Source organism: Abramis brama (genome assembly GCF_963993115.1).
Source record: "Abramis brama genome assembly, chromosome: 18".
Lineage (NCBI taxonomy): Eukaryota > Metazoa > Chordata > Actinopteri > Cypriniformes > Leuciscidae > Abramis > Abramis brama.
Window position 1 is genome coordinate 19,674,388 of NC_139980.1, and position 72,089 is coordinate 19,746,476.

Genomic DNA, 72,089 nt, shown 5'->3' on the forward strand with positions numbered 1-72,089 from the left:
GTTTACACATTGTCATCTATTGCAAGGCACTCCAAACCATGTTACAAATTTACTATAACAGTATTGAAATAGCGCTTTGAGGTTAGTAACAAACAACTATTTACAAGACTGTCACTATTTATGATTGATAGACGGGGTTCAGGCATTTTTTAAGCGTATTTGCGAAAGAGGGAATTTTTGCGCGTTCGTCCCAGGCATCTCACAATAACTGATAACATACGTTGTCTAATTTTATACGCATACGAGCTTTCTGAACACGCTTTAGTATCAGTGCTCGTCTATTTTGTTTTGTTAATTACCTCGTTAGTAAACCAATACATAACTGCAGCACAGTTTGAATCTCCTCCATACTGGCGCAATGTGGCGCTCAAAACTGATTACTGTCCGTCGCAGACTGGGAGGAGCAGTTGCGCGCAGTTTACCTTCCCAGTACTTTAGACCGCGGTGTAAACGCAGAAAGCAACCGGTCTGGGGCAAAACAAGTTCCTGGGAAAAAAGTTCCTGGGACAAATTGTTCCAGGTAATTTAGGTGGAAACGCGGCTTAATAGTGTTCCTCTCCCAGAGGCAAAAACGGTAACCAAAACATCATGTTTTATTGATGAATCAGACTTTGCTCTGGGCTCTGTACATTGTATGAGTTATTTCTTCAGTGTGAAGCGATATGCCATTTATCATTGTTCATCTGCTTTAAGTGATGGGAAGAAGACTTCAAGATGCCTGTTAATTGTGCTTCACATGTATTTTTAAGATAGTTTTAAGGTTTTAAGTTTAGGCACATACCTAAAATTGTTGTTATAAATCACAATGTCTTAAGCCTAAGATTCCCTACATTTTTGAGACTAACACACCTTTATGTGATTGGACTTTTAATTCAAAAACGTATAGTAAATGAGACAAACTAATATAGCCCATGTGACAACTAGCCACTGTATTGTTTTTAGGCGTATTTTCCCCCGTATATGTGCAGATCTGGAGCAGGTGTCGTGAAACCTGTCCTAACCCCGGTCTCTTGTACATTCTTCAGGTCCACTGTAGACCATTAGGTGGCGCTATTGGCTTAACTGAAACAGGACAAACACGTGCTGGTGGCCTATAGCACTCCAGATTATCTACCATAAATCTGAGCAAATGGGATCTGCAATGTATAGGCTACAGATAGGTGTATACATTGTTATTTTGTAAATTAATAAATGCAAAAGACAGCAAAGGATATTATGGTAGAAAAAAAACAACTTTTGTTTTATTATAGTTTTGTAGTCAAATACAGTACCAGTTTCTATTGTTTCACCACATTGCTTTTATTTCAGTAAAGTTGCAATTATAAATACAGGATCTCCCCACAACATTGTAAAAAGCTTTCAAACTTTTGTTAATTTGTTTTTACACTAACAGTGATGGCTAATACCAAGTTACAGAAATGTAAAAATATTATTCACTGTAAAAATAAGTCATGACAACATATGTTTTTACATTACATTAACTCATCAAAACAAGTTAAGCAATTTTCAACTTTTTTAAGTTATACAAGATTCAACTATTTTTTAAGTCAGTTTAATGTAATTTAAGTTTAAATGTCTTATACAGTCAAGTTGATTGTTATCAAAAAAATGTATGCAGCTATTTGGTTTTACAGTGTTATAACGGGGGAAAATAGGAAACGCTACAGTAAAATTGGTATGTTACCCTATACATATAAAACGTTTTAGCTATCATAGCTATAGCTATATTTCATAAATATTTACAGCAAAAATCTTTTTTTTTAGATGACGAAACAATGCATGTTCTAAAATTAAAACGTTACATTTATTTCACCTCATAATTTGCAGTGTAAATCTGTAAAAATGACATGCAGGAGTCTCTGCGTGATGCATCACTTTTATGCTATTATATTCATCATCAGTTATATAAGCTACATTGGAGAGTTTTATGTAGTACACTGGTGTTTATTGCATTATTTTACTGTAAAAAAAATCATGATCAAAAAGTTATGACAAATATTTTTACATTGCTTTAACTCATCAAAATAAGTAAAGCAATTTTCAAGTTACTCAGTTTTACAAGATTCAACTCATTTTTAAGTCAGTTTGATGTAATTTAAGTTGAAATGACCTAAACACCCAAGGTGATTGTACTTAAAAAAAATTAAGGCAGCAACTTCTTTTTTTTTTCTTTTTCTTTTTTTTTACAGTGTGTGTTACCCTGGTGTTTAGTGTTTGTAGCTCTTTGAACCTTTAATTCAGCATGTGCTCTTCTTTAAATATTGGTTACATCAGTAAACTATATTTTATGGTACAAATCAGATTTTAGTTGTTTAAGCAGGCTATGCCGGAATATTATTTTAGGTTACACTTTATTTTAAGGTGTCGTTGTTACAGTGTAATTATATATTTAAGTACTGAGTAATATTAAGCAACTATGCACTTACTATAGGGTTAGGGTAGGATAAGGATTTGGTTTAGGGTTACAGTAGTTGCATGTAATTATGCATGTTATTACTGTGGTAAGTACATGTAACATATGTAACAAGGACACTTTAAAATAAAGTGTTAACTTATTTTATTTAATGAAACATTGGCATATACGGTTTTGAATTGAAACAAACGAGCACCAACATGTCATCCCATAGTGTCTAAAACGTTGTCATCGTAATGTCGGTTAATTTCTAGCAGCCAAAGTTGCCGTTTTTCCTGTAAGTTTTGTAGTTTTCGTTACTGGTGGGCATGAAGACCCCTCTGTACCCAGACTGCCGCCACTAGTCGCCCCCAGCGCCACGCGTCACATCACGCCCGTACTTGAACTTGAATCCCATTCCATTCTTCAGAGGCAACCCCTGCCACACACGCACACGCACACACACACGCGGGCGCTGGGTCCTCCCTGAGACGTGATTGCTCGGGTCCTGATTGATCTGGAGAGGAGGTGTTGTCTTCAGAGGTTGAGCCATTCTGCGCTCTGATGCCAAAGCGCACATGGAGGACTGTGCCAAAGACTGCGCTCACCTGGCGAACCCGCCGTCCACGGATCTTGGATTTCCATTATAACCGGACAACAACTGTTTTACGAGCATTTGCATTTAAAGACTCGGAATCGATGTCGTCAGAGGTTGTCGTCGGAGTGATTTCCTCACATCGCTGTCTCAGGTTAAGTGGCACTTAGTTACCGCTTCACAACAGCCGAGACCAATTTATTCTGTTCTGAGAGGACAAGTGTTCGTTTGAGCCGTTGATAACGACCCGCGAACGCAGTGGGAACAATACCTGGACAGTGGAGGAAAGTTTGGAGAGCTTCGGGAGCATTAGTCCGAGTGTCCGTGAGATGCTGCTGTGAATGCGGGGCGATGTCCCGACGGAAGCAAGGAAACCCACAGCATCTGTCCCTCACACAGAGGGAGAACCGACCGAGTGAGTTGCCTACACACACTGTCACACACACTGTCTCCTAGATACTTCATCAAAACTTTCTTTCTTTCTTTCTTTCTTTCTTTCTTTCTTTCTTTCTTTCTTTCTTTCTTTCTTTCTTTCTTTCTTTCTTTCGCAAGCGCAGAAGGTGTAGGCTATCTAACAAAAACAACAATCATTATCTGTTAGTCAGACTGATATCTGTAAGTAAACGCGATTAGCTTTATTTAATGTAGCACTGCTAGTGTTACACGTTTATGATTATCAGCACATAAACCATATATAAGTACTATTTATTTTATTTTTTTGTAAATGTAATGTAAATGTAATTATGTGCACTATACTATTATTTCGTTTTTATTTATCGATAATCTATAACAGTTTGGGGCCTGTTAGTTTTTATTGTTTATGTCAGTCAGTCACTATGATGATACTATGGATGATTCACATTTACTGTGAATAAATGATTTGAAAAATTTCCAAGTGCTAAATATAATTCATAGCTTACAGTCACCCAAAATACTGAGAGACCCCCACGCTCATCTGCTCTGTCCCACCTCAGCACACACACACACACACACACACACACACACACACACACACACACACACACACACACACACACACACACACACACATCGCTTGTCAAGTTTATTTTTATGTTGTTTATTTAAAAGGCCAAATCTTTGCTAAATAGCCTGCCGTTCATTTACATCTAAAAACAAAGTGCTTATACGTTTATAATTTGTTGTGTATTTTTATTATAATCTCTGTTTTACAATATCAGGGATCAGATGCATGGATGTTGATCATTCATCGTTCATCCTTAATTTAGCCTTTTATCTAAGATGCTTTAAGCACTATTTCTTGTAAAACTTTATGTAAAAGCGTCAAGTGCTCTAAACCCTTATTTAAGTTTTCTTTTGCTCAGTTTTTTTTTATTCACCTAAAAGCTTTTTTATTTTGCACAATAAAAAAGAAACATAAATTAGCTGAAGTGTAAACTATTCAGAATTACACAATGCAACCTAATCTGTCTACTTTATAAAAGCTTAGTGATATAATCTTCACAAAATGTTCATAAGCGTTTCCAACACTGATTGTAGCCACAAACAATAAAAGACCAGGAAGGTTTTTTTTTCCCCCATTAATAATACTTTGCATATCATTGATATGAATTATCCCGTACTCCAGTAACACATTTTATTGACTGACCTCAAGATGCATTTAACAAAATAATTCATATTAAAAATTATTATGTATTTATCTAACTTGACATTTTTATGATCAGTGCTTTTTGCCTTGTTATTTATTTAGTCATTTCTGGTTTCACTGAGAATGTGTGTACAATGCGAAGGCGTGCCTTCCTGAAAATATCTGATTCAGTCGTGAGTAGATGGTCTTTACACGTCAAATTTGACACTGTTTATGATGTTGGCGTTTTCAGAAAAAGTGAAGACAGGAGATGAGAAAAATGTGTAAAAGGAGTGGGTGGGCTTATAGAGAGCCGGTGGCCTTTAAATTCAAAACCACTGCTAGTCAGCCAGTTCATTTCACCTGATGCGGTTTATTTAGCAGATAGTTAAATAAACTATCCCCCCCCCCCCCCATAGTTATTGTTTCTGGTTTCTTTCCAGTTTTATTGATTAACAACAAACATGAAAACGTCGTGTACATAGTGCTTACTAACCTGTCCAGTGTATGTTTCAGTGTGCAAATGTGTTGAGCAGAATAATTATACTGTGTCTCAAATACAAACATAATTAGTCTGGCAGTAGTGTGTGTCGCTTGGCAAATGCACAGTTTACATGTGCGCTCTATACACTCCATCGCATGTGTACAGAGCGTAAACCGACACTTTTTTAAAGTGGACTCGGCTCAGGTTTGCACGCCACCCTCCACCCCAGCCTTCACGGGGCAAGATCCTCGCGCTCTTTCAGGGGTGTCGGTCCGCAGGGGAAAACCCAAAAGTGCCCTCATTTGGCTATGTCAATGCTCTTGGCACAAAAACATGTCGTTTAGCTGGAGGTTGCACAATAGAGAGCGGCAGGACCTATAGATCACACTCAAGGAAACAGGAATATCCACATACTTCCCGTCTTGAAATAAACGCGGGGTGCACTCTCCACCCGCAGGTGTGCGCATTAGAAAAAGACGTCTCGAGCCGCGACCTAAAATGGCAGGGCTCTCGTAGATGCAAAATACGGGCTCTTGAGGAAGTCTTCGAGACGAAAGCGCTCGTATTTAGATTTCCGCAACGGCAGCCTCAGTTGAAACTCATTAGTTTTTCTTCATAAGAAGCATGTGAATTATGTGAACATGTATGATTCATTACATCTCTGCTTTTTTTTTTTTTTTTTGGTGGGTCGGTTGTGGGTGGGGGCCGTCCATTAGGGCCCTCACTGGCTTTTAAGATGCTAAAACGACTCTTGCTTTGAATGTTCACATGACGTTTTCCGTGATCTTTTAGTGGCCGCTGGTCACCGTGAACCACTGGACCTCTGTGCCTTTGATTTCTGAGAGTGGAAAGGGTCACATCAGCCTTTTACAGCTGGCTGACTTTTTTTTAGGAGTGATTTTATAGCACTCTCCAGCCTCTTTGTGTGTGTCAGCACAGCCTTGGAGAGAACTTCTTTCACAGACCGTGTGAGCCGAGAGCTGTTTGATGGACGTGCGGTTACCCGCTGATCGGACTCGTCTGACCTGACTTGGCAAATATTATAGGCGAGTCTCTGTTCGGTTTATTTCACGAGTGTCGTGTTTGCTGTTTTGCACAGCTTCAGTGGAGTGTAAGTGTGCACGGTTGAAGCTGATAGGGGGTGCTGTAAGTCCTTACGAGAGGGAAAGTGATCGTGTGTGTGTGTGTGTGTGTGTGTGTTTTCCTTGAGAATCTGATTACTGCCTTCAGGAACCATGATAACTGTATTTATAATGGTTAATACCCTAAATTGCTATCTCTTCTCCCAAGTGTATCATTCCCACAACAGGCTCAGTATAAATCTCTTATCTTACGCTAAAGGTAATTAATTCAGTTTATTGCTGTATAGACTTCACCCTGGGGAGCAGTAATATAGACGCTGTGCTCCTAAACATTTCACGTCCTCTCCTACACTAACTTTTTAAAACAATGTTTGTGGTTCTGCTTTCAAATATAGAGCTTTATGGGAGACTTCAGTCACTAGCGCACACGTGCATTTCAGAATTGTGCGCATTTGTTTGGCACACGTCCAGAAGCAGTTGAGAGTGTATAGGCCTTAAATGAAGATAAGCACGTCTGCATATGGAATTTTTTTCATTTTTTTTACTTGCACCTGTGAGCTCAGAAATCACAATTAGGCAAAGTCTTTTCACACATGCTGAAGACGTTAACAGATCCTCAAATATATAGCACTCACAATCTGTGAATTGTGCTGAATGCGCTCTGTGATGTTTGTCGTCCGCTACATGTGTTTATTTTTAATTATTATTACTTTAATCCAGGGCCATAACCATCATCATAGATTTGACCTCAAATTATTCATTATATAGAATTATTCATAATTAGGCAAATTGTTGATGAGTATGGATTTTTTTTAATGAGTAGTTCATAAACGTTTATCTTTGCTTCCAACACAAATTACTCTAATTACTACAGTGTTATTAAAATGCTTTTTAATAGGATAACTAGACTTTTTTTTTTCTTCCTGAGGGTCATTCACTTTTTTTTTTATAGATTGTTTCATTACACACTTTGTATTCTTAGTGTTATGTATACGTATGTACTGGTTTCCTCTTTGTGTACATATTTTAAGTGGGGTTCAAAAGTCTGAGACCACTGCATTTTTTTATTATTATTTTTATATTATCGTATCAGTGAAATGTTGATTAAAACAATAGATGCATTTCTGAAAATCTATTTTGTATGCCCCACCGCACTTTAGCTGCAGAAGCTGCTCCATTTGTGCAAAACCTGATTTTTTTCCAGTATTATTCGAGAATGTTTCAATGATTGTCTGACACTTCAGTGCAAATCAAATCTGACTATTTGTTCAAAAGAGTTTGCATGGTCAGTGTCACAAATGAGCTTTTTTGATCATTGCCTTAGTGAAGAATCTTAAATCAATCTCAATCATTATATATCATGGTTCTTTGTTTTAAAATGGACTGTTTATTTCCTAATTTTCCTAAGTTGGATTAGATTGCATATCTATGGACCTTTTTATTCCCCTGAATAGTGAGCAAATATCTGTAAATTTACAGTATTATTATTATTAATAGAAACCCTAAGCTGATGATGTATGTAATTGATAATACCAGCCTTTAAAGGTGTGTGTTTCGGCGTCTGATTGAAATATCACACCACACACATCATCTGCTGTACACCTGTGGCTCCCACAACCCCCTTCTCCTGTCGAGTCCGCTGCTTTCGTCTGGCCTGTTCGGGACGGCTCCCTCCCAGCGCTCAGTTCTGTGGCATTGGACTCATTCCAAGTCCACGATGTTTGTGTTCTCCTCCTTGGCGTTACTCCACTGCTCCGCTCTCGAGAGCCGAGTGTGTGGCAGCGGCCCGGTGTGTGTGATGTCGGTTTATATCTGTTTAGATATCACATGCTGCCGAAACTGACTTCAGTCAGGGGTTCCTAAAGCTTCCTCTCAGCTGAACCCCTTAGATGTAAAATATTTACTTAAGGTAATAATAACTTAATAATTTAACGACACAATCATATGTTCACGGTCCTCTGATGTTGATTTTCATGATTTGTTATCACAACTTTTTATCTTTTGTCAAATGAACTTAGATAATTAATGTGGTTCAGATAACATAATATTTTTAGTTTGTTTTCATTAAACCAATCTCCTTCATTGTATTAACTCAAAAAAATTAATTTCAGTGAACTCAAAACTTTAAGGCAACTTAGTTTTTTAAGTTAAACCAACAATATGTTTTTTAACAACGTGCAAATAAACAGATCAAATATTTTTATTTGTGTTTTCATTTTTAAATTCTTTATATAAATTCTTTGGCTGCACGGCAAAAATCACAGTGCAGTTATTTTGTCGTGAGTTTGAAAGTGTTATGACATTTCATCTTGTATGTAAACTATAACTAAAAGTATATTTCAAGTCAAATCAAGTCTCCTTTATTTATATAGCGCTTTATACATTGATTGTTTTTAAGCAAGGTAACACTTTATTTTAGTGTCATTGTTACATGTGGTTACTAATAATAACTATAAATTATGCATAATTACACGCAACTAAACTAAACCAATCCAAACCCTAACCATATAGTAAGTACATGTAGTTCATTAATATTACTCTGTACTTAAATGGATAATTACAGTGTAACAAGGACAGCTTAAAATAAAATGTAACCCTATAATGTTAGGAATAGGTTTAGTTTAGGGTTAGTTGCATGTAGTTCTGCATAATTTATAGTTGTAATGTGTAACAAACAAGGACACTTTAAAATAAAGTGTTACTGTTTTATTTCAATTAATTGTTTAGCTTTTCATCAACTCACAAACCCCATGGGAAACCCTGAAATGTATGAAGTCAGATGTTCTAAATTTAATACAGATCAAGATATACTGTTTTAAAAGAACTCCAAATATCAATTTGTCACTAAATGCCCCAAGGGATTGTGGGTCACTGTGCTGAGTCAAAAAAAATGTTACAGGAGTCAAGTTACTGTCGCTCTTCCCAGGACTCTGTTGAAGATTGTGTTTGTCTCTCAGGCAGAGACTGAAGTTGATTTGCTATCGGATCTCATACTGCTGCTGTTTTTTCTCTCTCTCTGTGAATCTGTTTTGTATCTCTTTGTGGTTTTGTGTGTTGAGTCAGATCCATTTCGCAGCAAATAGTTGACTGTTTCGTCATCGATAATAATTTGGGCGTCGAGATGCCAAACAGGGAATTTCGAGAGGGTGCGAAATGACAAAGATGAGGCTGGTTTTCACACACGAAAACGGCTGTTTGTGAGGCTCCTTAACCACTGTTCCCAAGGTGCACCTGCGATGTGAGGCGACCCATGCCTGAGAGCGTATTTTGAGGCTGTTTTGCGGCTTTTGCGAGCACTAGTTTGTCTGCTGCGATATACCTGTATGGTGCATGTGCACCTCTCCAACATCCGTCCAGCGTGCAGAAAAGTAGACCGGAAACACAGATACCACTGCAAGACTGCGACTGTACTACTTGCCACACACACACACACACACACACACACCCTCCACTCATCTTACTGTGCAACTCACAGGTGTTCGTCTATGCTGTGTGAGCTATGAATTTCCCTTTTTTGCGGACAGTATTAGACACAGAGGACCATATCGACATATCAGTTCCACAAAGAAATGCTTGAGACAGTTTTGAGATTGTAAATATTGACTTTGTAAATATTTGAGAGTCCGTTTTCCTTGATACTAGTGCTACTGTAAAAAAAGGTTGCTGCCTGTCAACTTGGATGTTTAAGTTGTGTCAACTTAAATTACATTAAACTAACTTAAAAATTATTTGAATCTTGTATAATGTTGAAAATCGGTTAACTTATTTTGATGAGTTAAAGCAATGTAAAGAAAAAAACATGTCATTACTTATTGATCATGTGATTTTTTACAGTAGCTTGAGATTATTTTTTTATTAACAGATTCTGTCCGTTGCTCTTTTTAGACACTCGCAGTGATTTGTGAGGATAGTTTGCAAATGTGTGTGGAACATTTTGGTCCATGAAGTCGTTTTAAAGAACTAATTTGTCGTCTACTGAGTCTACAGTACATGCAATTCCACAACAGGCAAGTTAATCATGTCTGGACCAGTTTGATAGCCAGACAAAAAAAAAACCAACAAATTTGCAAATCACAATAACTGAAGAGCAAAAATCACAGACACACCAATAGCAATTTGTCATTTAGAAACCTGACAGGTCCTTTAATTAGTTAAACCTACTATTTTAAAGTCAGCCTTGTGAAGGCAAGGCAATTATTTATAATATTCCACATTTTATATAGAACACAATGTTAATTCAAAATGCTTTACACCGTCGTAATAAAGAAAAAAGAGCTATAAAGAGAGATATAAAAGACATATAAAAGTTAAAGCAAAAAAAAAAAAATTGTCATTACTTTTTCACTCTCATGTCATTGCAAATGGATGCGTTTTTTTCTCTCCATAGAAATCAAAAGGAGTATTTTTGAAGAATCTTCAAGGAGCTCTTTTCCATAAAATGACAATTCACTGTCAAGCCTCATAAATGACGAAAAAAGTGGCATAAAAGTAGTCAATTCGGTCTTCTGAATTCATATGATAGCTTTTTGTGACAAACAAGACAGCAATTTAAGTTGCAATTCACTGAAAGTCTTTTCTTCTATCAAATATGGTTTACATTACAGCTGAAGTAGAGAACATGAATTTCAGTGAACATCCTAAATAACTGTTATAAGTTCCCCACAAAAGCTATGAAATGATTTCTGAAGACCTGCAATATAGTGCTTGATATGTATGACTGATGTATGATTTTTGTAGCTTTTTTTGGCCTTTTTTGGAGCTTGACAGCCAAAATAACTGTTTGAAGATTCAACTCAGGATCAGTAAAAATTTCAGCACAGTGGTTAATTTGAGAATGCAAACAGATGTTTTCAGTCCGGACTTGAATGTGGTTACCGTTGGGGAACTTCTGACATCTTTTGGAAATCAAATAATCTTCACCTGCACTTGCCAAACATGGAATGTTGTTCACACTGCTGTAGTTAGTCACACTTGTCGCTAGCAGCAAATCTTGCAAATCACAAATGACAGCCGTCTTTGGTGAATCGCCATTATGTATATATATATATAAATAAGTGGATCAAAAAAGTTAATCAACGGGTATTGTTCAAAATTCATGGATAACTTTGATGAAAGGTTTTGATCCACTTCAAATGTTGACTATATATATATATATATACACACACACAAATATATAGCTTCAGTGGTGCATTTTGTGACGTTGATAGTTACAGAAACAGCTTTGATGATTTCCTTTATTTATAATTTGGTATTGACTTAAGGTTGAAACTTAATTTAAATCCTATAAGGTTCAGATGACCAAAACATTAACTTAGACCCTTATGGATTTTATCAATGATAAATTAAATGGATTGGAAAATATATAAAAAAAGAGAATATTCAAATTGATTCAAACAGGCAGAAACACATTGAAAGACTTTTATATCTACAGTTACAGTATTTGCAACTACCAGATTGATCTGTTACATCTCAAAATTGATTATTACAGGCCAGTCATTATTATTATGCACTGTGCACTGATTGATATTTCCCCCACTGTGTTTCACGCCTCAGCTGGGCCAGATCATGACGCAGGGGTGGACCAGTGCCCATCGGACGGCTCTGTGGGTGGAGCCGGAGAGAGTGACCTGCTGACCTGCGGTCAATGTCAAACCAACTTCCCCCTGGGAGATATTCTAGTGTTTATCGAGCACAAGAGGAGACTGTGTCCCGGACCCAGCGTCTGTTTCGACAAACCGACCGACAATGGCGGCTCCCCGTCCCCCAGACCCCCGCGGGTGGAAGTGTGCCGGAGGTCTGGGCCCGTGGAGGTTGGGATCCAGGTCACGCCAGCAGAGGAGGAGGAGGTGAAACGACTGACGCCTGCCAGAGGAATCTGCCCCAAGCAGGAGGGCGTCCCAACAGGTAGGTGTTTTAACACTGAGAGCTGGAGGAGGGGAAGGTTTAATAGTCTGAAGCTTGGCAGGAGAGAGAAGTCTGTGAACTTACAAACACACAAAGACTCTTAGTTATATTCTTGAAATGGGTAACACTTTTAAAGAACCAACAAAAAAGTATTTTCTGGTCAAGAACCTGTTAAGGGTTCTTCCGATTTTACAGTACATAGTAACTAAAAACGTATTTTTGATACACTTTAAAAAGTGGTAACCTGCCATTGTTAAGGTAAAGAGCTATTTCTACCTGACCGTACCCTTAAATTTAGTTTATTTGGTGTAACCTAATATATTTAGATTAATTCAGTCATGTTAAAAAACATTTTTTATTTGAATACAATCAATTAATTTAGATTATTTAGGTTACCATTCTTTTAACATTTAACAGACAATTAAACTTTTATTAGATGGTTACTACATTACTATACAGTATCAATATTAAAACCCATTCGATTCTAATTAGAACCTCACTTATTTGACATATTTTATAATAAATATTATATTTGGAATATTTTACACCAAATGACTCATCATGTCATTTCAACCCTGTACTATTTTCTTTCCTCCGTGAAACACAGAGATGGCTGAGCTTTGAACAATGACACTAGTGTCAGATGATGTTGATGGGTTAAAGGTGCCATTCTTAAATTGAAAACAACCAATCATACAAATGATCTCATTTGAGATTTGTGAGCTCTGGAAGAGAATAAGATTTTTCGGTCAATAACAAAATAATACATTTTTATCTGTTCTTCACACAAAGCTATTGTATGACTTAAATCACCATGAAATCAAATTTGACGATTCTTGTTTTGTAGAGAATATTGCAATATTTATTATAAAATGATTTATCCGCGCACATCATTATTTTGATTTGATTCACATGCCCTCGTAATCTTTAAGCAAAGTAACTTCCTCTTCCTCTTGCAACGACTTCTCTTCTCTGATGATGCGTTTACTGGCGCGAGGGCGGGGCAACCTGTCACTCACATGAGATCCACCAATAGCAAACCACAAATCAATTCCCCATGGACAAAATCAAGTCTCGCCCCACATTTTTTCTTGTTTGAGAAGCCTATTACTTCATAATAGGATAGAAAAGAGGATATCACAACTTCTGTCTTGCTGTCTTTACGAAATAGTTCCATAAGAGTACTTTTATGCTGCTTTTTAGACCTTTTTGGAGCTTCACAAGTATAAATCACCATCCATTTTGGTTTTATGAAAAAGAGTAGCTCAGATATTCAGCCTTGCATTCCCTTTTGGAATAATAATAATTATAACATTGGGACATGTTTTTAAAATGGTACTGGGATGAAATGAGGGTGAGTAAATGATGACAAAATTTTATTTTTGGGGGTGACTTTATTTAAGTAGTTTTAAATGCTTAAGCGGTCCACGCACTATCCATGTGATGTCATTGCACTGTCCACATCATTGTAAAAAGTGATCAGGTGACTTAACTTAAAAAAATTGAGGAAACCCATTGCCTTATAATTATTAAGTAAATAAACGTCATGCTTAATTGAAAAAATTAAGTTATGTGAACTTGACAATTCCACATTACTTAATTTTTTCGATTAAGCATGAAGTTTATTTACTTAATAATTTTAAGGCAACGGGTTTACAAACAAATTTTAAGTAAGTGAACTGAACACTTTTTGCAGTGGGGTCCGCGGACTTCCTCGCACATTCTTTTTCGTGACACGCGTATGGTGCGCGTACAACAGCGCATACTCACGGTGAATGTTGAGACAGAAGAGTCCGCTAGTTGGCGATACGCACAGTTCTGATGTACTGTTCAGTAGTCGAAGAAGAGTTCGTAAAAAGCAGTATACCCTTCTCCATCGTTTTTGTTTTGGCTCTTGTTCTATAACTGCACAATGGCAGGTACACAACTATTCTTCTTCTTCTATCCGTCCGAGCGAATGACACCTTGTAAATGACACCTTGCAAGTATACCTTGAAAACTGTGCGCGAGACGGAGTGGACGCGGAAAATGAAGAATACCCGGGCCTTTACTTCTGCTTATTACAAAACAAACACACAAAGATATATATGAACACACACATACTGTTCACCGGTTCTGACTGGATCGCTTCTCTCAAAAGGTCCTTTTCTTTTGACTCGGGCCTTCAAGAGGGATTAACACCCCTTGCATGATTTTATTAGAGCAAGACGCAGCATCTCTGTCTGTCTGTCTCTCTCTCTCTCTCTCTCTCTCTCTCTCTCTCTCTCTCTCTCTCTCTCTTTCTCTCATCTTTAAGTGAAACATAACAGCCCTGAGTGCGCCAGCAGCTGAAACCAATTCTCTAAGAGGAACAAACTCCAGAAATCCTCACCCGACGTGTTTGGGGGAAATATCATCGTATTAAGGAAAAGAAAAAAAAAAGGCTAAGAAAGCCCATTAAAATTCAAGTGCTAAGAGACATAGTGTGGGGATTAATGAAGAAGATTCCTTATTCCGAGGGTTAAAGACTCAGTTTAGCGTGCGGGGCCTGGAGGGGCCACATGTTATCTTCCACCACAGTGCCGCCCACCCTCCTCTCAGCACACACAGCCTGGACAAGGAAATGCTTCACTTGCTAGTCAGAATATATGACAAATAGAGACAAAGTCAGCAGGACCCAGACTTCAGCCTCGTCAAGAGTTTTTTTTTTTTTTAAGTTATTAGTTTTCTGTATTTGTTTGAATGTGCCTTTTTAAAGCACAGAGTTATTTTTTTATTTATTTTTTTATATTATCTGAACTTTTTACTGAACAACTTCAGCTTTAGTTTTGCTTCGTTGACAGAAGTCGTCAAGGTTATCCACAGAAATGCAGGGCAGGAAGGTGCTTAGGGCTTGATTTTAATATTGCCAGAGCATGAAAGCTTAGCTCAACACCTTAGATTGCCACTTAACTGTCTTAAAGTTTCAGCCAAATTAGATTATATTTAATGGGGCTAATTAAATACAATATGGAGCTATGGTCGCCTAGAGGCAAAATCCATTCATGCTGTGGGCCAAAACGCCAAGTGTTAACCCCTTCTCTTCTCATCTCATCTGGAGATGTTATGATGAATGCTGAAAATGGCAGTTCAGTTCAAAAGTGATTTAAGATAAGTATGTTTGTTAAGATTTGTTAAAGGAATAGTTGAAATAAAAAGTAAAACATTTAGAAATCTTCCACTCCACTGCAGCTCTCAAATCTATAGTTTACGTTACGGGTATAAATCTGATTCCAGAGTAAAAACAAACATACATTCTCTGTCTATTTTTTATTTATTTTTTGTATCAATAATGAGTTTTAATTGTGCATTTTTTATTAAATAAATAATTAAATAAAATCACTTAATTATATGTACCTTTTTAAAATAATCCAAATTAATAATATATTAAAACAATTGTTTGTTAAGAATGATTAGCTAAATACAGCTTCAAGAGAACCGTGATGCATCAGAGAATCTATTTTTTTTCTCCCACCCCTAATTTTCATGCATTCATATACAGTATTGTGCATTGAGACGTCACACCAGATTTGACATCAATGACACTGTGCAACTGATTGCGGAAGTTTGAATATATGCATATTCATATGAGATTTGAGAAAAGTAAACTTCAATTTCTATCTGTTCTTCACACAAAACTATTGAATGGCTTTAGAAGACTTAAATATACAGTGCTTGACATTTTTGGAGCTGAACAACCCCAATTCACTTTCATTATATGGAAAAGAGCAGCATGAACATTCTGCTAAACATCTCTTTTTGTGTTCTATGGAAGAAAAACAATGGAGCAAAGTACCAAAAATAGCAAAAGCTTAAACAACCATTATTTATTTATTAATTTTTTACCATTTTTAAATGGCATTACTTTATATATAGTCATATATAGATATATTTCTCTCTGTTCCTCTAATGTAGAGAATTCAAGTGTTTAAACTAGCTATTTTTTCATGCTAGGTTTATTTTATGCTAGATAATAGTTTATTTAAAGCATCTGTTAGTACTCAGAAAAAAAAAGATATGGGATTTATACATCAATTTCTATCCTATTCATGAGAAGTGCCCTTTACCTGCTGTTTTTGATAGGATTCCGCCGTCAAGTGTGTACCATCATCATTCATGCTATTTTCAAATCTTTTCCCTCATATCTGAAACTGCCCTTAGTTTCTAATCAATCTCTGAACTATCTAGCTAATCATACTCCACGAACGCTGGAGAAAGTGTATACCGCATCGTGCGCTTGTCCTTTCCACCGCTCCTCTAATCACCTAGCATGCGCTCATTTAAATATTAGAGTAGGCTTTAATCATGGAAAGTAATCAGTGTCATGAATATTCATACCGTGCCGGTCTAACAGTCTCATTGTCTCACTCCTGTGCCAAATCGTGTCTTCCTGCCTCTCAGCTGTCTGCTCTGATGGCCCCAGTCTGGTATCAATGGAAAGAAGTTTAAAATAAATACACTATTCATACATGATCCTAAGAGAACCGTGTGTGTGTGTGTGAGTGAGTGTGTGTGTTGTGAGAGAGTTTCAAAAGATGAGGAGACTGATCCCTGTTCCAAGTGATGAATATTTGCACAGCGGCTCAAGAAGACGCCATTTGCATAATGACTTTGTAGTTTTGCATTAATTAAATTTGCATATGAAACTGCGTTAATTACCTCTGATCATCTGTTTTCAACGTTGCAGCATTTGATGTCCAGCCTTCGGGGTTGTGATTAGGGGTTACAGTGGCTGTTTCAGACTGTGTGTGCGTGCGTGTGTGTGTGTGTGTGTGTGTGTCAGGGACTGAAGCAAAGAAAGTGAATTTGATGAGTCAGTTTCACAGTCCTTTTCCCTCTTTTTTAGGTCCAAACTCTTGCTAATTTTCTGGCATGGGAAAACAGTACTTCTGAATTCTGTAGTTAAAAGAAAAGACATGTTTTTGAAGTTCAGAGCAATTTTTTAAATGCACAGTGTCTTCAGCAAGCTCAAGGATCAGCTTTTGAATTTCCATGAAGGTGCTGTTTCAAGTACTCTTATACAGGCATTTTTAAAAGTAAAAATCATCAAGAGGTTTTTGTTTCTGTACATCTTTTTGCAAAATTTACCACAGATCCAGCAGTTCAGACAGAGACAATGTTGTCTGACACCATGAAGGAAGTTGAGCTTATCCTTGACCATAAGACCTCAACATAAATCTCCAAAACTGTTTCAATATTCACATTTTTGGTTCTCAAATGGTTTTGTCTCTGGACCCATATTATACATTGGATACAATTGTTTAATAGACTTAATTCTGTTAAACTTAAAATAAAATGTGTCCTTATTACAGTGTAATTGTGCATTTATTAAGTAATGAGATATATCAATTAACTACATGTACTTACTATAGGGTTAGGTTTGGTTTGGTTTAGGGTTAGTTGCATGTAATTATGCATAATTTGTAGTTATTACTATAGTAACTACATGTAACATGTACCAATCACACTGTAAAATAAAGTGGTACCAAAAATGGACAATTTTATAAATGCACAAGCAACCATAGAACAGTGATTTACAGTCTTTATAGTTTTGGTGTTTGTTTTATGAATGTAAATTGAATTTTGATAGTTCCATGCTCTTGGCAGCCAATAATTCACTGCTAAAAACACATTGTGGTCACACAAACCATATTTATTTTATCCTCTTTATCCTCTTTTATGTATTTTAATGTCGCCTGGGTCATATTTTCTTTTGCTGTGCATAGTTTTGTTCATGGCTTTCAGGGATAAGAGCATGTCACACAACCTGCCCTCATTTTTTCACCCTTTTTAAAACCATTTTTTATTGACTATCCATTTATAAGTAATTGCATTTTATTATTTGCATTTAGCATTGCTTTTCTTCTGCTGTCTGCAATCTTATCCAAACAGATCTGCGACCCATTTTTGTGTCGCCACATACCAGTTGAGAACGCTGTTATAGATTAAGATCAGTTCATTTTTAGTTCAGCAAATTCAACAGCAATACATTCTCAACTCAAATTCAAACTAAAACCAGTACATCTTGATTTTTTTTACAGACAATATGAACTAATTTAAAATACAGATTATGTAATTTCACTGACAAATAGAGGCAAAACATACCATTGTATAACCATCATTTTTTGGACATACCATGGTGCTATTTGTAAAAACAAGGCACTTACAGTATGGTATGTCATATTCCACCACAGTACTTATTGTAAGGGTTGACTTAAAATTGAAATAAAAAAAAAAACATATTGAAATGTACAATTCCCCAAGTTTTTATAAAGGAAGGAGGATAAAGATGAATGGTTTGAAGTATGTTTTTAAAAAAATAAAAAAAAAGAGAAATTTTCCCCTCTCCAATTGGTCAATAAACAGATAGCCCCGCCCAGTATTCATAATTTCCAGGGAATCAACCTCACTGTGAAAAAAAATGTATACTTCTCCAACTCAAAATTTTGTAGTGACTGGTCACATCTAAATTTTTTCATTGCCCTAATTAAATTTCTGTGAATGGAATTTTATCAATTGTGGCAACAGTCTGTTAACATTGGCTCAATCAGAAATAATATGTTGAGCCATTGAAAAAATCTAGTTTACCAAACCTAATCTAGTGTTGTTGGTCCAATTTTTTTCTCACTTTGCCAAAAGAAAAAAAAATGTATGAAAAACATAAATACATTAAGCAAAATACAGAACCCAAGACAACAAGGTTTACATTTTATCACATCACTTTATTAACAAATCAATTCCAACACAGGATATTTGGTGAAAATATCTTATTAATATCGTAAAAACACTGAATACATTTAAGGAGTCTTCTGCATAACAGGATGTGTTGATGTGGCGAAGAGAACTTTTAAAAGTGGCACTGCATAGGTTAAAAATCTGCAAATAAATATAAAAACTAACATTAATGACAAAGTTCCCCTCCACCACATCTGGCAAGTGACAGAACAGAAGTTATTGAATGATATAATGAGGATGAGACTTGTGTCAGTCGATGTAGATTTTGCTTTATCGTTTATTTCATGGTATGTAAATATCCAGCTTTTCAGTTACTGATACAAGCAATAAAAATAAAATGAATGGATGAATAAGAAAATCATGAGCTTGACGTGTTTGTTTTTAAAAGGCAATAAGCCAATCTAATGCAAATTACATCTCAGAAGTTGATCAGACCGTATTTTAGACATGATATAGATATGATATGAGGAAAGAAAAGAAAAAAGAAAACTATTGGCTACCATCAGATAATTATGTGGTAACAAGGCAAACACGATCATGAAACCAATGAATGCATGAATCCTTAATAATTTTAAGTGAAGACCTTAAGCTATGATTAGTACAATGCATCTTGTTGCATGGCGATCATTATTTGGAAGTAATTTATTGAGCCAATATGTAAGTGTCAGTTTGCACAATTTTTCGAAATATATTTTTTTTTTACAGTGCTATAAATGTCCTATTTACTATGTCAAGGTACAATAAAGTATTTAATCATCAAAACAATTAAACACTTCATCACAAGTCATCAAATCTCAAATCTGGTCTCAGATCTCTCTATTGTGTTTGATGGACAGTACCAATTTCAGTCTCTCTGACCAGCAAAATGCAAAGCCATGATGCCTGGCACTTAACAAAAACCATACCCATGATCCCTTGCAACACCCATGCTATGCTATGCTATGCCAGCATTTCTGTTGCAGGGTGCCTGTGGTTAGAGCCTCTGGGATTTCAGGCCTGCTTATATTTTGGGATCCGTCCAAATGAGACCACCCCTTCGCAGTCTGACTGGTGCTGTCTGCCGGCAGGGGTCAACCTGGTCCATGTTGGACGCATTATAGAGCAGGACAGCGCTGCATGTGCGCTCCACGCTGAGCCCTGGAAAGAGTTAAAGTCTCCCACATGAAGGCATCAAACGCTCCACATACCACTTTATTGTAGTCATATGGCAGCAGATTTGATATTTTTCCTTCCACAGCAGGGAATAAAACTCGCCACTAATTTGGACTGTGAGCGTCGCCACTAAATTTCAACATGTGCCGATGGTGTTGACCAGATGTGTAACGCTTTTTCCCCCCTCTTCCTCTCTGTCTCACTATCGCTCTTTCGTCAAATTATCCATGATTGGATTCAAGTGAAATATTTAAGAAGAAATTGCAAGGATGGTGAGATGACATGACAGTGGTTCATAAATGTTGGATGTAATTTGCACTGCTACCAATGGAACACTGCAGCTCTATTTCAAAACCTACACTTATAAGCTGGTTTGCTAGTCTTTGCTGGTTTAAAGGATTAGTTCACTTCAGAATGAAAATGTCCTGATAATTTACTCACCCCCACGTCATCCAATATGTTCATGTTTTTCTTTCTTCAGTTGAAAGGAAATTAAGGTTTTTGAGGAAAACATTCTAGGATTTTTCTCCATATAGTGGACTTCACTGGGAATCAACGGGTTGAAGGTCCAAAATTACAGTTTCAGTGCAGCTTCAAATGACTCTACACGATCCCAGCCGAGGAATAAGGGTCTTATCTAGAGAAACTGTCGGTCATTTTATTAAAAAATTAAACATTTACATACTTTTCAACCACAAATGCTCGTCTTGCACGTCCACGACTTCACGCATTAATGCGTGAAGTCGTGGACGTGCAGAATGAGCATTTGTGGTTAAAAAGTATATGAATGTTTATTTTTTTAGAAAATTACAGATGGTTTGGCTAGATAAGACCCTTATTCCTCGGCTGGGATCGTGTAGAGCCGTTGAAGCTGCATTGTAATTTGGACCTTCAACCCGTTCATAACCATTGAAGTCCACTATATGGAGAAAAATCCTGGAATGTTTTCCTCAAAAGTGAGTAAATTATCAGGACATTTTTATTCTGAAGTGAACTAATCCTTTAAGCTGCTCTCTAGGGTGGCATGATATATTGTAATTAAATCAATATTGTGATATGATTTATGGTTAGAGACTGGTAACCCGAAGGTTGCGGGTTCGATTCTCAAAACCAGCAGGTGCCCTTGAACGAGGCACCGAACCTCCAATCGTTCCCTGGGCGCCGCAGCAAAATGGCTGCTCACTACTCCTAATGTGTGTGCACTAACTTGGATGGGTTAAATGCAGAGAACAAATTCTGAGTATGGGTTACCATTCTTGGCCTTCACATGTCACTTTCACTTTCACTTTTTCACTTTACATGCGTGCAGCTCATGATACAGTGTTTCTGCATCTCGGTTTACAGTAAATGAACCACGAGACGCTGAAATAACATATAATGAGCTGAATGTGTGTATATGAACACAGTGAAACCCAGCTTCACTTCACTCTGAAACCCACAGAGCTTATCATAGGCAAAACAATAAAAGCACGATGGTTGAATATTTGAAATTTAAGAAATTAATTGTTGTACTGTAATTTTATAGTTCAGTTTCATTTGGAATAATATAGTTGTAATTTTAGAATTATATGTTTTAAATGCTGATTTTTTTAACATTAATTTTCACTACATTATTTACACTACATATATATTGTTTAAAGTCCCCCTGTGGTTAAAATCAAGCTTTTAATGTTGTTTATATGTCTATGTGGTGTTTTTAATATGCTTTAAGACAAACCATGTGTAAATTCATAAGTCAACACCATTGCTGAGTATTTTATCTTTAAAACTACAGTGAACCAAAGACAGTCTCAAAAACGCAGTTTGAAGCTGGTGTGAGTGAGTGGAGGCGTGGCTAGTTTGCATATTCATAGAACCGCATATACTAAATCAAGCAAGGGTGTAGAGTTACATGCAAGCAATTTTCAGGCATGGATGTCATTTTGGTTTTAAGGGATAAAATGATTGACTACAGGGGGACTTTAATTTTATATTCACAATAAAATAATTATAATTATTAAAATAAATGTATTTATTGTAAAATAAATAATATTATTTTATAGTCATACTGAGTGGATCAAAACAGCGGGAATGTGACCTATATATATATATTTTTTCATTCTGTTCACATTATGGTAATATGTTTTCAATATTGTGCAGCTTTTATTGATCTCTCAGCCTGTCATTATCTGGTCTTCCAGTCTGAACAGCTAGTAAGTCCCCAAAACCCCTCTAAAACCAGACTCATCTTAGGCTGGTCTAAACTGTTACTGTCACATCTATTCAAGTAAAACAGACAAGTCTTAATGCATTTTATTTATCTTTCCCTTTTATTCACTTGACATTAGGATGTCTCTATACCAGTAAGACATTACAATAGTCTTGGCACTGCAGGGTGAGAAAGCGTTTGCGTGGAGAGTTATTTGCCAAAGACTGACTACAGTGTCACAGTCAGGCAGCCAAGCCACACACACACGCTGCTGCCCAGAGGAGAAGACTCTTCTGGCGGACTCTCTCAAACCTGCAACATGTGCAATCTATCTACTTTAATGTCCTCTTCCACGTGGCACAGTTTATTGACAACAAACATTTTACGTGTTTAGTTTAGAAAATCTCAGAGTCTGTGAACATTTGAAAGGATGTTAATAAAAACAGTGTCATTATCAAGACGAGATCTTGTTGACTGCACTGAATTAAAATGCATTAAACAGCAGTTTTTTACCATTGCTGTGGTTTAGTTTCAGAGTTTGGTGGCAAATTTCTGTCATTGTGTGTGGAGTCCTGCTGGGTGGCACCGTAAAAGTAGGGCTTTTAAAGGAGATTTTACTTTTTTCTCAGTCCGTCTGTATTTTCACAGTAAATTAATGCCGGTTCTACAATAATGTGGGAATTCCCTGGGAATGAGCAATGTTGTTTGTTTGCACATACTGTTTTTTCAGCATACTCCACCCATAAATGAAAATTCTCTGATCATTTACTCACCCTCATGCCATCCCAGATTACTTTCTTACTTCAGATGATTTTTAGAAAAATAATCCATGTGAGTCCGTTTAATGCAAGTGTTCGCGACCTTCAAAGTTGACGCTTCAAAAACCACACAAAGCAAACATTACGGTAATCCACACAACCCCAGTTGATGAATAAATGTCTTCTCAAGTGAAACGATAGGTGTGTGTGAGAACAAAACTTATATTTTAAAGGGTTACACTTTATTCCAATGGTCCACTTTAGACATTCTACTGACTTTAAGTAACTTTGCAACTACATGTCAATTTATTATACAAACCCGAACCCTAATGTCTAACCATAACAGTCTACAACAGTCTAACAATACTCTAATGAGTTATTTGACATGTAGTTGCAAAGTTACTTATAGCAGAGTGTCTAAAGTGAACCATCGAAATAAAGTGTAACCTTTTAAATTTATATTCCAGACAACTGTCATATGTACGTTTGTTTGATGTAAACGTCAGGACGTTGTGAAACAATTTTCAGTAGAAATATGGAAGGCGCTATTACGCAACTTCCAAAAGAGTACTGAATCTCCTAATAAAAAATAAAAAAAAGCAGAAACAAGCGATAAAAGCATTGCTTATGAACTTTGTAATCTTTAAAGAAGAAAAAAAACTTGCTTTTCTCAGCTTTTTGTTTAAAATGTTGCTTTTTATTCAACTTTTCCACATTGGTGTTGATAAAAAAAAAAGAATGCGTAAAGCAGAGGCTCTGTTCTTTATTTTGATATATGGCATGTTCAGATATTCATACAACCAAATATTCTGGGGGCCATGACATTTTTGTGAAAATGATCAAAAATGCTGGCGAAGGCTGGAAACTGCTGAAAAATGCTGGCGAAATATTAGTATTTTTCTTACACACATCTCTCTTTTCACGTTGATTTATCAACTGTGGTTGTGTGGATTTCCGTCGTGTTCCCTTTGCGTGGTTTTGAAGCATCACAGAGAGGGAATTTTGTTTTTTAATCTCAATTTGTGTTCATCTGAAGAAAAAAAGTCTCATTCTGGGATGGCATGAGGGTGAGTAAATGAAGAGAGTTTTTTTTTTTTTTTTTCTGGGTGGACTATCCCTTGCATACATTAAAGGAATAATTCAAATCAAGACTACTGCATTCTGGCATACTTTACTGGGAATATAGTTGAATGTCTTTAGTATGAGATCACAGCAAGTTTTTTTTTTTCATTAGCTGTCATTTTGGTCTGTTCCCATCTCAGAAATCAGCACAAAGTACTTGAACGAGAGTCTGCTCCAAAATAAGGGGAAGGGGCTGCTCTGTCATGTTGAGATGTAGTGGTTGATGACATTACAGTCCGAGATTTTGTAGGATGAGAGCCGCCATGATAATTCAGCTTTAAACCCTCCCTGGCATCCCACTGAATGAATAAACCCTGGATCTTATCAGTTTTTATTCATGCCAGTAAGGCTTGTTCTTGCATGTAGTGTGCGGCAGATGTGGCCCTCCCGGTATGTTTGCTGAAGGCATTGGCTAGATGAAAGACTGTTCTTAACCATAAGCTATGCGGGGAGCTGTGCCAAAAAGCTGAAAACGCATCATTGTGAAAACAGCCCTGGGAGAAGCTGATCTCCCCCAGCAGAGGATGAAGAAGGCTGAGGGCAAGATGACACACCACGGAGAAATCGGCACTCTCTCTTTTAACTTTTGTTCTCGTGAATATGACTGGCATGAAGCGGTTAACCGTCGATGTTGTCAATCAGATTATAACTGTAGATACAAAACTTCTCTTCGAAATTTGCATATTTCTAAAAGCAGTACATGGATGGAAAGTGTATGTAGTAAGATCAATTGTACAGGTTAATTTAGGTCTCACAATATTCATAATGCACAGTAGGAAAGATGTAAAAGAACAAAGGTCTACTGTCTGACTAAAAAAAAATGTCATAAGTAATAGAGGAGGGACTTCTGGGATGCTGGTTAGTCCTAGAAAAAAGCTCAGAGAGTTATAACAATGGATTTTAATATTGAGTTGGGTATTAGGCACGTTTGTGTGTGTGGTCTGAAACAGAGTTGGATAAACATGCGGTAATAAGTATAAATAACAATTATAATGCGCTTTATGGACATTTGCCTTGAGATAAACAGTATCAGTATTTTATTTTCAACATGAGAACTTACATTATTATAATGTATTTTAGTGTATATGCATGTTAAATGCAAAAAAAAAGAAAAGTTATGTTTAACATTATATTTAAAAACATAGGCTACAGCATACTCCATTCTGAACATATAGTGCAAATCTAAACTTAGGCAGATAAAAGAGTCCACAATAAATAGGCAATATAAACAACATCTAATATTGATAGATTTATTTGTGTGTGTGTGTGTGTGTGTGTGTGTGTGGTCTGAAAAAAAAAGTGTATAAAAGTGGTATTTAAGTATAAATAACAATTATAATGCACATAACATTTGTAGTGAGGTAAATAGAAAGTATTTCATTTTCAAAGTAAAACTTAGAACTCGTGTATACATTACATGTTATAAATGTATTTACATGTTAAATGCAAAAAAGAAGGGTCACACTTTACTTTAGGGTCCAATTCTCACTATTAACTAACTATTAACTACGACTTTTGCCTCAATAAACTCCTAATTATTACTTATTAATAGTTGTTAAGTTTATGTGTTGGGTTGGATTAAGGAATGTAGAATATGGTCATGCAGAATAAGACATTAATATGTGCTTTATAAGTGCTAATAAACAGACAATATCCTAGACATTTGCAGTGAGTAGACACCGTTCTAACAGAAAACTCTTAATGCGCTCCGACCCGCTCATTCGCACAATTTTCATGCATGCTAACTAGCTAGTTGATAGTGAGATTTAGACCCTAAACTAAAGTGTTACCAAAAAATGTATAATAAAAATTAGATAAAGACAAAACGGCACGACATCTTTAAAAGCAATTATGCTTTTCAAGAAATAGTGCTTCTAAATGGGTTAATATTGGGATAATCTGGTGCTGCTGTCCCTTAAAATGATTATTGTATGCTTAATGATTATTATACTGGTATTAATGCATGGTTATGTGAAGTAGTATTCTTAAAATAGTGTAAATCTTATTCTGAAACATCATCGAGGCACAATTTTTTTGATGATTTGAGACTTATTTGAATATTGCACACAATTTAGCATGTATATTATGCAGCCAAAGCTTTAGTCTTGAACTACATGCTTTTGATTTGGCATCTGAGTTTGTGGTCACCTGTATCTGTGCAAGGGATTCTGGGTACTCACTGATTCTTGCACCAGTCGTAGCGCTGCTGCGTTGGTCCTGCTGAGCGCAACAGAAGTGGAATCCATTCACATGACTGGCATGTGTCGCAGATCCCGGCACATGAGGTATCGAAGGAGCTGTTTTACAGGGCCCTGATTGTTTGGGAAGGCGCGCTGAGGGCCTGGGGACTTTTTACAGTGAGCTTTAAATGGGTATAGAAGCCTGGGCCCAGCTGGGGACCATTATAGTATACGTAATCCAAAAAAATACCAGGGCAATTATTTCACATACGGGATAGCTCTCCGCTCTTTTCTGCTTCCCTTACTCACACACATGAAAAATCCAAAATTTTATGTTGGTCCAGGCTGGTTTATGCTGGTGATAGTACTGGGCTTGCTGGAGACAAGTAAACCTGCAACCAGCATCCCATGCTAGTCCCAGCATGAAAAACCATATAATTACTTAAGGTATATCTTAAAATTACTTAGGATATAAAGTCTTTTCTAAAAAAAAAAAGATCAAAATTAAGTCAAGTCACCTTCATTTATATAGCGCTTTTAACAATATGGACTGTTTCAAAGCAGCTTTACAGTGAGAATAGGAAATTACAGTAACAGAGATTGTTTTGGCTTTACAGCAGCTCTAGAATAAAGTTATTGTCCAGCTAAAGTTAGTTTTGATTGATTCACTTCCGTTGCAAAGATCATTAGTTATTAACTTAGGGCCCGCCGTTCTGCTCCGGCCCGCTCATCTGCACTACAACCGTGCCTGGTGGCTCGAGAACACAAACCTTGAAATAGATTCCAAGGTTCAAGCCTTGAAGAAAATATACATATACAGTGCATATATATAAAATATATATATATATAAAAAAAAAAAAAAGTTGATAAAAAGTTGTTCCAAACTTGTATGAGTTTTTTTCTTCTGCTGCACACAAAAGAAGATATTTTGAAAAATATGGTTAACCAAACAGTTTGAAACAGAATTTTAATTTTTGGGTGAACTATCCCTTTAATTTAAAAGGAAAACAAGTCACTTAATTATCATACATTTTTCAGAAATCAAGACTTATATTATGTGATTTTGATTTTCATGTAATTGTATCATCATTTAAGAATGTTTAAATATTTGTACTTGGAAATAAGATAAAACTTTTTTTTTCTAAGTGTAGTCAGATTTAACGTTTAATAAAAACGTTTGTGTCCAGAACTGAGCGGCCACGAGCAAAATGTCAGAATTCAAACTATGCACTTCTGGGAAGTTCTGCGACAGCCAAACAGAGATGAATGAGTATGCTAACGGATTTTTTTTTAATCAATCTTTACTTCCAAAAACATGTCAAATGGAAAGGATTAAAAGCATCTAAAAGGCAAAACTATTTCAAAGTAACAACTTAACTAACGCAAGGCTATTTTCATTCCGTCTCATGTCAAACATACAGAGATTAGCTATTAGCGCAAACTGCTAGATATACGGCTGGGAGATTTTGATTGTGATCGAGGTTACGATTGCGATGACATGGAGCAATGTTTGCTTTGAACTGGTCCCTCGCTGTCCCCCTATTTGCTTTTTTCTCTCCACCCCGCTAGCTTTTCCGCGTCTCCCTTCAGCCGCAAGCACCAGTGTCATCCATCAAGTTCCTGCAGCTCTTCTTGAACGGCCTTTTCACGCCAGCCAGATCTTAACACAGTGACGCACACTCCAAGCTATGATTCAGACTAGTTGCAATGCCACAAAACGCTGTGCTAATGCACTTCTCTCTGTTCTCACCGAGCCAAGAGTCATAGCTCTTACTGACAGTTAAGTCTTTCCAGTTGTTTTTCACTGTCCTTTCCCGTCTGCGCCGTAGGACGTCTTCGCTCTGGCAGTATCAGATGATGACAGGGCACTCTAGGGTGGCATGTGTTTTCATTTAGATGGTTACGCTACCCTTGGCTGGCCTGTTTCTTCATGAGACTGGCAGTAAGCGTGCAGGAGGAAGAAGAAGGCTGATGGGGGTGTGTCATTATGGATAGGATAGGTATGAGGCTCATGGTGCACTGCAAAAAAAAAAGTATTTTGTCTTGTTTTAAGATCTTTAAAGCAAGATAAATTTACTTTTACACTATATATATATACATATACACATTCCTAAGATAACTCATCCACACCACTAGGTGTCAGTATAAGTCCCAGAGGAATGTCATATTAGCCTGTGCAAAACAAAACAAAAAAAGTACAAGTGGATCCTTAACCCTTAAACGCATTCCTCGGGTCTTTATCGACCCGGGATGTCATTCACTACCCTGTTTGTTCATTCACTAAGTCTGTTTTCTAATCGTTTTTTTTGTGAAAACTGTATAGGGTTGCTAGCGACCTGAGGTATGTAATAGTGTATGTTTTTTTCCCTGCACAAAAATAATTGAATCTCTGATGACTTAATAAGTGCAATTCACCTTTATTCCTCAATGATGACTCATAGTTCACCAATGACAATGTTCACTCATAGTTACCTCAGGCAGAAAACAAAAGAATAGGAAGTATCATCAGCAAAAGTTGAAATGGTTCGGTGATTTACTGCAGATCAAGTACTGAATGCAATCAAATATTAGTGTCACTGTTACTTAATGCTGGATCCGATGAAGATGTTGTCCGTCATCAAAATATTGACTTTGATGATAGCTTTGAGAATATGTTTGAGATGGTGAATACAAGCCAGATGCTGAATGTACTAGGAAATGAGCTCTGACGAGGACAGTGATGATGGTATAAAACATCTGTTTTATATTATTAAAATATCAAGAGAGTTTAGAGATCAGTTGGAGATAGATCTGGGTCGCTAAAGACCCGAATATGTAATAATGATTGGCGAAACATTCATGCATTAAAGAGGTAATACACCTGAATAATAAAAATGTATCTTGTTTTATTGATGTTTGTACATTTGTAACAGAAAACAAGGCAAAAAATACTGATCAGATTTTTTTTCTTCTTTGCAGTGCAGGCCATGAGAATTGGCCTTAACCCAAACTGCTGAATGGATATTGTGTGTTAATGAGTTTGGTTGGATTTATTATGGTGGTCAAGGTGTTCTTTTTCTTTTCTTTTATCTTTTTTTGGTTTGTGATGGCTGAGAAAATATAAGTTTATTTGTTTTCGTAGGTGTTGGTGTGACTGTGGGTATGAAGGTGTTTTTGCATGTATGTGCATCAATATGCTTGTGTGTTGTGTGCTGTGAGACCACAGTTTGTGATGTCCCTCCTCTGTGCTCCTGCAGATGGAGACAGATTGGAACGGTTACTGCAACAGGCCTGCTTTCACTTAGACAGGAGACATAAGTGTGTGTATGGATGTGTGTGTGCCTGCCATAACCACTATGCCTGCCACTATCCTCTGTGGCTTCTCTACACACACAGTTTTTCCACTGTAGAATGGGAGTCTTTTCATATACAGTTGTCCGTCCTTATTATGGCCAGGAATCACAGATAACTCTAATCCACTAGAGCACTGAACTACGGGAGGATTATGGGTAAAAAAAAAAAAGAAAAAAGAAAGTGAAATTGATAACGGTAATCACTAGTTCAGTATTGCCAGAGGCTTTCACACTAAGCACCGGGCTTGGTTAGCAAGCTTGGTTCCTTGTTGGGCCAACAAACATTTGCACCCATCCATCCATCCATTCCTCCATCCATCCATTCCTCCATCCGTCCGTCAGTCCATATATCCATCCAAACGATATTTTATTTTTTATAACTTTTTTATTATTATTATTATTTTTTATTTTTTCTCAAGCAAATTTACCTTTATTTAAGCATTTAGATATTGTTAGGGGAAAATAAGAAAAAATATTGATAGCTTGGTTCCTTGTTGGGCCAACAAACATTTGCACCCATCCATCCATCCATCCATCTGTCCGTCCGTCCATCCGACCGTCTATCCATCCATCCGTCCGTCTGTCCATATATCCATCCAAACGATATTTTATTTTTTTATAACTTTTTTATTTATTTTTTATTTTTTTACTTTTTATTTCTCAAGCAAATTTACCTTTATTTAAGCATTTAGATATTGTTAGTGAAAAACAAGAAAAATGATTAATATCTCTGTTTGTTAACACCAAAGTTTTAAGACACACACACACACATACACACTCACACGAACATATAGACACAGACACACAATTTGCTGCAGGCTGTGGAATTCAGCATGAAAATATCAGACTCCCCTCAAGAAACTGGTATAGTGGTTTTAGCCCCAGCATGTGGTCTGGCTTTCCACTCATCATCTTCCTGCCAAAATCATTCATTTCTTTGTCATAATCATTCATCAAACACAATATCATGGTCTGTTAAGGCTCACAGCTCAATCAATGTACAGTCTATCAAGTCTATCTATCATGAGGACTGAGAGAAATCCAGACAGACAAAGATAAACAGTAAGAAAAGGATAGACAGTGAACCATCTATAAAATTCAAGTTCAAGTATGTCATTAAGTGTTCAAATTTTTAAATCTCAATGTGCAGAGTCAGTTATAAGTAGAGTTAGGGAGGAGTGTTCAGAAAACCTGTCGGTAAACAGTCATTATTTTTGCAGTTCCATTTGGTACCACTAAAGGCTTAGAAATAGCAGGGTACATTTACATGACAACGATATGCTTAAAACGGAGAAGATTTCCTTTGAGTTTTCCACGTACAGACACGTACATTGTCAAAACGATCCCCATTCACGCGGATCAGCGCAAACGGTTAAAAACGCTGTATTCTGCTGCCAGTCCATTAGATGGCGATGAAACACTATACTGAACACGTAATACGCATGTGCATGACATCATCGTCTTCAGAGATTCGCATTTTTGCTGTTTACACGGAGACCGTTTTTCAAAAACTTGCACTTTGAAACCCGTTTTCAAAACTTTGCGTTTTCAGGCTCCCAAAATGCTGTTGTCGCGTAAACGAACTGCCAAAACGCATAAAAAGTTTAAACAGTCGTGTACACAGCCCCTAAATCAGGGGTGTCCAATCCTGCTCCTGGAGGGCCACTATCCTGCAGAGTTCAGCTCCAACCCCAATTAAACACACCTGAACCAGCTAATTAAGATTTTACTAGGCATATTAGAAACCTTTAGGCAGGTGTGTTGAGGCAAGTTGGAGCTAAACTCTGCAGGACAATGCCCCCGCAGGATGAGTTTGGACACACCTGATTTAAATTGACTTCAAAGAATCAGTAATACTTTAAACGTTTTTTTTTTTTTAATATATATAACATATTCCACAGTACTCTTCCTATAGCAGTGCATAGATATTGTTTATCTCTCTCAGACACAAACACTCGCATCCAAATCACATCACCAGTCCCTAGAGTGTGTTGGTGGCGCAGACAGCAGAGTTGCACTACACAGAATGCTGCACCTCTGTGTTTCTCATTAGCATAGTGGTCTGGCCCCCTGATTAGCCACGATCATCACAAACAAGACATCAGTGATGTGAGGTGAGGCCCCACAAGCCCCTGGGAGCCCAAGATCAGAGGCATGCTAATGAGGGCCCGTGTTACTGCGGTGTGAGGTGTCAGCCAGGCTTGTGACAGGTGCACAGAGGGGACGTTTGGGATGGGAGGGGAGGGTCCGGAGGGAAGTGAAGGCGTGTCGTAGTCCCCATGGCATCACCTCGTCCTTTGTTCTTTATGCAAATCCACCACTGTGGCTTTCGACAGCTAGGAATGTAGCGGGTTCAAGGGGCAGAGCTGTGAGATTGCCAGGACCGAGTTGTACACACACATGCACATATGTTGTTGCATTGCAATTTTAGAATTGTGACATCATCATACTGGTTATATGCATTTACATGCGCACGTATGTCCTTGCATTGTGATTTAATCGAGTCACACACAAGAATTTGCGTTGTCACACGAGTTTCACACAATTGCACGCTCATTTGTCTCTACGTTGTGACATCATCAAAATATGAAATCGCATGCATTCGTATGTGCACTTGTCTTTGCGAAATGATTACAGAATACGTTGCATGAATTTGCACAAACTTAGATCGTTTCATGCAACTGCACACATAGATGTTGCTGTCACGTGAGTTTCAGCCATTTGCACATGCTCATATGTCCTTGCGCTGTAACATCATCAAACACGTTTTACGGATTCGCACGTGCACTTGTCTTAGCGATGTCATTACCAAACGCATCCCAGACAGGAACATAGTGTCGGCCCAGATCCGGCCTAACATCTGGTACACGTGGATTCCACACGGCCCATGGGCCGGATCTGGGCCGACACTATGTTGCTGTCTGGGATTGCATGTATTTGCACACACGTAGAAGCCCTCGTGTTGTCACAGAAGTTTCCTGCATTTGCGTATATTGCCCTTGCGTAGTGACATCATCAAACGAGTTGCACACACACGTCCTTGCTTTGTGATATCATCATATATGATTCACACATGCACGTCTTGAAGTGTGACCAACAAAACAGTTTCACGCATTCACACTTGCTCATATGTCCCTGTGTTGTGACATTACCAAACAAGCTGCACATTATGCCACACACATATGTCCTTATTACGGCAACTTCAAACGAGTTTCACACATTCGCACATCATCCCATGACTATTCCATTAGTCCAGCTTCGGTAAGTGATTGGTTCACGGTCGGGTAATGCTGGAGACAGCAGTAGCTAACGCTAATGTTGTTTCCCTCATGAAACAGCAGTGCTCTCAAGTCTGCCAGATTTGTCCGCAGATAATTAAAAAACACCCTCCAGCCCCTCCTCCTCACTTCTCTGTCACTGCATTCATGCTCTTAAAAGGAAATTAATTGCCACAAAATGTTGAAATCAACATATCTAAACCCAGGTTGGAGGTCCCTGAGGATGGACTAATTGGCCGTGAGGTTTTGTAATACTAAACCCAAGAGGGTGGATAAGTTTAGTGTAAAACCCCCTCTGCGCACACACACACACACACACACACACGTTTGTCATTAATCACATATCCTATACACACACACACATACACAAAGACATGCACCTAGACATCCCAGAACTGTTTAACACAACGAGCAATGACAATGTTCACTCATAGTTACCTCAGGCAGAAAACAAAAGAATAGGAAGTATCATCAGCAAAAGTTGAAATGGTTCGGTGATTTACTGCAGATCAAGTACTGAATGCAATCAAATATTAGTGTCACTGTTACTTAATGCTGGATCCGATGAAGATGCTGTCCGTCATCAAAATATTGACTTTGATGATAGCTTTGAGAATATGTTTGAGATGGTGAATACAATGACACACACACGTTTGTCATTAATCACATATCCTATACACACACACACATACACAAAGACATGCACCTAGACATCCCAGCACTGTTTAACACAACGAGAACGCTACTGCAGAGCATGCACGCCAACAGCCAGCTCTGTAATATAACAGCCACAACTCAATTTAGCTGTTTAACCTGTAATCCCGTCAATATTTATTGAAGTGCAAGAGGGAAGAAAATTAGGCTATTAGGCTCTTGCAATTGAATACATTGAGAGGAGAAAAGACACTCTGTTAACTGGCAGTTGACCTCTGCGGCCCGCAGCGAACGGTTTCATGGACGCGGATCGCGGTAATTACTGCAAATTGAATCACAGAGCGAACAGCGATGATTCTATAATGAGCACTTTTATTGGCTGGAGCGCTTTGCTGTGACATGGCCCTCCCAGGCCTCTGTAGTGTGGCACACACACACACACACACAGTAGGACCCAATGGACCATGATCAGATGGAGATTTGTGTTCCTGAGGTGCCTGATGGGTAATTTCACACCATCATGCCACACAAGCTGCTGTCACAAGACATGGATCTCTGATGGGTCATTAGCATATCCTGACTTGTTCACTATGGGTTTCTCTCTCTCTCTCTCGTTCTGGCTTGTTTGGAAAGTTGATGAAATTTGTCTTTGGTCGTCATTAAGTCTGCCTGTCTGTTAGCTGACACGGTCCCTTAGTAACATATGGTGTTTTTTGTATGATGTGATAGGATGCAAATTGCAATAGCTCAAGCACACAATGTCGGGGTAAGAGCACGAGCGCACACACACAAATGCATATATTAGTGCATGCACAAATGCTCTATTACACCCTTTTTGTCCATCCCATGTTGTTTAGTCCTGTACAGCCATATTTTATATTAGAGGAATATGGGATGTTAATGAGGCTTTTTTTGGAACTAGCGTTTGTGCAGAATATGTCCGTTGTTGATTTTATCCAGGCTTGGGCTCCTGTCCAGGGCCTCAATATGAAAATGAACAGCCTGTGTGTATTTTAGTTTCTCTCTCTCTGTTACTCTCTTAGCATCCAAAATCCCTCTTGCCAGGTGTCCATTTAAAGGCCAGCCAAACCAAACACAGGCTGTGGACATGTCATACACAACCATTTACACGTCCAGTGTCTTCCTCTCTTCCTCTTTACTACATCAGTTAGGTGTTTTTCGGACAATCCTAAAGTCATATCTGCAAGGAATCACTCTCAACGAAATGTGATGATCTTAACAAATCCTCAATATCACACCTTAACCATAAATACTTATGATTCTGTGGGGACATATGGAACTTTTTTTTTACAGCAACTAGTAGCAAGTGCAAGTATGGATGATAAAATATTTTAAATTTGAATCAGTCAGCATATCAAAGTCACTGGCTCCTTTGCTAACCTTTTTGGATCAGAAAGATTTTTTTTAACCTGTATTATATATTATTTTACACAATTCTCAACATATTTACTCTATTTGGAAGAAAACAAAACTAGAGTTTTTTCGCATTTCATGGAAAGAGAGCATGATTGTGTACAGAGTGGCCTTAAAAACTGCTAGATCTGCTTATTTTTCAACCCTATTAGAAGAAAATAAACAAAACTCTAGGTATTTATTTGAAACAGTGGCTAAATTAACAAAAAGTAAAGCTTCAACCTCAGACTTTACCAAGCAACACAGCAGTAATGACTTTATGAACTTCTTTACTTACAAGATTGATAATATCAGGGAGAAAATTATAACTATGCAACCGTCTACTACAGTATCGCATCAGGCAGCGCATTGTAGTGTCCCTGAGGAAAAATTTGATTCATTCATTGCTATAGAAGAGGAAGAATTTTCTAAATTTTTTAAATCATCTAAATCAACAACATGTATGTTAGACCCTATACCGACTAAGCTATTGAAAGAGATGCTTCCAGAGGTCATAGATCCTCTTCTTAATATCATTAATTAATCTTTGTCATTAGGATATGTACCAAAAACTTTTAAGCTGGCTATGAATAAACCGCTTGTTAAAAAAACAACACTTGATCCTACAGAATTAGTCAATTACAGGCCGATCTCGAATCTACCTTTTCTGTCAAAGATACTAGAAAAGGCAGTATCCCCACAACTGTGTTCTTTTTTAGAAAGAAATGATATCTGCGAGGATTTCCAGTCAGGATTTAGACCGTACCATAATACTGAGACAGCTCTCATTAGAGTCACAAATGATTTGCTCTTATCATCCGATCGTGGTTGTATCTCTCTATTAGTGTTACTCGATCTTAGTGCTGCATTTGATACTATTGACCACAACATTCTATTAAATAGACAAAAAAAATTGTTGGCATTAGTGGAAATGCATTAGCATGGTTTAAATCATATTATATATATATATATATATATATATATATATATATATATATATATATATATATCATTATATCATTTATATTTATTTTAATCAATATTTTATAAATTAGAAATAAATTAGAAAACAAATCCTTAAAATAAACATGTTTATACTTTAGATGGCAACTTCTTGAATCTGCAGTCCTATTACAGTATTTTTCACAAATAAAGTAATTGTTTAAAAATATATGAATAAAAAGGAAGTAAACACTGTAACAGGGCACTCAGTAATCTGGTAATTTTGTGCGCACTGGTAATCATATTTTTTCAAATAAAGACAAGGTAACGCTAATTTTACATACAACACACAGTGAAAACGATATGAATATGACACAGTGGGCAACTGGATATAGCACATATTAACTGGATATAATCATTTTAAAATTAAGGATTTAAAGTTTTTCGTTCGCATCTCTTGTGAAGCTGATCTTCTGTTCGCATTCACTCACTTCGCACGGACCGACCCTCATTCACTCACACTTCACAAGATATCACAGCTGGATTCGATTAAATCTGCAAGGTTTGTGAAATTAAATGTTTATTAGATATTCAGATATTTGTTTAAATTATGTAGATGCTTATTTGCTGAATGTTGACGGTAAATGATAAAGTATTTTAGCCTGATTGTTTGCCTTTTCTGTTACAAATAATATAAAAGCAACGCTTTACTTTTTCCCATACCATTTACTTTCTTTGTTTACCAGTTCTGTCTAACAAAGTATTAGATATGACTGACAGAGATCGTAAACTAATGAAGACGGAGAATGTGAGTGACCGCTGCCTGTGTGATCAGGCGCTGCCGTTCTCTTCTCAGGCACTGGTGTTCTCAGCGCCGCCCGTCAAAATAAAAGTCTGGAGCACCGTCAAAATAAATGTCCCGCTTCCAACACATCGGCCAATCAGAAAAACTTATCGGCCAATGCCGATATTTTAAAAATGCCAAATATCGGCCGATATCTAGTGGGCGATATCGACCACTAGTATGGAGTACCACAAGGCTCAGTACTAGGACCGTTGCTTTTCACTCTGTACATGCTACCCTTGGGAGATATCATTAGGAAGCATGGCATTAGTTTTCACTGTTTTGCTGATGATACTCAGCTCTATAATTCTTCACGCCCTGACGAAACTTACCAATTCACAAAATTAACAGAATGCATAGCTGATATAAAAAACTGGATGACTAGTAATTTCCTACTACTTAACTCTGAAAAAAACAGAGATTCTAATTATTGGACAAAAAACGTCCTCATGTAATAACCTAGAATACTGTCTAACACTTGTTGGCTGCTCTGTCAAACCTTCGTCATCGGTTAGGAACCTGGATGTGCTCTTTGATACCAATCTTTCATTTGAAAGTCACGTTTCTAGTATCTTGAAAATAGCATTCTTCCATCCTAAAAAGATCGTTTTCCTATTTAGCACCAAATTTTAAGGTTTGCGTTCTCGAGCCACCAGTCACTGTTGTTGTGCGAATGAGCGGGTCGAAGCGTGTTAAGGGTTTTCTGTTAGAACGGTGTCGTGTAAGCGGCCCCTAAGTTAATAACTAATGATCTTTGCAACGGAAGTGAATCAATCAAAACTAACTTTAGCTGGACAGTAACTTTATTTTAGAGCTGCTGTAAAGCCAAAACAATCTCTGTTACTTTACTTTCCTATTATCTCTGTAAAGCTGCTTTGAAAAACTCCAAATTGTTAAAAGCGCTATATAAATGAAGGTGGCTATTTACTCCATTATTTTTACTCCATTAAATGGTGTCAAATTCTATTCCCCCCACCAAAAAAATGTCCCCAAAATGTCATATTTTTTTTATAACCACTGGCCTTCTTAAACATGCGCAAATAATACATCGTCTGTATCAATGCATGAATTCAGATTACACTTCTGTCTGTACTAACATGCAATGTGATTTGCTTTATATTATGAAAAAACAAAAACTGTCTTCGCATGGTTAATATTCTTTCTTTTTTTTCAGCGTGAAAGCATGCACATGAGATCATTGGCATGTATTTGCAAAGTACATTTTACTGAAAATATCATATCACAAAAATATAAGTGTATGGGGGACTGTCAGTAGCTAACTATGTGCCTGACTTTGTCAATGTATGGACCTATCAACGCGATTCCCTTTCATTCTCTTTCTTCCTTAATCCTCTCTTTCTCTTTCTTTTGCCACAGAATTATCTCCATATGGAAATAGTGAAAGGTGGGGGTGTTGGGGTTTTGAATGGGGAGTTCTATATTAACGTCTGGCTGACATTAGCATTAGCACAATGCATTGTGGCCTGTGGGCGATACCTGCCATCTGCATTAGGCTCCAGCCCTCTGGGAGCTTCCCTGCTCTCACTAACCCCCTAGTGTGACTCAGATTCTGGGTGAGTCACATACAGGCAGATCCTCTTTGACACAGCTTTAGAGAGCAGCCGGCCCTGCCTCACAGTAGATAACCCGCTAGGCTATCAGAGAGCTCTTGTCTCCCCTCTTAGGGTGATGTAATTTTGATTCAATCTTATAAAATGGCTGTCGCCGCAGCGCAATGAAATATCTTTCACATGTTGCCTGTTTAATTTTTAAACAGAAATGATCCATGAACCTCACCATAGAGGACTCTTTGCTTTGATTACATTTAAAGCCATCACCGAGAACAAACAGATGCGCAAATGACATGAAAGCTATTAAAGTGTACTATCTCAACCTCCCCTCGCAACAGATCAGAGAGTTAATAGCTAATATGTATATATTAATTACATCCACTTGTTTTGTGTCTTCCAGGAAGAGATGAGCCCTCCAGTTACATCTGCACCACTTGTAAGCAACCCTTTTCCAGTGCATGGTTTCTGCTACAGCATGCGCAGAACATCCATGGGATACGCATCTACCTGGACACCCACCCTACTAGCTGCTCGCTTACCCCTCGCATGGCCCTTCCTCCTCCACTGGGGGCTGATGCCTTGCCTCGTTCCCCTCTAGCCAGTTTTCTGGGTGATGGCAGCAACCCTTTCCAGCTGTTTCGTATGGGTGCCCCACTGCTAAGAGAGCCTCCACCACCCGGATACATTGAAACCCGCTTGCCATCTACCCCACCCTTTGTAAGCCCTCCACCACCCCGTCATCCTCTGGAACGCCTTGGCCCAGAGGAGATGGGTCTACTGTCCCAGCATCCAAGTGCTTTTGAGCGAGTGATGCGGCTGAACCATCAATCAATGGGCATTGAACCATCCATGGGCTTCTCTCAGCGTCTTCGTGAATTGGCGGGCAACAACAACAACGGTGGTCCGACTCCTCCTCTTTCTCCTAACCGTGTACCCCCTATGCATCGGCTTCTCAGCCCCACTCTCTTTCAGCCTGGCTCCAAACCTCTACCTTTTCTAACCACACCCTCACAGCCACCATCAGTTCCGTCCAGAGGCCATTCCTCATCACCACTAAATCAGGTCGGCAAAGCCAAGTCCTGTGAGTTCTGTGGTAAGACTTTCAAGTTCCAAAGCAACTTGATTGTGCACAGACGTAGCCACACTGGCGAAAGACCCTACAAGTGCCATCTCTGTGACCATGCATGTTCGCAGGCCAGCAAGCTAAAGCGCCACATGAAGACGCACATGCACAAGTCAGGCTCCATGGGGAGTTCACCTGAGCAGGGAGGGCAAGACTCAGCTGGAGAGGGGCTTAAAAACAGTGAGGACAATGGCACAAGGGAGGGATTGGATAATGAGGAGGAGGAAGAAGAAGAAGAGGAGGAAGAGGAGGAGGAGGAAGAAGAGGAAGAGCAGCAAAATGGGAGCAGGCCTGCATCCAACCTGAGCATGGACTCGGAGTTGAGCAGAAACAGAGAGAATGGCCCAAGACCCTCCCCAGAGGAGAAGCCTCTGGCCACTGACAGAGTGACAGAAAGCCAATACAACAACCTCGACAATCACTTGAGACTGCCACCGGGCAGCAGGCCATGCCAGGAGATGGACACAGTTTCGGCAGCCAGGGATATCGACAGAGACAGGCGGCCCATGGTGAATGGCAGAGGCTGCGGCCCGGAGGATTCCATCTCAGCGATGTTTCACCGGAAGCCAGTGCCTATTTCCAGCTCCAGCCTCTCTGGGTCTTCTGCCAAGAGGATCAAGGTGGAGAAGGATATGGAGCTGCCGCAGGTGCCCGTCATATCCCCGGAAAATGTGTATTCTCAGCTGCTTGCCGGTTATGCTGCATCTCGCCACTTCATAAGGGAGCCATTCCTGAGCTTTACCGACTCCAGGCAGTCGCCTTTCGGCACTTCTTCCGAGCACTCTTCATCTGAGACAGGCAGCCTGCGCTTCTCCACCCCTCCAGGGGAAATTCTGGAGGGTGGTGGGATGTCAGGGCGAAGTGGTAGCAGTACACCTCATCTCCATCTGCGGGGTCCTGGGCCAGGGAGACCACCCAGCTCCAAGGAGAGTCGACGGAGTGACACCTGTGAGTACTGTGGGAAGGTGTTCAAGAACTGCAGCAATCTGACCGTGCATCGGCGCAGCCACACAGGTGAGAGGCCTTACAAGTGTGACCTGTGCAGCTACGCTTGTGCCCAGAGCAGCAAGCTTACCCGGCACATGAAGACCCACGGGCAGTTTGGCAAAGAGGTGTATCGCTGCGATATTTGCCACATGCCCTTCAGCGTGTACAGCACCCTGGAAAAACACATGAAGAAGTGGCATGGAGAGCATTTGCTGACCAACGAGGTCAAACTTGAGGAGTCGGACAGAGCTTGAGACCACTTTTCAATGCACTGCATTATGGGTTTAGCTGGATAGCCTTTTTCTTGACTATATATTTTTTGGAGTGATTTGATTTTTTTTTTTTTTTTTTGTGAAAACAAACTGCCACCTGAGAAACAAGAACACAGGGAAATGTTAGTCTGCGGTTCTAAAAACCCTTCCTGCATTTCCCAGCAACTAACAGAGGAGTAGTCCATTAGGAATTCATGGAGCCTTTCTACTGTGCAATAATTTCTGTATTTATTGGATTATTTGTAATGACACATGGCATGTGCAGGTACATTATCGATGGGTTTCTAATGCATTCAGTTCCTGAAATTATATTTCTACACACCCCATCTTATGAAATGACAAATACTGAGATTTTGGCTGTCAGCCAGTTATGTGTTCTAAACTAGTTTCCTCAAAGGAAACAAATGGGTAATTTCTAAAGAAGAGGTCGACTTCTAAAAATCTGAGAAAGTTTTCATGTTATTGTTGCTGTCAATGGCCCCACTCATCATGGGTTATATTCAGTAGATAGACGTAAAGCACTGAATGTCACTTTGACAATAAAAATATTCAACAATTTTAAGGGTAAAAAAAAAAAACCCAGGGATGTTTTAAGGCAGCTGATGCAGTTTGACTGCATCTGAATGATTTTCTATTGACGACATTTTAAATGAAAGTAAATTAAATTAAATGAAAGTTCATCAACCATGACATTTATGTGCAAATGACAACAAAAATGACAATATTTCCTCTACATTATTATGATCCCTGTATATAAACAGTGTTGAGGCCGCCAGTGTTGCATTCCTGACATTTTTTTTTTTCATATCCCAGATTTTACTTTTAAATATCAAAATGTTTACATTCGCTCAAATTCACATCCATTGCCATTTCTTCCACCCTCATCTATCTCTTAATTGCGTTTCAGTGATGTCCAAACCTTGTACAAGGTCAAATCCTTTCATATGTTAATGGTATTATAAAATGTTTATTGTGCAGTCTTGACTAATTCAGACTGGATTCACTTGTTTCAAGGGAAGTCATAAGTTTCATAAGCTCAAATTGTTGCATTTACTATTAAATTATCAAAGGAATGTGTTCATTCACAAATGAATCAATTCTGAAATCAAAAATGATTTAGCAGCTATTTGGACACCAATATAAAGCACAGGTGCTCACCTGAAGTATTCCTTTGAGTAAATGCACACAGGCCATTCATTTGTAGCAGCGTTCTATGCACCATCCTGTGCGTTGTTGAAACTGCAATCACTGAATTGTGTTGGGACTCTCTGGAAGCCCTGGGTGACTGCCTGTCCTCTAAAGGATCCTGGGATTAAATGATTTCCTCATTATGACCTCTGTTCCTACACACTGAATCGCCTCCACCTGTCTCTTTTCATCACAAGCTCAAATTTACACGACAGCCATCCCTCGCCTCCACTCAGCATACACCACTGTTCTGTATCTGCATATTCACTATTCACAACATCCTGCCGTTTATGTTCATGACTTTTTACAGTTTACATATTATTTGTGACTTGATTTGAATATAAGCTAAGGCTGCACATGTTTCCCGCTCGAAATTAGTCAGCGGGGCACATCATAAAGAAATGAACAACACGAGGATGAGTAATTTTTTAAATATGGATGCATAGTTTATCACCTACTCTTCAGATACTTTGCAAACTGTCAAACCTCTCTTTGCGTAAATGACAGGAAGTGGCCATAACTTGAAAGAAAATCAGGAGGAAATGTGTAGTCAAGAAAGCATGTTGAATTTAAGTGCTACCAATGGCTTTCGAGACAGACATAACCAGACAACACGGACGTGCCTCAAATTAATATTCAGCCTTTATCTTCTGATGTAGTTCAGACTGGGGGGGGGGGGGGGGGCAATCCATGAACAAACTATCACTAACCAGTATCATTTGAATTAATTAAGAGGAATCAAATCATATAAACTTGTAGAGGATGATTGTCTGTTTATTTGGGAAATGTAAAGTGTGCTTCATTTTTGAGAGAAAGTCTTAAAGCACAGATTTGTTTGAGAAATTACTAAGCCATTTCTTTACTGATTTATTTAGATGGACTAGAAAATTATTGACAGTGGAGGTAAAAAAAAAAATCAATTGGATTTAAAAAAAATAACTATGACACTGTCTTTAAATTATGTTTACAGTGTTGAAGTAAGAATACTGAGCTCTTCTGTATATGTGTTTTAAATGAGACAAATGTTTTGTCCTCTGTTTTTCTACAATATTGAATATCATAGCAGGGTTTTCTCCTTTTTCCCTTTGTTTTTTTTCCTTCCCCCCTTTTTTGGTGCAGGTATTTCCGTAAATTTCTATGGATATATGCGCGTGTATGTTTTGTTCATTGTTAAATACTCAATGTATTTGTAATTTCAGTGGCATTTTATGAAATGATGCAAAAAATCTTTATATTTTGCAGTCCATTATGAAATTGTGAGTCTATTCAAATGTTTTGTCACTATATCTGTTCATAATTTTGGTAAATCCATCCACAGGAGGATGTAAAAAAATAAAATAAAAATGAAAACAAACAAGAAAATCATCTTTTGCTAATTATTATTTTTCAATGTAATTAGGCGGGATAATCTTTTGTCTGTGTTATGTGCTTGTGCAGAGAATAAAAGTTATAATCACTTTAGTACCATATCATACCATTAATTAATTTTTGTTTTTTAATTTTCTCATTTTAATTTTTCTGGTCTCTGATTTAATGGCTAAATTAAATGTTGGTAATCAAAAAGCATGTCTAATTAAATCATGAAACTTATTTATTTAAAATTATTATTTTTTATCTGTTCTGATTTAATACAAAGGTAGTAATCAAATGACAGCATAAAACAATTTATTAATATTTTAAAATGTAATACAAATTTTAAAATATATATTTTTTGGCAAAAAAGGTTTACTGTTCAAATTAAAACAAAGAAGACAAATTGTGATAATTTCTTACATTTTTAATTATTATTATTATTATTAAATTACTTTGAGAGGTACATTTTACTCTACAATAGTAATATATTTCCGTCACAATCCCTTCAAGTTAAACTGAACTTGTATTTGTTTTCGTTGTGAAGACCTTTGAGTTTCTGTGTATGACGATAACAAATAACAAATATATTAATATTATAATATGATAACAGATAACAAATTTAATAACAAATGATCGTTGCGACGGAAGCAAATCAATCAAAACTAACTTTAGCTGGAAAATAACTTTATTAAAGAACCACTATAAAGCCAAAACAATCTCTGTTACCTTAAATTATACGCTTATCTCTGTAAAGCTGCTTTGAAACAATCTACATTGTTAAAAGCGCTATATAAATGAAGATGACTTGACTTTACTTGACGATTGTTTTTTCTTATGTGAAATGGTGAAATGCTGGTGAAGTGACTCTCATGTCCTCATATAGTGGGTCGGCAGATGCTGAAAACACCACAAACTTCACGTGTGCTTGTGTATGTGTAGTAAACGAAACCGTGCCATTCATTCACACAGAGACACACAGAACATGCAGAATATTCACAGACACTAGTTCATATCACGATTTGACTAAGTGTACAGTCCTAATTTCATTTTTTATGACTGAATTCCATGATTCCTTCCCCTTTTTCCGAATTGCAAAATCATAGGGCCCAACATTAGATAGTCCGAGGAATCAGCAAACACATTTTTATCAAGTCTAAATGCATCTCTTTGTTCGATTATAATCCACTTAAACTGGCAAATTAATCCCAACAGGGCTGATTTGCAATTGACCTTTGACCCAAGCACTTCACTAATATGTAAACCCTCCATCTTCACTGCACCTGCCCTTCCTCTTCTTTAGTCTGAGTGCAGAGCGCACGAAATCTCGTCTGACCTCTCTTGACCTCTCTCATCTTGCCTCATCCCGTCTTGTCTTTTGTGAGGCAGGTGGGTCTTTTGTAGCTCCAACAATGTTTCATGTCGGGGAGGGGAAGCACTTAAAAACTCTTCATAGAACATTTACACATGGCCAGTCACAGCATAGACATTTCCTTCTGAATGAGCCACTCATGTCGAGACCCATAAGCTAAAAACAGTCTGACCTAGAGATATTGTAAACAAACAATTGTTTCACAGTTCGTTCATCCCACGTTGTCTTGTTCATCCTTCATGTTTAGGCAACATGAAGTGAATGTCCCTTCAAAGAGGAAAGGATGAATATGGTTACAATGGAGCCGGACATCTGGGAGACATCTTCTGCCCGCAAACATCCCGGTCCCAGAACATCCCCGACGGCTTAAGAAGTCAAGATTCCCAGAGCCTCATTCATGGCACCAGTTTCCCCTCGAGGTCCCACTTTTTTCACACTCTAATTATGACCGGCCACACCAATGAGCTGCCAAGTAGCTCTTACCACGTCCCCACATGAGCTGGTGTCGAAGTTCAGATATGGTGTGCCATTTAAGGTCTCTTTTAGTCTCTCATAATGGCAGGTCCCACTGGGCCTGTCCTCTCTCTGCCATGAGAAGAGACATATCTCTCTATGGTGGTAAAGTAGCCCCTTATTTTGTCAGGCCAAAACGCCTAGGATCCAAATGGGTCACACACAGAGAGAGTGGCAGGCAAATGAGGGGTCTGAATGATGCGCGGTCGCAACAAACGGGTTGTCAGCAGAGGTTGTGGCTCATGCCTTGACCATGCATCGCTACCGCAGAGTCCTAGGTTTTTATCGGATGACAGGGAGTCTTCCCAGCAGTCCCCTGTTCTATATATCCAGTTACTAATCTATGTTCCCCTGACCACTGCCCAATCAAACTGCGTCCTGTGAGCAGGACGAGCCCATGAGGCAGACAAGACGGCAACCAGGGAAAATCTGCTCCAGCTGGCTTACCGTGGGAATGAGAGGGTATGGAGAGGATTTCTTTATAAAACAGAGATGCAGGGATGTTTGGTTACGCTGTGGCTATTCAGCAGCGGTGGGTTCTGAAGATCTGTCTGAAGCAGAGATATGACCTATAGGAACAAAGACTTTGCAGAGTTGAAGACCATATATACAAACTTCCTGTCCTAGTTTAAGATGCCTCCCGTTCCATTGAGTTACTGTTGAATGATGATGAAAACTAAATTGATATCTTTCTTGTTATTTATATGACTTAGGCGGCACAAAAGCAAATGTATGCAGAATTGCCTGTCGCAGAGTTCTACATATTCCCATTCCCTTGTGTGTTCATGCATTAAATATTTTGGCTTTTATGCATAATGCTTGGAAGCTACCAATAAAAATGTACACTGTTAGAACATCCATGGAGATTTTTCAATGCACAAAAGGTTCTTTGTAGTGGAAAAAGCTCAATCCATGCTCACTGGAAATACAGGACTGAAAAACTGAAAAAAAATTAACTATGCATACATTCAAGTATGTAGTTGCCAGCTAAAGTGAACACTAGAGCCATTAAAACACTGACCACTTTTATTCATTTTCACACAAATTATGATTAATGATAAGTAAATTATTTTATAATGATAAAAAAATTTATTTTCATGTGGTTCCTCGCACAATACTATGTCAGGACCTCAAAACACTTACACCATACTGCATGATTTTTGAATTAACACTTTTGGACGTTCGCATCACATAACCAGCTCCATATGTATGGCCTTCCTAATGTAGTAAACTTGCTTGGTAGCTCACCTGGTACAGTGTTGCACTTATGATAGTCTCAGCCTCAGACGTCACGCCCACGGACCGCTGGCTGAACATCTGATGCATATGGCACACTTAAATGGAAACACACAGGATTTTCAAAGTCTGATTGGTTGAATTCTGCAGGATGTCTGGGATACGTGTGTATCGGTCCACCTGGAAACAAACCTGCCGTGACGCCAAACCCCCTCATTGAAGAAGAACGCCATCGTATTTACAACTGTGACAATGAGGATCAACTTAACGCTGGATATTCAAAAGTATGTTAAACACAGTTGTAATCGAAATTATTCAACCCCCATTGCAAATCAGGCTTATTGGCAACATTTACAGACTTTCAGCTGTTTGCAATAAACAAATCAAACAAAAGTAATTGCACAACAAATGTTTCAAGTGGTTTTTCCAAATTCAACTGAAAATGCAACTTTACATGACTTCTGCAGTCTCAAAATTATTTAACCCCTTCATGGCAAACGTCAAGTTCAGTAATGTTCTTGGGTTTGCATTCTCCCACCAGAGATTTTCTATGGGGTTCAATTCAGGTGACTGTGATGGCCACTGTAGGATCTTCCAGGATTTCTTCTGCAACCAAGCATTGGTGAAATTTGAGGTATGTTTGGGATCATTGTCAAACTGAGATATTACAGTGTGACATGGATTACATCGGGGATCATATTTGTACAGTCTGACAAGGAACAATCGTAAAGGACTATACTGCCCTACAAAGGCAAAAGACCTTAAGTCGCTAGAGTGTGTTTTAGTAATGAAAATTATATACATAAAAAAATCTTGAGCTCATCTTGACTTTTGACCACTATTTTAAAGTTACTGTTCTCTGCCTTTGTATTGTCAGCAAAAAGTGAGAAGTCATGCCAAGGCAAAAGGCAGTAACTTCCACATTATTAATATTTGGTTGCTGATCACCATTAACAAAATCATTATAGTAATACCTGTATAAAATCTAGTGATCATGGCATTTATTTTGTATGATTTACAATTATTTATAGCCATCTACTTATTGCTATCCTGTGCTTTGGTTGCATTATGATGGCATTATTAATACATTTGACATGACAAAATACCTCCATAGATATATTAGTCCAGCATTGGCTCGACCGTGTTTAGGGCGGGGCTGAAGGTGCCGGCGAAGTTTTGGCACTCTGCCAGCTAGATGCATGAGTGTTTCAACCAGGTCCGGTACCCGAACTGGGTGAGGCGGGGCTTTAGTTCTTGGTTGTATTCATCTGCTATGGCAATGTGTAACATTTTTCTGTCAACTCTGCATAATCCTTTGCGATCGATATCACACATTTGTCGATGGAGCGGGTTCAGACCATACTAAATGTTCTGACCGCAATTGTGCAGGACAGAGCTCTGAGGACATCAGAAGTTAGAGGGACTAATGGCAGCTGTACAAAGAACACAGGCTACACCGTAATTTTAATTTTAATGGACATTAAAACAAAGGCAGATAACCGTACAATCTGGTAGGTAGCATTATGTGATAGAACACCGGCACAGTAACTTCATATTGACGCGCGGCTAAACAAAGGCAGAGCACCGTAACTCAATTTGAGTGTTCCAAAACAAAGCCAAAGAGCGGTAACTGATGTTACAGTGTTCTGCCTTTGTTTCTCATGGGCTTTTGGAAGTTCTTCTCTTAACTTTTTAGACCATTCTTTCGACTATGTGCCATATTTATAACATGCATTTAAACTTGACTCAACAAACCTTGCCAGTTCAGATATTTCATGTGTTCTAGCTCAAGGACACCTGGTGCAACTAATGAAGCCCTTGATTAGTTGCATCACGTTTTTGCAATAGAGAGATTCTATTCAGGAGATTGAAATATTTTGAGACTGCAGAAGTCATTAAAAGGCTGCATTTTCAGTTGAATTTGGGGAAACCACTTTTTTGTGTGTTGCACAACATTTGTTGTGTTGAGCTATTTCAATTACTTTTGTTTGATTTGATCATTGCAAACAGCTGAAAGTCTGTAAATTTTGCCAATAAACCCGATTTGCAATTGGAGTTGAACAGGTTTTTTGAATACAACTGTATGTAAAGTTAGTGGCATAGACTCTTTAAAATACCAGTGTGTTATTGTAGAGACATTGACATTATATGTCAGGCCCCTAAACATGACCCTGAACAAAACAAACTGTGATTGGTTGTTTCATATGTCAGTCAGACGTCCTCTTGGGGCGGTCCATGGCCAATTAAAGCTGCTATGGAGTCCAGACCTTCTGCCATCAGTCTGAAGGTCTGGCTAATCTCTGGATATTGCAGTCAGAACGCTGATGTAGCATGCTGTAAACCGCTAATCATTGGAAGAAGTAGCCTTCCTTGTTCCTGAAAAAGCTATTCTGCTAAAGAAAAATATATTTAAGCTACAAGTATTACTACTGGTTAAATACTCCTCAACACTGACTAAATGTAGTTTTTTAAAAATGGTTAACAACCAATGTTTTGTTTAGTTGCTAAGCTTGTGAGATGTACGTCACGCTAGAAAAGGGGGTGAGGGTGTGAAACTATATGTTGTTTCAGTCATATTGTATTCAATGGCATGCTGACACTCATTCTGCACAGTCCGATATTAATTTTCCCCTGCAGAACAATTCCATTTGTATAAATGAAATATGAGCTCAGGTCATGCTGATACAAGCTCTGGAGATACTTGATGACACATTGGAATGGGGGAAACAGTGAAGCGTAGCCTGTATATAATGAAAAACCACACCTACGGTCTGAATAATTGCCACCACTCTCTCCAAGTTGCAGTCATTTGAATTCCTGTAGTCAGACCTCCCTGGAGCACCCAAACAGAGGTGAATTACTGAACTATTTAGACTGCCTCATCTCTACCTCGGGGGGAAGGGGGGGTCAGTGTAATTGTTGACACTAGAGTCCGTGAATGTCCCGGCGAAATATGAAATCTTGTCATTTGATTTGGACTGTAATTATGTCGTAAAAGCAAACTGGCTGTGAAACTGCTGCCCCGCCAGTTGAATTTGCTTTCATCAAGTGCAGACTGGCTTAATTACAGAGTACACGATCAGCCATCTTTCAGTGCACAAGCCTCGTCTGTTGTTTTATTTTCAGAGCCGTATCGCTCCTCTGTTTGATGCTAATCACAAGGTGATTGTGCTGTTCACAGCGGCTTTTGACAAAGAGAGCAAAGAGTCTAGGTGATCTCTTGCGCAACTTTCAAGGTTGGATAAACTTCTAGCCCTCCTCATCTTTTAATGGTCAGGTATTTCTAGTGATAGCGCATTTTAATAGACGCAGATACCGTAAGAAAAATGGGTCAGATATGCCATAAATCAATGTCAACACTGCATGTGTATAGGTGTAATTTTTTTCAAGGTTAAAATATGCAGAGACAAGTACAAGTAAGCCATTCGTAGGTTGAGCCCCCTTAAAAATGCAAACGCTGTGGCTCAGTGGCACTATCAGGACATGTTTGTTTGCGCATCCCATCCAGCGGTGCAGTTCCGTCGTTACCAACACAATTCAATAAAACTTGCGACCATAGTTTGGATAACTATGCTTTTGGTAAATGCACCCCAGCCCAAAACAGCAACAAAATATGCTCAACCAATGGTGTGAATCTGGGGTGGGACTGTTTATCAAAAATCAGTGACAGAAAGGGGGAGTGTTTGAATATAATCATTATATTTGCCCATTTGTTGCACGCCAGTGGTGGGCAAAATACGTATTTTATTATAGTAACAGATTTAAAACAATAAATGTACTTGCTTTACTTTCTTATTGCATTAATAAGACTTAATAAAAAAGATAATTAGTTTTTCTTACATTTATTTTCTTACCCTTTTGTACCCCTATAAAATGTTTTATAAATCCAAGAAAATGTAACAAAATTAAACTAACTAAAACTTTCAAAAGGGGCTACAGAATTCAGAAACATTTGTTATACAGTAAGTGACACTGGTGGTCATTAAGTGAACTGCACTTATTGAAGCACCCCATGAGACCATAGGGTGTCCCATTTGTCATTTTAGGTTTCAGAAGTGTGCTCGCGAGCACCCCCTTTGCAGTCAGTATACGCCCTCGAAGCGCACTTTTGCCGAGCCTGCACTGAAGTGATCTCCGCAGTAGACTTCTACTCGACAGTCAAAGTGGCATTACGGCATTAAGTCACGAAAAAGTGCAGACTTTTAAGAAGACCACGAATGTTTAGGGTGCCATTTGGGAAAGGGACCTTGTTTCATGTTTCATAGAACAGAAGAAAGGCTCTCAGGAGAGAGCGAAAACGTCACATCTTTTGGATTTTCCCAGTCCTTCACATAAAAATCACATGTGCCGTCACATCGGTCAAATTTTTGAAACTGAGATTTATACATCAGCTGAATAAATAAGCTTTCCATTGATGTATGCTTTGTTAGGTTAATTTACAATATTTGGTCGAAATACAACTATTTGAAAACCTGGAATCTGAGGGTGCAAAAAAATCGAAACATTGAGAAAATCGCCTTTAAAATTGTCCATTTATGTGCGCGATTGTGCTGCATTCACTGCATATTTGCGGTTTAGTGATTTACTAAATATCTTCATGGAACATGATCTTTACTTAATATCTTAATGATTTTTGGCATAAAAGAAACATCGATAATTTTGACCCATATAATATATTGTTGGCTATTGCCACAAACATACCCGTGCGACATGTGACTGGTTTTATGATCCAGGGTCACATATGAGAGACTGCCCATGAATTTTCTTGCCAATGATTTTTCCGGGGTAGGTTGCCAGGTCTTTCTCCAATCCTCCGCATAACATGATCTGGGACTCACACACACGCATTCACACCTATGGACAATTTAGCATCTCGAATTCACCTATACTGCATGTCTTTGGATTGTGGGGGAAACCGGAGCACCCGGAAGGAAACTCACAGACACAGGGAGAACATGCAAACTTCACACAGAAAGGACTCCTGGCTGAGTCAACACTCAAAACGGGGACCTTCTTGCTGTGAGGCCAATAACCAAGACAAAATCTGAACTTGTGAAACGCAATATATCATTTGCATTATAAAATTTAGATATGACAGGACTGGTTCTAGCCAGAGACCTTCCATTCCTGTGTGAATAAATATGTGCTCTTCTTTTACAAGCAGATAATTAGCTCCTCATATTCAAGTGACTTTTATATCTGTCTGTTTTATGGCAAGACATCTTGAGAAGTGTCTGCTCAGCACAGAGCTTGTTACGCGGTAAGTGAAGACAGATACTTTCACTCAAATGCTGCAGCAGGATACCATACGCTTTCAGGTTGTGCTGTGTTTCTGTTCACATTTAAACCCTCTAGACTGTCAAATAAATTGAATAAGCCTCTTTGTCTTTGGTTAACACCATCCATAAAATGTTCAAAGCTGCCAAAACCTATGTAGTCTTTTCACATCTTGCAAAATTATGTCTATACATATAGCCTTCACATCGATACTACTGCGAGTCACCTTAAGTGAAACGCATTACAAAATCACTGCAGTCAAGAGCCAACCGACCATTTTCCAAAACAGGAAGACAGAAGCTTGAAGACCTCATGTGGGGTAAATCCCCAGTCCAAAATGTGAGCAGATCACTGAGTTAGAACAGACGGAGTAAAACAGGCCATGCTGGTGAATCTGGGCTGTCTGGAGTTTGACCTCTTGTGTCTCAAGTGCATGCTGGGGAATCAATGGGAGGGTCTGGAGGGCCCCGGGGTCATTGTGAGCGTGTCTGTAGGATGCGTTCCCATTGTGAGAGCTGACGGGAGTTCTTTATAATGCAGTCACCTGTGTTTGGGCAGGTGGCTGGAGAAGAGCTCACATCTTCCCGCATGAGGGTCCTCTTTGTCCCTCAGCTTAAAGGCTTTTAAAAGGGTTAAGGAAAATAGACATTTCTGTGGCGTGAGAGAGAGGCACTAGAGGGTGAAGGTGAGAGGAGTGAGGGGAAACGCTTTTGATTCATTAATGGTGTGTGTTTTCTCTCGTTTTTTAGATTACAGCTGATAATTAATTGTTGTTAATGTTACTGTAGGCTAATTGCATTAAGAGCCACATTTTATCTGGTTTTACACAACATAAGTCATACAGTGTTCTCTAAAATATATAAAAAAAATATTACAGAAAATGTTTAATTAGTTAGCTGTATGTTATCTTATACAAAGAAAAACTGTAAATGGTTTAACATTGTTCATTGCACATGTAAAATACTTTCAAATTTATGTTTTTGCAAGCAAAATATTCCCTGCATGACAACGTTTTTTGTTACATTTAATGTTATTTAATTAATGTTAAATACATTATTTTAGTGCATTGTGTAAAGGCCCGTTCACACGAAGAACTTGTTAATCAGCTGGATAAAATCATTCTGAAATCTTTTATATTTAGAACCAATTTAAGATATATTGATCATTATCGTTTTAGTTATCGTCCTTGGTGTGAACGGGCCTTAATCGATGTATATATATGTATGTTGATCAGGAACATTTTGCACTTGGTGAAATCAGCTACACTGTAAAAAAAACAAAAAACAAATCCGTTCAATTTAACATTTTAGGTTTTACAGACTTAAAGGTACAATATGTAAGATTTTTGCATTAAAATATCCCAAAATCACAAGGCCAGTGTTATATATTTTGTTAAGTTGATTACTTACAATATCCCAAATGTTTCCAACTATTTTTAAATCGTGAGAAAATTGCGATGAGCAGGGGTGAGCTGGGAGTCGCCAATGGCGTCATATCCGTGTTACCCTCGGTTTCCGCTGGACAAATGCGGAAGTTGTAGTTGTAGTGTCTATCAAGCAACAAACGTTAGCTTGTTTCGTGCAGTTGTTATGGAACACAATTATTCTTTACCGATTGCAGCTGATTCTGTCGACAAAGACAAGTCCCATAAATGTCAACGTACGGGTATTATTGCTTTAGGTTTGTGTTTAGTTTATTGACATTGTTTATCAAGTCTGGTGTTTATGGCCATGTAAATAAATATAATGTGGCGAGCAGGACGAGGCAGAGGGCTGGGAGAGAGCGGCACGAGGCCGGTGGCGTGATTACTGATAGACGACACCTGCGCAACGCACCGGTCTCGTATCTCTCACGGAGGAGCGGAAGCATAAAGGGAAAGCGACGACAGTGAAGAGCGAGAGAGGACACTTGTGTTGTGTTTTGTTTTATTGTGACAGCAGTCGTCCGTGAGGGGCTGCTGTCTTTTACTTTCGTTTTGTATTTGTTTTATTTTTATCATTAAAATGTGTCATGAATGTTCGCCGGTTCCCGCCTCCTTCTTCCCATAACATCTGAACTTCGTTACATATAGCATGTGTTATACATAAAGATTAATCAGTATTTTGGCAAATGATGTGCGTATGTTTGAATGTACTTTTACAACAATTGTTTAGAACACGTAAAACTGCGCAGCGTTATCACAACAATGAATTTGACAAATACAGTAACATTAAACCAATTTAATTAAACTGTAACCAAATTCAAGGAAGGAAGAGGACAGGGTCGGCTTGCGGAGCTGTGGGCGTATTTATTTATAAATGAAAGAAAAACAACAACAAAAAGTCGACTCACTTACGCCGCACCTGTCTGCCGATCCTCTCTCCCGTCACAGACTTCGCTAGATCACGCCTCCCTTGCCACATAAACCTTACTTTTCTTGCGGTTAATTCATTTTAATGAAATAAAAGCATGTCATTAAACGCAACATTTATAAAAATAGAACTTTACCTCATCCATGAACATGATTTTTCGATTCCCGTCTGACTGATTTACATCCACGGTGGAGTTGAAAACGACAGTTCCCATCATTCCACGCTCTTTCACATCGTCATCAAGCTACGCCGTTGTTGTTGTTTGGAATGTAGCGCCCTCTAGCGACAGAAAATCTTGCATATTGTACCTTTAACTTAAAATTTACAGTATTAAACCGTATTTCATTATCTGATATAATGTTAATTTACCGACCTACTGAAGTATTAATTTCTGTTTTGTACAACATTAAACAACATTAAATGTAACATAAAACCCTAATGTACATAACTGATTCGAAAAAACGAAGAAAACTATGACGAAACATAGTTATTTCAATAAAAATACATCAAATGTGAAGTGTCATGCAGGGAATTGTGGGAATGTCAATTTACGTTTTTTCACTGTAAATTATACAATGGCTTGTTCGTTTTCACTTCCAAAAACTGTAAATGTAACGGTATTTTACAGTAAAATTACATTAAATGTACCATGAGATCTATCACAGTTATTTACCGTATATAGTAAGGAAACTTTCTGTTAACCAATTAACAGTTTTTCACTGTAGCATTTTTACAGTCTTTTACTGTTAAAATCACGATAGTTTTTTACAGTGTAGGAATAAAACTGTAAAGTTTTTGTAAGAGCTACTGAAGTGGGGATTTTACACGTAATGTGTAAAATATGAGCAAGAAAAAAAAACTATTGATGATGTAAATTATGGCTGAATGAATGGATGGCTGTTTATGTATAAGAGACTGAAGTGTAACTTTATTTCAAGCTAACTAGATAAGCTGGTCAGGGAGATTCAATTTGATCACATGATCATGTTAATCCAAGTGTTAATCTGGAATGATGAACCTGTTTGAAATGTGTGCTATTTTGGCAAGAAAGAGTAGCGGATAAACAAATTTCAGGACTAACGCAAACGTAGCATTACGCATGACACAGGGTCATCTGCCGAACTGGCATTCCAGCTTTCATCTTCGTTGCGTGACTCTATTTATAAAATCCTATTAATTATCCATTATTTTTATGTCTTTGCATCAGGGTAATTTCCTGACACTCGAGGTCTCCTTCCTGTCACTCATTAGCCTTTATTATGTGGCGTGGTGTGTTTTTCTTCGTTCGCAGACCACCAGCTGGAGGCACTTACACGTCTCCGCAGTTCAGATGCCTCGTGTCCATGGGAATCTGCAATCATTAGCCCAATTCAGCACGATCATTTGCTCATGTTGTTGGAATAATCCTAAAGAATCACTCTGAAGCTCACATATAGGCCATGTATACCCCTCTTCTCTCTGTTTGGCATGAGGTTTGTTTTGCTCTTCACGATTTGGCAGGATCTTCACCCTCCAGGTAATGTTATGCTGCTGAAGTGTGATCAGTCAGGCAATTTGAAGAACTTTCATTGAGTGCGGAAGATTGGAGGAAGAGACAGGGGATAAACACAAGCACACCCACACGCAACGCACACCCGACACCGACCAAACACAGCCGCTGAAATTTGCATGGTGCTCGGTAATACATTAGTGAACATCACTTGGCAATCTGTTCATTCCGGCTTAATTGGATTTTAATACCGCCTCTGATCTTGTTTTCTAATTAACGGCAGTGGCTGGCAACCAAGCAGAACCGTGCAGTGAACAACACCTTTGATCCCGGCCATATGGAGCTCCTCCAAGCATTCCTCGGATAGAGAAATCCGTCACCTCGATGCAGGGTGTAAAGGTATGGGGGTGAAACGGGCGGGGGGAGGCGCAGGCCGGCGCTCCGGGTGGCTTTCCTATTGATTAATTTTCCTCACGATCGGTTGTGATCACTGATAAATAAAACATGAGCTGGTGAACTGATGCAAATAAGCCCTTGCATGCTTTAGGGAAATGTCAATTGCTTTTCTAATCTGTTTATTTCTCCCCTCGTGGCCTCCCTCTCTCTCTCTCTCTCCTCTGTTTTTGATGAAGACCTGCTGAAATGTATTCCTTTTCTTCCTCTGGCATGTCTTGTGAAGTACATCCTGAACTGTTTTTGTTATTGAATGCCATTTGAAAAAGAAAAGATGCCCTAGTACAAGCAATACACTGCACTATGTGATCGGTATACTGTATCTTCCCCTTTGGCATATCTGGGTGATTTTTTTGAATGCGTTTCTGTAAGATTTCACACATTCCAAGAACCAAAAGAACAACTTTAAGAAATTACTAGCCTACCGTATATTGTGCACGTTATTTTTTGACAGACATTGATGTTGAGATATTGTGATGTTGTGATATTTGCATTGTGCCATCGCAAGCTAAACTAAAAAGCTTGACCGTTATATTATAATAAATTTCTATCCAAAACCTTACAAAAACCTCAAAAGTTTACAATGACTTCAGTTATTACTAGAGGGTAATACTTTTCATGTTAGAATACTGTACCAAATAATTAGTAATGCCTTCTGACGGATTTGGTAATACTTGAGTCATTGCTAGTGAGTTACCATGATCTTCACTTCAGAATTAATTATACATTATGTATTCTTCACATTAATTATGAACCTGTATAGTAGTCCTCTGGGAGGTATGAAAAAACAGTAGTTACTGATTAGCTAATAGTGAAATTCCACATTCAACTGAGCACTATTACTTACTAATTCATTAATCAGAGTTTCTTGTTAGTTAATAGTAATTACTAGAGTGTTAATAATGCGTTACTCATGTGTTCCTGTGTAGTTATTCATCAATGATGGAACAGTATTATAAAGTGTTACCACTTTTTCTACTAACCCTTCTACTAACAGTCTATTAGTGTATGAGATTTGAAAATTAGATTTTTAATTTCAGACAGAAACATTAATGACCATTCAAGCAACGTTTGAGCCAAGCAACTTGCAAAAAAAATTGTGGAAAACTTGTCAAATCAATCACGATAATTGTAGTTACCCATGCACATGTAAATTGAGTCACACCTTCTGCTTTAATTTAAAAATAAATAAATATAAATAAAATGTAAAAAATCTAATGTCCAAACATCAAAACTGCAATTTAAATGCTTAATACAGTGTTTTAAATACATGGCACACTGAAAAAACAGTGACAAAAATGTAGCCAGTGATAGGCTTCTGTTAAATTATATAGCAATAAAACTACACACACACACACATATATATATATTTTTTTTTTTACTGTCAAGTACAGAGAATGTCCTTCTGCTGAATAGTGAACTAAAGTACATCTGTGCAACTTCACCCGCACTGCTCTATGGGTTCCACTTGAGAAACTGCTATTGAAATGATGTGTTTGCCCTTCAGAATGTAATTATTTATCTTAATGTGTAGTATCTTTAAGAGCGGGGCTCTTTGGCTAATATCGTTATGTGCTTTACCACACAGTCCTGGTTTAATTGCAAAAGGCTCTATTGTGCTGCTACCAATGACTAAAAACTATAAGTGAATATAAGGTAACAGGATTCATCAAGGTCCAGGTATAATTATTGACAAGCTTCAAATGTGTTTTCTAAATGCACAAATACGGCTGTAAGTGATTGCATGCGGAGTCAAACTTCTGCTTTAGATCTGGGCTTGTCGAAATTCTTGCAATAATAAAGAAATTTGGTAACACTTTATTTTGATGGTCCCTTTTGAACGTGCTGTTGACTGTAAGTAACTTTGCAACTATATGTCAACTAACTTTCATTGGAGTATTAGTAGACTGTCTGCTTAATATCGGCAAACACTTTTTTTGTGATGGTCCTCCAACAGACACTCTACTGACTATAAGTAATTTTGCAACTACATGTCAACTTAATCTAACCCTAACCCTACCAGTCTATTAATACTTAACTAACACCCTAATGAGAGTTAGTAGACATGAAGGTGCAACGTTACTTATAGTCAACAGAACGTGTTAAAGGGACCATCAAAATAAAGTGAAACCAGAAATTTTAACAAAAAAGAAAGAAAGAAAACAAACAAACGGGGCAAAAATGTGCAACTTGCTTTATTAGCAAATATACGGTATTGTATCATTGCAACTGTTTGGTGATGGTCTATGTAAAACTAAATGAAAGCCCACATTATATACATTATACATTAAGAGTGATTCAGTCACTCTTAACACACCTCACACCCACACGATTCTCAACACCGGAAAGAAACGACTGAGGATCCGAACCCCCAATCACTCCCCGGGTGCCGCAGCAAAATGGTTGCCTGGTGTGTGTGTCCATGGTTTGCAGTGTGTGTGTGTTCACTACTCACTACTCCTAGTGTGTGTGCACTAACTTGGATGGGTTAAATATAGAGTTTGGGTTACCATACTTGGTCTCGACGCCACTTCACTTCATTATAAAAACGTATGTGTTTTTGGCTGTTCATTTACATGACAATGGTGTTTTAGGGGCCTGAAAATGCAAACATTTGAAAATGTGTTTTAAAGCAACCATTATCGTGTCCGTGTAAACTACAAAAAACGAGAATTTGTGAAAACGGTGACATCATGCTGTGTATTATGTGTTCAGTTTATAGGTGCGTAGTGTTTCCTTACAAAGTTACATCACCAACTACTGGTCTGGCTGCATAATACAGTGTTTTTAGTCGTTTCCGCAGATCCGTGTGAACGGGGATCGTTTTGACAGCGGTGTGGTCCGTACGCAAAATCACAAAAGAGAACATTTTCAGCACAACGTTGTTTTTAGTACATCTGTACCCTAAACAGAGCGGAGAAACAGGAACAAACGGAAACAAAAAAATAAGAAAGAGTCAACAGAACGGAACATAAACCTGACACATAGTAAGCATGAATTATTATTATTATTATTTTATTTTTTATTTTTTTTGTGGGAATCGTCCCTGCTCTTTGTAGCCCTGGTGTTAGAACTGTGTTAGAACTGTCATTTTATGGAAACTGTACATACAACTGCTTTGTGTCCTTTATGCACCAGTGTCTTAGGGATTGGAGGGCCTCAGTAACTGCTTTGTTCTTGTTCAAATGTAATATTTTTTTTTTTTTTTTTTTTCGTTTGATCAACTTGAAAAATGATTTCAAAAACCTCCAACCTAAACTGATACCACTGAACCAGTGTTTCTGTGTCAGGCTCATGGAGTTAACTATAGACATTTTATTCTGCACCCTGCTTATGACACTCATTTAAAAAAAAAAATATATATATATATATATATAAATATATATATATATATTATGTTCTTGTTTTTCAGATCAATCTCATATTTAAATTTCAGAATTCCAGGATCTTCCCTTCAATCTCAAACATTAAACCTCTTTCCAGTTAACAGGTCTTTGATCTCTTACCTGACTGTCTGAGGCCTTACAGTCAGAGAAGCTGGAATAAAGAGAACTCCAGAAAGCCTGAAAGGACGCAGTAACCTAGCCTGTATTAATGCCCACTGGCAGAGACAATCAATTCAACTGTTGTTAAAATGTCCCAGCAATGTCAATCAGCTTGACTCCCTCCGGCAAAACAGCAGTTTAAAGTCAAAGAGATGCACCTTTCTACCGGTGCATTAATTTCAAGACATGTCACTCAAGTTGGTGAAAACAGCAAAGGTATGGAAAGGATCACACATGCTGAAGACGACAAATCCATAATCAGAAACATAATGATGTTGTGTATCTGTGTATGATTCATCACTCGTTTTATTTCCTGTTCTATGATACATCCTCCTGTCTATTTGCTTGAGTGTGTGTGTGTGTGTGTGTGTGTGCGTGTGTGTGTGTGTGTGTGTGTGTGTGTGTGTGTGTGTGTGTGTGTGTGTAAGTGAGAGACAGATAAATAGAGTGAACATAAAACTACTCCCAAGATATATATCATAATGGAGATGTGACACATATATTGAGCAAACTTCTACGCAAAGTTCTGATGAAAACAGTGGGGCAAAGGTTATCATTTTCCAATTTTTATTTTTATTTTTTTTATTTTTTTAAGATTACACATTATACAAGTTTTGAGATGAATTGCATGAGTTATAAAAACAAAATAATATTCATAAATGAGTCATTGTTGGCTGATCATTTGGTCAGATAGATTCTATTACATAAGCATTTAAAATGTACTTTATTCCAGTGATGCATCATTACTGAGTGTCACATGATCCATCAAAAATCATTTTAATATGCTGATTTTGTGCTCAAGAAACATTTATTATTATTATTTAACAATTTTGCTTAATGATTATGATTAATTTTTCTCCAGGAATATTTGATGAAAAGAACGTTTAAAAGAAGAGCATTTATTTAATGTAATTTAATATAATTAGTAATTTATATATAAATGTCTTAACTGTCATTTTATTGCATCCTTGCTGAATACAAGTATTAATTTCTATTCAGAAAAAAAAGTCTTACTGACTCTAAACTTTTGAATGTATTATATATATACAGTTGCAACATTAAGTATAAGGAATAATTTTGTGTGGTTGTTCAGTTTTGATGACTTGTAGTAAATGTAGCAAATGCATGTGTCCCTGTTTGCTTAGTAGTTTTTGAATCAACATAAAGATTTTTTTTTTTTATATCAGCTATTTAATAAATGGACTATAAAAGTGTTTTGCATGGATACTTTAAGGTTTAACCAATTCAAAAATCGGCCTGCATAAGATGGCTATTTGTTCATTATGGCCCGCAATCTAAAATGTGTTTGACATGGGAAAGTTTTTGATGACCAAAGATAAAATGATGCATCAGGGTAAAAAGACAAATGTGGCCACACAGGTTTAGGCTGAACTACATTAACAGCCACCACACCTTCTGAAACCTGATATTTGATCAAAATAAACCTTTATGGTTTGACTCACTAATAGAATAAAGCATATAGAATGGGAAAGAATATATCACACCCTTATTTAGCAGCTGATTTAATGGATGTTTTAGCCATCTTTGAGATAAAAGATATTTCCTTTGTTACTTCCAGTGAATACTCCACACCCACGTTTCTGCTAAGTGACCACAACACCCAAAACCACAAGGCAAGAATCAACATCAATTAATTACAGTGGCCAACATCAGTTAAATACCAGAAGAGTGACATGTCAAATGATAATCAGGTCCATGGGAAGTTGCTTCAGGTATACTGTATTATTGTGACAGAGCCTTGACATTAAAAACGCAGGAATGTTCACTGAGCGTACTTGATTTACAGTGTTTGTTGACCTGCCAACTGCCTGCTATTGCATGTTGGGACGGATTGTTTGGAGGGACTTGAGATCCTAAAACCTTGCTGTCTACTAGCTAACTGACATTGACCTGTTTGGAACGCTCTATAGGCAGCAACTCCATATACCATAGAAGTAATATTCCTTTCACAAAGCACAAGGGTAGACTCGTCTCACAGTGTATTTGAATAGTTTGATGTTAGCATATTGCTAAGCTAACAACATGGTACTCTAATAGAGTGCTGCAAGGATGACATATTTTTGTGGGCCAAAACCCGGAAACCAACACGTTCTCACTCCCAACCATAGACTATAAATAAAAATGGACTCTGCTTCCTTCCATTGTAGAAAAATTAAACTAAAATATCCCAGTAACGGTCGTTCTGAGCCAGAGTTTGCGCAGTAGTGATCCTGAGGTCGAGCCGCGGTATCACGGTCCCGTTCACACTCCCACTACTGCAGACTCAATCGCAAGCACAGCTGTCATGACGTTATTTTTGTAGCATCAAATAACTAACTAAAACCAAACTTTTGGGGAAAACAAACACTTGAATATACGTCTGCGTGATGAGAACTACCTTAATTGACAGAAACCATACTTAGAAAAAAAAAAAAAATATCGGATTTTTTAGTTTGACTTCAATTACATGGAGAGGGCGGGGTTTAAGATACTGCAGCCAGCCACCAGGGGGCTTCACAGGGGACTTGTGCGTCACACTTGCTCCCAACTGGTCACATAGAGGCTGCGTCCGAAATCTCATACTCTTGGGTAAGTACTTATTTTGAATAAGTAATTACTTCACGACTGCTAAAAAATTATGTTTTATATAGTATGAGTGTATGCAGTATGAACGTAATCCAGATGTACTAAATTCACCATGTTGTCATTATCATGTGATCTACCAGCGTCAGTTGCGTCGCGTCACCTCCATTCATAAATCCTCTCCTGTGGCCTCATGGGATAGTAAAGTGTCCATTTTATACACACTTCAGGATCTCCCCAGAAGAAGTAGGTCATCCGGGTACTTTTTGCCTACTCTTTTATGAGAACTGTGAATTCTCTCTATATATATATATTATATTTTTACTTCTGGCAAATATACTTATGCTTCAAAATTCATTAAAGTTGCGCTAATTTGTGAATTAGTGATGGAGAATCAAACGTGTAAGAATCATAGACTTTTGTTGGTCACAGAGCTTATTTTCTGCAATAATTCAAAAGCCAATGGACAAATAATATTGGCTTTTGTCAAGGGAACCAGGGTGATGCGAACTTACGGGTTGGCCTACAAAAATACCTCATCACTGCAGCAGTCAACAAGCAAAATTATTTTCAATTAAAAATGTAATTTCTCTCTCTGTCGACCACTATTTTGTTTAGGCACAAAATGCCTACATAGGCAGCACAGTAGAGGGCTTTCGCACCGGGCAGTTCTAGGAATTCAGTTATAGAAACTAGCCGCCAGTGTGGTTCCCCGAGAACGATATGTTCCCTAGGGCCATTTTCCTGGTTGCATTCGCACCGCCAGTAGGAACTCTGAAGTAACATAAGTGGCCAAAAGTGACGTCATTTAACAGCGCCATTTACCAACGTCAACAACTGAAGAATGGAGGACATTGTGGTTAGAGTTGTGTTTTTGTTGTGTGTCGTGGGATTCGTGATAACGGAGATGGAATATATACATATAAGTTATGCAATGGGAAGAGCAAAAAGGAGGGCTTAGAGACTAAGGGCCCAATTTTAACGATCTAAGCTCATGGTCTAAAGCGCACGGTGCAAGTGCACTTAGGGCATGTTTGAATCCACTTTTGCTAGTTTAACGACGGGAAAAATGGTCGGTGCACTCGGCGCAGGGTCTAAAAGGGTTGTCCCTTTTCTCATAACGAGTAATGGGTGTGTTTTGGGCGTAACATGCAATAAACCAATCAGAGTCTCATCTCCGTTTCCCTTTAAAAGCCAGTTGCGCCATGGCAGATTTGCTATTTACATGACGGAATTTGCAAGTGGAAAAACTGAATGCTTCTCTAGCATGGAAACGGATCTGCTAGTGCACGAGGTTAAAGTGCACAAGCAGACCATCTACGGGACAAAGTGTACACGCGCTGTGGACCCACCTATAGGTGCATATTACTAACGCGCTCTTTAAATAACAAAAAAAAATCTATTCTATGCAGTCTATTTCAGTTGCCTCAAAATAGCAAAAAGATTTCTATTTTTAATAAATGCGGTTCATTTGAATTTTGGTGTCCACAAAATATTAAGCAATAAAAACAACACTGATTTTCTACATTGATCATAAGAACCATTATTAAATATAAATTACAGTAACGTAAATCTTGACAAACAGGAATGGAATGTGTACTGTAAATCTTGAGGAAAAACACAGGCACTTTATTAACTTTCTAATACTTTGCCTCCAACACTACATGTCACGTGGCATGAATTCAACAAGGTTCATTTCATATGAAATTGAAAAGTCAAAACAGAAAACCGACGTCTCTTCTGTAGTGCAGTTGTGTGCAGTATTAGCCCACAAATGCCATTTCACATGAAATATATTTATAGACGAAAAGTACATCAGGGTATCTTTTACATATCATTTTCAATGTACCTATACTATGATATTACTCCCACAAATCCTAATTTTGCATACAGTTTAGCAAGGATATGCTTTAGAGCCGAGGACATTTTGTAAAGAAATATGCAGAGGACATTATGTACAAAAAAAGAAAGTATTTATAGACCACATTATGGTTTCTCAAACCCCTGATGGCTTGTGTAATATAGAAAAACAGGCCCACTTATAGACACATACATGTATCACCTCAGTGAGATGATCATATGCATGAGAACTAGCTAGCGACAACACACACAGCAAGACCACAGACTTGAACATGAGGCTTTACAGCATCTTCATCAGCTTGTCTTCTTGCTCTTTGCTCTCTGGTCACTGACTGTTTCTATTTGTGTCTTTTATCTCATGATTTTTCTTATGAATGCAGACTAAAGAGAATTTACAGAAGTTCAACATGTGCATGCCCTCTAGAACATACAGGAGTTTTAGTTTACAATTTGAAGTTTATAGGATGGAATAAAATGTAATATACACACAATTGAAATGGTCAGCATGTTTAAGCATCAACATAAATATTTGTATTTTATTTTATGCATTGACCTGATGAATTTGATTATGCAAATTTTGATTGTATATTCAAATCATATTTAGCTACATTTTTTTTTTATTCACCAGAGCAAATGTTTAACCTGATGAGAATATTTTTTCCTTGAATTTGATCCATTATATTTATCATATAGAGCAAATGTTAACTTGTATATGTTATTTTACTATTAAATTACAGTATGGGTCTTCGTTGGCATATTCCGCCTGAACACACCTCGTTTTCAGACCAGCACATCCATGGGTGCAAATGCATTTGTTATTTAAACAACATGGCGCAGGACGTGAAAATGATGCGTCGGACTGAAACTAGAAAAAAACACTTGCGCTGCATTGTGCCGGATGTATGATAGGGTCCTTAATCTCCTACGACAACTTGTGGTGCCACATATCATCAAGGCTGAGAAAAGAACACTACGCCACAGACAAAGGCGACAGGTAAATGCCGTTAACATTAGCTTTCTGTATGTTTATGTCTTGTAACACGGTTTTTAAAAAATGGCGGGTGCTGATTCGCATGCGTTCGGCCAATTTACTTACACTTACAGTACTGGGTTAGGCTAATTTAGTTTGACAAAAAAGCGGGTACTTCCACCAATAGTTCAAGGAACTATGAAAAGGTTATGTTTTGGAAGGTTGGCTAATTTCCATTATTTTTTCACTCCTTCCTATTTGAGTGATGCAATGATTTCCTGCGTACTAAATTTCATGTTTGTCTAAAATATTCCACACCTCTGATCTCACATCCCTATCAGATGTCACTGTGTGCAGACTTGTGTGAGAACTATCTGTTAAAGTCCTGCGGTGAGTCAGAATGTCAACACGTCCCCCACCCCCTCCGTTTATACCAGATTAACTTGTCAAACGACCGGTCCTTCGCCAGACTGGTCTTTCTGAACGGATCTTAGCGTCTGATCCTTCATGGGCCAATGGCAGAGGCTTAAAGTACAGGGCCGATCAGAAGGAAAGGAAGGGGGCTGTGGATTTAGGATCGTTTTACCTGGATATGGATTAGCCCTTCAGGTGCGGTTGCACGCTAGCTTGAACCGCGCTCACTTTAGGCCCACTTTCAGCTGAGAGACATAGACTGCATGACAGTCAGATGTGTGTTTTAGGTGTTTTTGTTTATTGAGATGTATGTCCGTGAGCTGACGGGGTGAAACAGGTTGTAACAAAAAGACACAGGGATTAAAGTGCAACACGCTCGTCCCTACACTTGCCATACCTGCTCCTGTTTTTGTGCTTTGCTTTAATTGGTAATTATTTTCCAGGGTTAATGCCTTCATTCAGACTGTCAGTGTGTCGTCAGGAGCAAAGGATTAGGAGCCCCAGGGAGACGAGCAGGGAGATGAGACACTGGCAACGGGAGGACAGCTCATTTTTACACAGGCAGAGAGGGAGGACAGCTCATCTTTGATCCGGCAGGGGCTTCGCAGGCCAGAGGGGTGACAGCTGCATTTTCTTTAGCCCACATTTGAATTTGAATTCTATCTTATGATGCAGCTATGTGCCGGCTTGGCAGGGCAGTGGGGTAATCTGCTCCATACAAACGCCCGGGCTTTCTTCCTGTGTGCCCTCACAGAGATTTAAGTAATTAAACTTAAATTGAATGCATAAAAAAACTCACTTGTACCGGTGGCTGTCTTGCTCGTGCCAAGAGTGAATAGTCAGGGCTGTCCTCTCTCTCTCTCTCTCTCTCTCTCTCTAATCCCTCTTACTATTTCTGCCCTCCTGACTTTGGCTGGCCTTGCGCTGGAAGCTCGGCATTCCTCTCCAGACATCTTTGCGAGCTGGAGAAGCAAACTTCTGAACTCCCACAGTTAATTGGAATAAACATCTGTGTCGCTTGTCTGCCGCTGAAGAATTCTGCTCCTGCAGTTTCATACAGCAAAGCCAAGATTACATCACATATGATAACATGCTAATTTCAGCCATTTAAGATATGAACTAAAAAAAAAATTCTTAATAAATGTTCCTGGTCTTATATATAAAGGCTACTTATAAAGAGTGATTGAATTTTAGCGGTAAACCTTTCAAGACAGGCCTACTATGAGTCACAAGGCTGTTAAGTAATGCACAGTCATAATATACAGTTAGCCAGTCATTACTGCAAAATAACTCTTAAATCCTGATCACCCTGTCAGGTTTATTTTGCAACAATAATGGGCTTGACTGTACATTATGATACTTTCATGGCTACTCACCAAATAAATAGATATGCAGACATGACTGAGTTGGGCAATATTGATTTAGAAATTTATGTTGAAACACATTTAAAAAAAAATTATAACCGATGGTTTATGCTTCTGTAGAATAAGTCAGTGTCATTTCAACCTCAAAATGCCTGGTTAATTACACTAATTTGCTACAGTCAATTACTGTAATCCTGAAGTGACTTGAATGCATCGACTAAAAACGAAAGTTGTATTTGTGAAGTGTGGGAATAGAAGGTTGAATTTATATAAATTAGGAAGAGATGCATTCACGTGGTCAAGTATAAATAGAACCTATTTACAATCTGATTACTAAAATGCATGAAGTGACCTGGAATCTGGCCAATCGTGAAACAGAATGAGCCAGCCGACTGCTCTCGAAAATTTCTACCTGGCATACCTGTAATGACACTGAAGTTGAACATACCTCATGACTCATGTTTAGTCATGTGATGCAGTCATGTGATCTATTTAACCCAAAACAAACAAGATGACAGCCTGTGTTATTAAAGATAAATATTATTTTGTGCAATCTTCATATTATAGAAAATTTACTTGCAATTGCTGTCCTGCGGCAAAACATGACAGCAATTGCATTTTAGAGCATGAGAAGTGGTGGGATATTTTACTAATAAAATAATCATGCCAGTATAATGCAAGGACTTTATTATGTCTGGTCTCTCTGTACGAGTTCACTGAGCTATTATGATTTACGCATGAGCAGTAATGTCATTCTCAGGCATTTCAGCGTGGACTAGCAACTTTTGGAAAAAGCTTCAAAAATGCTAATGATGACGGAAGGCTGTTTTCAAATTTATCCGAATGAATGTGGATGCAGCCCAAATGTAAATATTTCCTTTGACTTTTTTGCTAGTGTAGCGAAGACCATGTGGGCGGAGGAAAACAGAAGTCATGAAACAGAAGTTGTGATCGTCTTTTCTTCCCTAATTGTGAGTGTTCCTAATTGGGACTTGATTTTGCACACTGGGAATTGATTAGATCACTGGATTGTTGTCATTTGCTATTGGTGCAATCTCATGTGAGAGACAGGTTTCTTATTTTTTTATAAATAATAATGTGTACAGATTAATCATTTATAAAACACTGCAACAACAAAAAAATAAGAAACGTCCATTTTGATTTCATGGTCAAGTTTCAATGGGTGCATGACTTTGGAATATATAATGATATTATAATGCGACAAGGTTCATGTTTTTTCATGCTACTTTCACAGCAGTATCACTATAAGAACAAAAAACAGAGGTAGATGTGAAGTGAGGTAGATTTGTCTAGCATTTGCTATAAAAAGAACATTGTTTGTCGGAATGTATAGCATGTGCAGGCAATTTAACGAAACAGACTGGAGGCCCCAAACTATTATAGAGGAGGGGGGATGCCAACACATCTAACATAAAATACTCCTGTGAAAGTCTGTGGCCTTAGGCGTAATACCTTTTATGTGACCCAAAATCTTTTATTGTATCCAAACCGTTCACATGGAGGCTCCTGTGATATGTTTAGCTGCATGGTTGACAGGATGAGAAGAGATAAGGTCCGATTTGGCACAGTCTTCCATCTCAGGCGCCTTGGCGGCCCGACACACGGATCCCACATCAAAGTCTGAGTGGAAAAAGTCTTGCGGGGATGACCTGTTACAGCAAACAACTAATAAAGACAGAAGACAGACAAAAGGGGGAATTGATTGTGCGCTCATATACATGGCCAGCCCAGGTATCAGCCCAGCAGCATCACTGTGAGGTAATTACACCCTTTATGTCTCAGTGGGCATTATATGTGTATGTTTTCATTTACAACAGAGAGACCTCCAAGGCCTGGACAGAAATCCCATTTAATAGTTACCTGTCAAGCGTAATTAACTGTGCTTTTCTCATCCCATGCTTTTCATGGTGCCTGCAGCGAGACGTTCCTTTCGAGTTGTGTCTGTCTCAGCGCCTTTGCCACCCAAAGCTCAGAGACAGTTTTAATTGCAACACGACGACCACAAGAAACACACAAAATCCTCATAAAAGTATAGAAAAGCTGGCTGCATTCCCAATGAGGGCAGCAAATCATGGAGTAATTACAGGTAAGCGACCTCTCCATCTCAGACAGCTCTACAGGGCGGGAGATTTTTCAATATTTTACGTATGGTCACAGCTTGGTGTTATGCGTACTGTTTGAATGTGGGCTGCGGGCCTATAGGTGGAGCCCTGTGCCGTATTTCGGCAGCAAGTCATTTTGGCTAGGTAAGCTGCATTGCTGTAATGTTTAGTATCCAAGGATGATGAAGGGAAATGAAGGTAGTTCAAAATAACTGAGTACTTTAAAAAATAAAGCCAAAACAGATTAATCCAATGAGCAAACACAATGCAACAACGTGCATAGCACAAACAATATCGGACACTGAATGTGGGAAACGGAGGAACTTAAATACACAATGATAATGAACTAAATACAGACAGGTGTGATCGTTAAATGACAACTGACAACATGACAACTAATGAGTGGTGGGAAAAATAGAACAAAGGAACACTGGAAAACAGGTAACAGAAAGTCCAACATGAAAACGAAACCAAAACAAAGGCAAAACATACAGAACCCAAATGGAGGAAAGGACGGTGGGAGAAGCCATGGAGGAGCTTCACCCAGTCGAGAGTTACGAGCGAAACGGGAAGCAGCCAGGAGGAAGGTGACCCATGGCGGAACTGATGGAAACTTGCAGGGTGACGCAGGGAGATGGTGAGGTCAAGGCGACGTCTGATGGACCAGGAGACCAAGTTGGAGACCAAGACGGAGTCCCGGCGCCGAGTGACTGAGGTGGAGCCAGGCGGGCGGAGGACTGAGGCGATGCCGGTGTGAATGAGGACCGCGGTGGAGCCTGAGGGATTGAGGAGCCTGATCGTTAAATGGGTGGAGCGATGGAGTGCAGCAGACAGCCCGGAAGTCGGTGGCGAATGTGCGGCGCCAACTGACCCAGGTGGAGCCGGTGGGACGAAGAAGCACGGTGGAGTCGAAGGGACGACAGATGACATGTTGGTGACAGATATAACACTGTACTGGATGGGATCAGCTGCAATGAACATACATTTATGCAGGAAGGGACTAGTGGTGAAGAAGGTCTGTGGGTGGGCAGGGTCGATTAGCCACTCCTCCTCTTCCAGTTCCACTTTGACCCCCAGTGTCTTTGATGTGATGGCCGGCTCACACACCTGGTCAGACGGAACCTCAGCCTTCTTTTCCCGGACGGACGAGGCTGCTGGCTTTGGCTCTGTGCTGGTGGCGGGTATCAGCTGGGTCTCTCGGTCTTTGGTGGGCTCAGGCTCCTCATCCCCAGTGGGTGGCAGGTGGAACGACGACATCTCCCTGGGGCAAGTGTACTTCAAACCCTGGAGAATGGCCTCTCTCCATGTTCCACCCACCAAATCAGGTAAATCCTGTGGTCCATAGTAATTAGCTCCTTTCTAGAACAATGATTTTAATGTTTCATCAATAAGCAAAGTCTGATGGGCAAGCTGACAAAATCGAAGTCTATAATCCACAATCGAAAGCCCTTACCGGATGAGAGCAGTAACCTCACCTGCATAATCCATAATGGACCTTTTTTTTAATGTAAAATTTCCCTGAAATTTCGCTAATGTGTGAGCAAGTGTTTGTCGCTATCGAATGGACAGAGGAAGACTGCAGCCCCTCTATCAATCAGACAGTTGAGTTTTTTTTTTTCATGCACAGTAAAGTTGAAGATATTGAAGGTGTCAGGCACATGATCATGGACATTATTCCACCCCCACCCCTTCATTCTTGTGCGTTCGGAGAAGTCTCAAAGGGGACATTCATGCTGACTCCACCCTGAGCCATTCCTCTTTAGGACATCTTTGCCTACAGGGCTTCATGAGAGCCAGCGCGGTGTGTGGGAAAGCGTCCCTCCCTGCCCGCTATCTAAGATGCCTCACAGCTATTTCCACAGTTTGCATAATAACTGGCTACATGGGGTTCTTTCTAGAAAGAGTTTCCTGGTAAGTGGAGCAGCGGAGGTTCTCAGGAGACAAGGCGAGATTCCACCAGGAGTGGGGAAATCACAAAGTTACGCTATAAAAAGAACAAAACAGTGAAGTCTTGCTGTTTTAATGATAATTTCAGTAACTTTTCAAAAGGAGGCTCGTGCAACCGCATAACAATAAGCAAGGGACTGATATGTGGAAGTAGAATTATTTAATTAGCCCCTATGAGTAATATTATTTTGTTTCTTTTGTGCTGCCCTTTTTAATGAGAAACTCTTCTTGGTTGAAAGACTTCATTATTTTTCTGTTAACTTTTATTTGTATTGTCATTCTCAAAAGGAATGCCAAATAAGTCCTGGTTTGAAACACGAATGACTTTGGTGTTCATGGAATATGTTCAACCTGCTCTCACTGGAAAAACTTGACTTTGCCTACAATTTTGCAAAACACCAGAAACGTATACGTACAGTTTGCAGCTGAAATGAACGCAAGTGGTAGTAATACACCAAACATTTTAAATTTCACTCAAATCAATCAATCAATTGATCAATAAAGTCTTATTTTCACCCTGTTCCTTGCACAATGTACTAATAGTAAGCTAATACATATTAACATTTACAAAATGGCAATTGTGTTTTCATTTAGCAGACACCTTTATCCAAAGCGACTTACGAATGAGGAATAAAACAAAGCAATTCATCTTAAGGAGGCAATAACACAAAAAGGGTAACAATAGAGAACACTGAAAAAAGTGAAATGACTGTCTAGTATTATTTAAAGAGCATTTTTTATATTGCTCCAACTGAAAATCATGGTTTCTGGTTTTGAAATTAAAAATTAAGGGTAGTTTGAATAGTATTTTCACTTGAGTGTTGAGGTTTTCTGAAAAATATTGTAGGTTTATTTTTAATTTTTATAGTATATAGAAAATATGATGCATATTTTAAAAATACATCACAATAAACATTAAGGTCTTTTGAAATAAACTATTATAAAACATTGATGGACAAAATGTTTTTAGTTTAATCCTAAGTGAAAATTCTTTTTTAATAGAATAGCTAATTTAATGTTATGGTGAAATTAAGCTTTGAAAAGTCAAACAGTTATTATATCTGCCTTAATTAAGTAACATTTTGGCTTATGTCTAAAGAAAATATATTGTTTAAGTATGGTATATGGTCTTTATAATAAATACACTTTTTTCTTTGTATGAAAGATTTTGTCTTAGGATAAAAAATATTTTTGATTAATATCAAATCAAAATGTAAGGTTTGAACCAAACCATAAATATAATTTTAGAAAACTAATACATTTGGCTGAAACAAGGTTAGGGTATTTATATAAATTGGTTCAAAGTTCAAAATAATTCAGTGTACTCGTAGGCGAACTTATTAAATTGGCAAAATGTATTAAAATTTGCCTGTCACAATTAACGTCACTATCAACTGATTTTTTTAAGACACAACAACCTTG

General features: G+C 38.2%; 1 protein-coding gene across 1 annotated transcript; it reads left to right on the forward strand.

Moving 5' to 3' along the window:
• Positions 1-2,820: 2,820 nt before the first annotated feature.
• On the forward strand, positions 2,821-43,182 carry bcl11bb (BCL11 transcription factor B b). Its single transcript, XM_084091499.1, has 3 exons — positions 2,821-3,402; positions 11,713-12,063; positions 38,651-43,182. Exons 1-3 carry the CDS (start codon positions 3,339-3,341, stop codon positions 40,612-40,614), a joined length of 2,379 nt encoding a protein of 792 aa, XP_083947625.1. The 5' UTR covers positions 2,821-3,338; the 3' UTR covers positions 40,615-43,182.
• Positions 43,183-72,089: the final 28,907 nt, after the last annotated feature.

Coding starts and splice junctions, on each gene's coding strand:
- bcl11bb (XM_084091499.1), top strand. CDS start 3,339: ATGTCCCGACGGAAGCAAGGAAACCCACAGCATCTGTCCCTCACACAG. Junction 3,403..11,712: donor ACAGAGGGAGAACCGACCGA/GTGAGTTGCCTA, acceptor TTCACGCCTCAG/CTGGGCCAGATCATGACGCA. Junction 12,064..38,650: donor GCAGGAGGGCGTCCCAACAG/GTAGGTGTTTTA, acceptor TGTGTCTTCCAG/GAAGAGATGAGCCCTCCAGT.